This window comes from Haliotis asinina, chromosome 5, assembly GCF_037392515.1.
Source record: "Haliotis asinina isolate JCU_RB_2024 chromosome 5, JCU_Hal_asi_v2, whole genome shotgun sequence".
Taxonomy (NCBI): Eukaryota; Metazoa; Mollusca; class Gastropoda; order Lepetellida; family Haliotidae; genus Haliotis; species Haliotis asinina.
The window spans coordinates 50,934,403-51,006,491 of record NC_090284.1 but is presented as its reverse complement, the minus strand read 5'-3'; the positions used below and the strand labels follow the sequence as shown (position 1 = coordinate 51,006,491).

The 72,089-nt window shown below is 38.7% G+C and overlaps 2 protein-coding genes across 2 annotated transcripts; one reads left to right on the top strand and one right to left on the bottom strand.

The window, feature by feature from the left end:
• Positions 1 to 49,300: 49,300 nt before the first annotated feature.
• LOC137283902 (uncharacterized) lies at positions 49,301 to 50,293 on the top strand. The gene has a single exon (XM_067815578.1). It carries the CDS (start codon positions 49,301 to 49,303, stop codon positions 50,291 to 50,293), a length of 993 nt encoding a protein of 330 aa, XP_067671679.1.
• Positions 50,294 to 51,149: 856 nt separating this feature from the next.
• LOC137283901 (uncharacterized) lies at positions 51,150 to 52,211 on the bottom strand. The gene has a single exon (XM_067815577.1). It carries the CDS (start codon positions 52,209 to 52,211, stop codon positions 51,150 to 51,152), a length of 1,062 nt encoding a protein of 353 aa, XP_067671678.1.
• Positions 52,212 to 72,089: the final 19,878 nt, after the last annotated feature.

The following is a 72,089-nucleotide window of genomic DNA, read 5'->3' as shown; positions in this document are numbered from 1 at the left end:
ACAACCGCCAAAACTAATGCCTTTACCAAAAAACTATAATAATCTCAGCAGGTGAAGCAAAGAACTTGGCCAATATTCCAACTGACTAGATTAATTCTGTTGACTCACAAACTGTCAAACGTTTTGAGTGAGTGAGTGAGTGAGTGAGTTAATATTTAACGTCACATCGGCAGTATTGCAGCCATATTGTGACGAGAGCATTCTTAAAAATGGAATCTATGCATATGATAAAAACCTGTCGACGAAGGACAGTAAAACAACTAGAATATCACAATGAGAAATAAAACTAGCGTGAAAAGTTAAAACTAATATCCCTATTCAGACAACACAATACAAAAACAGGCTATATAGATCACCAACAACTGAAAGTAGATCACCATACTAGGGGCCATGGGGACTTACAGTAGTTCTGCTACCTGCATGGTCCCTAGCTGGATTTACACCATCCTCTCAGCTGCTGGTGACTGTATGCAAGATTAGCCACAAATTAAAATGACAGAAATACTACGACTAAAAAACAGGAAGATCAAGTTTGACTTCAAATGTTTTGGGACTTACGTACCCTCTCAGGAGGACAATAATTATACAGTGCTTTAACCCCCCTCGAGGATACAGCCACTAACACTCTAAGTTCCTAATTCGAAATTCCAAGCATAAAATATTTATATATTTACAATTCATTTAGTAAATCTAATGCTTTAAAAATGCAATAATTAAATGAGAACTAACATTATTAAAAAGATCCTTCAAAGTTTTTGAATTAAAATATTTATCCCTTGTGATGGAATATTCAACACAGTCAAGCAGGACATGCTTGACTGTGATTCTTTCATCACAAGGGATACAAAACGGAGGATCTTCACCTTTTAATAGATAGTCGTGAGTATACCTCGTATTGCCAATGCGACATCGTCGCATAATGACCTCTTCAAATCTGGACTGACAACCCAAGTAAGTATAACCGATATAAAGTTTTATTTCGTGTAATTTATTTATACCTACTTGAGTGTCCGACTTCCTCTGCATCAGATCACGGATGTAAGACCTAATGTTAGCTTTATAATCAGAGTATGGAATAAGAAGTGGTGTCACAGATTTGTTGAGTGAAGCCTTAGCAACAAGATCGGCCGTTGTGTTACCAGAAATGCCTACGTGACTAGGTAACCAACAAAGGACGATGTCGCACTGGCCAGTAGCAAGATTATTGTACAATTCAATAGTTTGTATTAAAAGTGGATGTTTACAAGAAATGTTTTTAATAGCCTGAAGGCAAGAAAGAGAGTCGGAATATATTATATACTGTTTACCTTTCGGGTGTCTTTGAATATATTTAAGAGCTGTTAATATGGCGTTGGCTTCTGCTGTAAAAATAGAACTATTGTCTGGTAATCTAGAAGATATTGTTCTGGATCCAATGACAGTAGCACAAGCAACTGCGCCACCGTCCTTGGACCCATCTGTAAATAAGGATTTATAATTGCTATATTTATGTTTCAATTGATGATATTCTTGTTTATATTGTAAGTCATTAGTTTCTGATTTTTTAAATGTAGTTAACGTTAAGTCAACTTGTGGTCTAACCAACTGCCAAGGAGGCGAAGAAAGAAGACGGGAAGGAGCTATATTATCTAGCTCAATGCCGGCAGCAGTAATGAAAGGCATAATTCTCAGCCCAAGAGGTGGAACAAGAGATGATTTCTTGTTATATAAATCTTCATAAGGGGAATTAAAGACACAGTGAAATGCAGGATTAGACTCATTAGAATATAACTTTGTAATATATTGTAAGGATAATTTTATACGGCGTTGGGTAAGAGATGGTTCGTCTGCTTCAACGTAGAGACTGTCGATAGGTGAAGTTCTGAAGGACCCAAGACAAAGTCTTAGACCTTGGTGATGGACAGAATCTAATAGTTTCAGGTTGCTTTTGCAGGCTCCGCCATACACGATGGAACCATAGTCAAGTTTTGAGCGGACAAGTGATCGATATAAGTGTAGGAGGGTAGCTTGATCACCTCCCCACTTTGAATTAGAAACGACTTTTAATAAATCCAGCGCCTTCAGGCATTTATTCAAACGTTTTGAAGACGAGGTGGTTGGAAAACTATTGCGAAACGAAAACTATTGCTAATTTTCCGGATTGAACTCTATGTACCGAGGATAAAGTTGTATTGTATTCCAGTGGATATTACGACCGTATCTCTAATTGACGACAAGCGTGGCACGGTTGGAGATGTACAGAATTCAGAAATGACAAGACAGGACCCTGTTATAGGGATCTAAGTTGGTTCAGAGTCTGATACATGTATTGTTGGACAATATCTGTACGAACTACTTCAGCGAGTCAGTGGCTGTAGTTTGAAGCAGTACATTTCACTAAGATGTACATAAACTCGTGGTCGATGTTGAGAGGAAACCCGAACATTCTGAAATCATTGCGAAATATCAATACGTTGTACGCCAACATACATTTCAAAAAGGTAAATTAGACATTTATCTGTAATGGATTTCAATGAAAATAGTCTTCCACATTACCTGAGTGAACTGCTAGCATTATAAGTCTAATATCGTGTAGCTGAAGGGGCCTAAATGTAATAAATGTGTTAAAAACAATATTCACTCCTATTACATTTGATTAAAAATCAGTTGTTAAGAGCGAATAGGAGAGAGGATCCGTTAACAGCTGACCAGAAAACCGATTGTGTTTCAGTAAAGCAGCACTCATAAATTTTGTCTGTATCCTGCAGTATTTCGTCTCAAGGTGTGTAATATGCGGAAGAGACCAGATATTAGGAACATTTAACATTGTTATCACTAGAAAGGGGAACACCGTCTATTGTTTGAGACCGTGCTGAGTCAGATATGTTGTTAATGATTATAGATATGTTTTTAATGGTTCCTTAAGTTGAGATAGACCATACTTTTTACACCTGGCTGCTCAATATGCCTCGATAAGACATTATGCGCCAAGACTGATTCTCTAGGTTTTGTTCAGTGATGCATGTGAAACGATAGCTATAACGACACTTTAATGAAACATATTTGCCTACTTGTTTGTTTTGAGGAATACGACGGTTTGAGATATATTCCTTCTCCTCCATAACGAGAAATTAGAAATCTATTTCCTTTGACTTTGTTTGAAATAAACAGCGTTGTGTCCTTTCATGTTTTTAAGTGTTTTTATTGTCTTTGGCAGTCTTTAACCTTTACATTACCTAATATTAAAACATGCTTTGACGTTTATCGCGATCACTAACATTTCCTTTTCTTGACTACGACATGAAAAAATAGCATGTAGACCAGAGGCGATGAGAATGAACCTTCGCAAGTGCGATACTATCACATATATCATTCCCTATGCAGAGCCTGATAATTCGATTCACCTCATACGTTAAAGGGGCAGTGGGGTAGCCGAGTGGTTAAAGCGTTCGCTCGTCACGCCGAAGATGCGGGTTCGATTCCGATATGGATACTATATGTGAAACCAATTTCTGATGTCCCGACGTGATATTGCTGGAATATTGCTGAAAGCGGCATAAACAAGTATCCACTCATTCATACGTCAATATATATTAATGATAACAATGAGTCTTGATGAAGATCGCCAGAGTTAACATCTATATAACTCTATTACTTGGACAATTTGACATGGAAAGAGGGTGGTAGTTTTGTCTGATACTTACACACTCGTCACGGCAGAGCAAGTAAGGGAACAATACTATTTCCGTTACACTTCTTACACGTATTTCTCAATAGATATCCAAGTAGTCTTGACATCCATGAACGACATTTAAAAGTGATACACATAAAAGCTGAGAGTTTGTGGATGTCAACTTCTTTAGTATGAGGGACCCTTAAGACCGTTCTACATGTCTTGCTCTTTTACAAATTACAAATGTACCTGAAGTTGGTTCAGAACGATCAATATTTAGGAATCCACTCTCATAATAGGGTCAACTCAGCTAGTGAACCTGACCACGCAGATTCTGATTAAATGTGCTCCTATCAATTTCATCTGACTGTATTTACATACGACTACAGCGTACTCCCGCTGAGATAGATACAGGTCAGTTCTTGCTTTCCATGTGGGATCTGCCTCGACCGAATTTGGAAACGTCATGTTTTTTATCGCCCTTTCCCTGCTCATTATTGGCGTTATATATTGTCATACAGAAATATTCACAAAAGGTACTCGAATGCTTGAGATCTTTTGGAATGTCTGCTGGCGACTTGAGATATTGTATGCGTCCCACTTCCTTCTGACCTATATCTGTCACCTTGACACGTTACTGTCAAGCATTTGGTGAGTAAATCAAACTCATGTATTCATATATCAGTAGTGGAATTGCCCTCGACATTATCTCAGTTAATAATTATTCATAGTGTGGATTTCCATGACACGAGTTCAGAAGGTGTTACAGTTACTGTTTAAGAAGGGTAAAAAGGAAGTTAACGATTAATTAATTTTACATGCCGCTTATCCGTGTATCAAGTCGTTATACAGTATTAGCATTGGAAGATAGCACCTCAGAAAAATACCGGCAAAGCATGATTCGATTTTGTGGGCTAATGAGCATTTATTACCAAGACACATAAATGCAATCTAGCTGGAGTGCTCGTAAAACAGCAGATGATCTTTGTAAGTGCCAATTACTGTCACAAATCTATTTCAATGTGCATCCGATGATAATGGTAACAAACAGCTCTAGTTTCCCTGGAATGGCCAAAAAGAAATAATGGAGGAGTCTGGGGCAGTGTGCACATTGCCTCGGGGCTCCAATACACGGATAATTCAGTTAAGCCAAACAAAAGGAAAAATGTAAATAAAAACTAACAATCAAAAAAACATCCAATTATGTATGCGATTAACTGAGTCCAGTAACGCTTCAGTGTTGTTTAAGGTCGCAGTAACACGAATGATCTGGTTGGAACGTCCTAAGTGCAAGGAGGAAATTGCACGTTGCAGCAGGATTATGCCCGTCGGTACACTGTATGTCATGAAGAATGGTTTTAGTGACAGTATAGTAATGCTGTATTGTTAATGTCGGCTTCTCGTCTGTGTGAGTGAGATGATAGAGCTAATCCTTCGCTTCCTGTTCTAGACGCTAACTGTGAGAAAAGTAGACTATGAAAAGAGTGTATGTTCCAGAAACCCCGAGAAACGCTTCGGTGAAGGATCAAAGGCACCGACAGAACTTTATCAAACGATAATATGCTCTTTTTGCATAGCGTTACAATGCCTTGGCCCCGCCTTTCTATTCTGCCCCACGAAATGAAACAATTATGCATTACGTTAAAATGAAACCGACGTCACGGTGCATGTCAGTTGCCATCGCCTCGTACAGCCTGCTACAGTACACTACTCCGTTGCATCCCGTTTCATGGTTCGCGGATGCGTCACTCAGCTAACATCACTGGTGGAAACATTACGTTTATTTTTTTTGCGACGGATAAAACGTTTTATAGTTTGACGCACATTCCAGCGACACGGTAACATTCGTAATGTTTACTTACATTCCAATAATGCAATCGTGGAATGTCGCTTTACCAGTCAGCTTCATCTTTATGTACTATATTAACCTTGACCTTATAGTAACCTTTGTTGGGTTTATATGTGGCCTAGGATAATTATAATACCTAGGGGAATTAGCTTGGGACCGCACACCTTCAAAATAACCACACTTACAAATGTTGCTAATCTACACTGTTTCCTATCTGAATTTTGAGATTGCCAGTGTAGCTTCAAAGACATGACAAAAATTATCTAACAGTTTTCTCGGCGAGTGTGTTATCATAGAGTTGTCTTCACTTTTCTCTCTGGACATGTAGTCTTAACGATTAGTGCATAACGCTTATCAAGTAACTTAGTAATTAAGACGAAGGCTTATCTCACTGGAGGATTGATATACTTGGAGCGGACCATGCATGTAATCTTAAAGCTTTAACACACAATGCTAATTATCTTACAACTTGGAAAATGAAGATCACCAGTAACAGATACAGCGTTCAGTATTCTCGTTTTTGAGTAAAATATACAAACTGGGTCGTGTAGTTCCATTCTATAAACTCAGAAATATTTATGTAAGACCGAGGAAAATATGGCCTATTTTAGAACTATGATATACCCCTGGGCGTCGTGGAGCTTTTGTCCTCAATAGCTTTTTTTGTTCTTGAGAACAGTACACATCATACAAAATAAGATTATGCGAAATAAATGCAAGAAATGAATGCAAGACACCAAAATCACATCAAACATCAGATATCAAAATGACTACACAATACAATAGATACACAATGTAATGTATTGCTCAGATGCAATGCCCACACACAATATTGCCTACGACACGTCTGTCTGACCAAGGACCCGATAGAAACTGTTGTGGACTTAAAGAATGTATGCACTAAAAGGCTGTGTTCTTTCTTCATTCTTATGTTGTTGGGGATGACAATTGAAGTTGTAGTCAAGTTGTTTGTAATGGTGAATCCTGGCCAGTCTACAGATAGAGTAGGGAAGAAATAACCTGAGGTACGAAGGTTGTCAATGGAATAAGGTGGTTGAGTGTTCCAATAAGAAGGGCAAAGAGTCAAAGACATGACTGGGATGGTAACACAATCTGGACCTGTAGTGAGTTCTAGCCAGAGACCATTCTGAGAAGCGGTCCTCGGCAACAGAGAAGGAGCAAGGCAGAAGCAACGGCTACAATGAGCAATCCTAAAATGATAGACACGTGATAGCCAGCTAGATCCTGTAGCACAAAGTCAGATGCACCTTCACCAGGAGTAGTTGAAGCAGTATAACTGAGATCTGGAGGCATCACAGCTTTGACAGGCGCAGCCCGGGTGACCAACATAAGGGCAGCAGTAAGTGAACGAATTTTGAAGAACATCCACGGGGCCAAAGTAAATGTTATACCAGAGACAGTACTAGCACTAGTAGCAATGACGAAATTTGTATTCAGCCATGTGGTTTCAACGGGAATTTTTCCGTCAAGAAGGGGTTTAGCTATTGTTTCAAAACTAGTTTCATCTCTCTTGGCACTCTCTGCAACATGCTTGAGACTAAGATGTGCCTTATAGTCGTTTGCCAAAATCTCGGACATCTTATGTGAATATATATTGAACTTTGGAATAGAAACATTAAGGGTTTTCTGAAACGTTGTATCTCCGGCAATTGTTGAGAGTGCAGACGAATAAAAGAAGTGTCGAAGTGAAGCTAGATTGACAAGGAAAAGTTTAGAGATGTCCCTAGAGGAATTGCTACAAAATGAGAAGGCTGCTGGGTAGGAGAATGCTTCAGTTGATAAAGAGCAGTAACAAGGAAGTTCTAGAACACAAGAGGAACAACCAGTAACCATTTGATGACTGCCATTACAAGCAAGCCTTAGAAAAAGAATTCATATGAGAACATGAGAGTCATCTATCATTAGTATCTGGGGAGGCTGGGGTTTGGTAACGTAACAAAAATTAGAGAGAGCCTTTACAGAAGACGTGATAATTTGAAACAAGGCAAGAGCACATGAAGGCATAGTGGTAGAATGGACAACAATACGAAAGGGACACTGAAGCAATATGTCATCACCGAAGCAAGAGCCTAAGTTGTGTAGCATGAGAGGAAGTGTCATTGATGGGTAAGGGCAGAGATATTACTTTGTAGAGTTGATATGGTTGGGTCATAGAGGAAAATGGAAATTTTACTGAAATGTAAACATTGGACTTTGAACGGGTAAAGATGAATTTAGCATTAGCATAAAAATAACTGGGGGTCGTTCGTAGAACCTTGAAGGTTGGGTACTTTTGGGCGAGAAGATTTGGTATGTGGTGTGCAGTCTGTTGTAGGATCTCAGGAGGAATCAGGAGTGGTGACCTAATTTTAGTTCCTGGAGTTGATGTTGTACAACATACGCTTGTTGAATCTGGTCAATTAAAAGTCATGTCATTGTTTCAAGGGATGACTGAATGGACTGAACATTTTTCTCAAGGGCAAGGGTAGTAAACTGATTAGCGTCGTGGTTTGCTTTAACGCCTTTCACAGCGATTATCAACGACTTTCATGAATAATGACTTATGAGCAGAGTGTTGTTTGAGGGTGTTTGCAAAACTAATGTCATGTTTTGTGAGGGCATTAATGTGTTGAGCAAGTATGCTGACATCATTTGTAGTTGCTGTTCCAAATAATGTCTTTGACAAAGAACCAACAAAACATAAAATTGCTCTTTTGGAGCGAGAGGAGGTAGAGCGACTGGTTTCAGGGATGAGCTTCATGAGTTGTTGACGAGTTGCATTAAGTTGAGTAACACATTTGGTTTTGACAACATTTAAATGCATTTGAAACTGATTGAGGAGTGGACAAACGTTGTCACCCTGGTGACAGCCACTCATTGTGGGAACGCTTGGAACTGCTGGAAGCTTGACCTCGTAGGTGTGGACCCAAAACTCTGTGGCAAAGTGAACTTTGGAGGTTGGCTGGTAGATGATTCCATAATTAAGTCGTTGAACTGGACTTGAACACATGATAGGATGAGCAAAAACAGTCAGTAGCCAAAGTCAGTAGCCATGGAGACCCTTAGAGAAACGAAAGAATCATTTATGCAAGACCGAGGAAAATAAGGCGTATTTTAGAACTATGATAGTAATAATTTATACTTACTTTGGTAATAGGAATGCGACCTTCATATTGAACTATATGGTTTACATTAATCACAGATGTCATTAAAATAATATGGAGAAGGTATTAAACCCGAACATAACCGTCATAAAACTGTTTATCATCTGTTTTGTCTTGTCACGTTCGTCTTACCGTGGGAGGGAAGACAGTTGAAAGGAACAGCATGTCAGTTATACGTTAGTCATGTGCGAGGATTCTTAATTTAGGTGACCGGAACCGTCGTTGTTTTCTGCCTTAGATTAATCGAAATTATCTTTAGAAAGTATTACTTTTAGTATCTTAGAAATGAGGTAAAGTTCGCTCTGCCTCAATGTATTTTGTAATAAAGTATAGTTGTGCCCTAAGTATTACAATTAAAGCACGAGGACGGTAGTCCGAGTGGTTTGATGTTATAATAGTTCAGGGCAAAATTATACTTTATTACAAAACATATTGGAGTAGAGTGAACTTTATTTCCCAAATATTCCTATTTACAATACTATGTTCAGTGCATATATGGAGGGTTTCTGTCTTTTCTTGGTGATCTCGAGATCAGTACAGATGCTAGAGGTGTCAGGGGTCTAGAGTGAAAGGTTTCTGTGGCATTGCCAGGGCATACACAATGATCTCAAGGTGTGTTTTATTACAGAAATAAGTGATGCAACGATTTGAACATCATAATCCCTCCTGCCAAATAGTCGCTAGGTTAAAGTACTAAGACAATACTGCCAAGAATGTCGACTCATTTCACTGAAACCATATGAAAGAGCTATGACCGTAGTTTGTGTATATCTACTTCCAGTGCTGTTAGTTGAGAAGGACAAGCTTAGTCTTCATCATCTCTTATTTTCAGCGATCCATTCATATAAGTTTCACAACAGTTTTGCATTTGAGGTATATTGGACTATGTTTACATAGATAACTTAAACCGATTATTCTCGATTGGTGACATATTATATTCATATATGTGTGCAAGTCTTCACACTTGTCAGATAAACATATACGATCAATGCGTATACTGTTCATGAGAAAACCATAGTGTTACCAGTAAGCTGAAACAATCTCATGTCAACATTTCAACAGTTAGTCTCCTTTGGGAGTGTATTATATTTGATGCAGAAGCAATGAAGAAGTATTATAGTTATACTAAATATGTCCCTTTAGCGGAATTCAGCAGGAGTGTGCATAAATAACTGATTTTTATTTCATTCAAGCCGATGTTACATTGCCAACGGATGAATACAAAGTGAAAAGGAAGAAGGAAGAAATGAAAGAAAAACAAATAACATTTGTGTCATAGTTGTTGTGGAGGGTGTTTAGAAAATGAGACAGTTTTTAATGAAACATAACATCCAAATCTAACCTCGAACAATGAGATCTAGAGAACAATGAGGACAATGACCTCTTGTCATGACCGTCAAGTACGGGACATCACGATCAATCTGACGATGATTACTTGTGGGCATAGTCTCTCTGACATCGAAAACACAGGGCACTGGCAACAAGACGGCAGATGCAGACTAGTTTATTTTATTTGAACCTTAATATGACAGAAATTATACCCTTAAATCAGTTGGAGGATCATCCTGACACAGCTCTACCACATCACCCAGGCCTTAAAACGCAGATCCGGAGAATCAGAGCAGTAGTTAAGTAAACCAGAAAGGACGCTGTAACAGCTTGTTAGGACATTGTTATTACATGATCACCGAATCGTGCAATTTGTAAATCAGGACAGCTGATAACCCAAAGATATATTATGCTTATTAAAATGCGTGCGAGAAATTATTCGCAGCAAATGTCAACCACAGGACGTCATTGTATTGTGAGAAAAGGTGACAACCCCTAGCCCCCCGACTGATGGGAGCGACTAAAATGATCTAATAATTTTGTCCATCACGAACCTGAACCTGAACGTTTAACGTGCTCAGTTTCTTATTTGCTTTTCCGTTCGCGGCTCTCCTGGATGTCCTGTGACTGCACCATCGAGTTCAATAAAAGGTGTCATGTATAGACTTCAGGTTGCATGACTGGATTGAGTGGTCAATAAACCATCAATCTGCCCCAAGTATCTCGTTTCTGACTGGTGTACTTGACAATAAGCAGTGTCGGGTCTGGGTATAGGTATATACTTCCTATGATTACTGGCGCACAGGAAATAATCTATATCATCGTGTTGTCGTCCCAGTGATTAGCTACAATTCTCAACAAGGGTGCATTTGTGGTCTTCTCTCGAGCCTATAAAATGGTTTCAATACCCAATATAATATAGCTAATGGTTTCATCAGAGAAAGGGCGAGACATCGGATAGACGGTACGACTACAGACACGAATTACTCTCTACAAATACTGCACAACACGCTTTGATAGTCTCTACCGTCTTCGCTTGCTTAAAGGGCAAGGACTGTCTGTCACTGCAGCAGGCTTTGACCTAGGTCATATGTATAATCACAGACGCTTGACCAAGATATAAAAAGGGAAACAGACGAAAGAAACGACAGGTGAAGCCGTCCTAAAAGCAAAAAAAAAAAAAAATACATAATGCCCTTGAGAGTGACAGGAGACAATTCCGTTATCAACCAAAAAACCAGTTCTCGATTATACAAAACGGATGTGCTTTTTGATGGACTGAGCATTTTGTAATGTTTTTCACATACAATCGAAAGTTGAGTTGGCCGGTCGGTCGGTCGGTCGGTCGGTCGGTCGGTTAATTTAAAATAAAAGAGACAACTTAAAAAATGTTGATATCGTGTTCACATCTACGTCATGGAAGACAAGAAAAACATCCGTAACTTTGACTCTATTTATTTTGGCTACAAGGAATCTCTGTCGGGAAAAGAAAAAGAAGTCTTAAAAATGAATATATTCTGCTTTGTTGGTGCACAGTAAAATCATTTGTTTTCAAATTTGCTGATTTTGAATGTATGACCAAGACTGCACTACATGGAAAAGCAGCGGAGAAAACCCCCAAACCCTAAAATGTTACTGTCACAACGTGACATCTCGGTCATTAAATTCTCTTTGCTATTTACTGCATGATAAAATAACCTTATTAGTAAAGAGAGTATAAATAAAGAACGCCTACTGCTTGCATGTGGCGTTTCACTTGTCTGTCCTCGGTTCTTATCCAAAGCACTAACAAAGCAAGGAAACATTTGGACGAACAGTCGCTAGGTTCGTATCGGCGGGAATAGAAATCTTTATTTTCAGGGTGCCGGTCAAACTACAAACATTTGCGTGATAAGATTTACAGAAATGAAAAATGTTGCAAGAAGTTCAAATGAGAAGTAAAAACGTGCCTATTGTGTATTTTGTCTTAACTCTTTTTGAATGATATCTGACAAGCATCCGCAGGTTATACAGATTTTGATGCCGGGGCGGGATTCTTCCCCGTCCAGGTGCAGGACAAGTCAGATGCTTATTTCACCTTCGACATGACGCCTTTTCAAATATTTCTTTGGAAAAAGAAACGGTGAAAAGTCCTTTTCGTAGTTAATAATGTATTCCTTACAGAGGAGCTTGGTTCTAACTCCAGCAGAAGGATTAGAATTCTTGAATAAGTTTAATGACCATTATATCCTAAGGCTAATACAGAACAGATCAATATAGCCTTGAATATTCCTCTGCAGGGGCCTCTATGATTAATCAACGGACCCGTGAAGATTCGGGTTAGAATTGGTATTTGCCAACCCATGCTTGTAAGGGCCGACTAACTTCATGGATATGTATATGTATGTGTCGATGCTAATGATCATCGGATTTTCTGTTCCACACTCGATTATTAACTGACCGCCGCCATGTTGCTGGAATATTGCTCAGTGCTGTCTTAAACAACAAACCAACCTTTAATCAAGACAGACGTGACACAGAAAATACGAGGCATGTGCATTCTTCGTTTGAGAAGAACATCAACCTTGTTGCATTCTTTGTACCGCATAAAGAGTTTGCCCAGACAGTATTGTTCCTGGTCCTAAATATAACCCTGATTAGTGCAAGTATGGGTGTTAGTAGCGCAGCATCTGGTGGACAGACTAAGAATGATTGCCTGACGTTGTCAGTAGCTGTAATGGTTCTGCATCTGACGTGTTTTAGACAGAGGTTACCTTTTTGTATGCTAGCTGTGTTTGGGTGGATAATGAGGTTATCCAGCGTCAGACAGAACAATTACGTTGTTTCATATTTAAACAATGTCTTTTTAGGATATAGGAGGATGTTTGTTGGTGGTTCAAGAATCCATCTTGCTGTTAGGTGTTTCAGTACCTTATCTAGGTCGCATTGTTGTAGCTATTATGGTGGATACATCGACATATCAGAGAGAGAGAGAGTTTGTTGTGTCCTCTGCATACGTATGGCATCCTGACCCTGTATGTGTTCTGGTACTTTCCTGTGACCTAGGAAAAATGCTGACACAGTCTTGAAAAGCCTCTATCTTTTTTACGGTCATTTTCTAACAGCTCAAATATTTCCTGTGTTATTTATGCACCTAGTACGTAATATTGGTGTGTTTAGAAAACGCAGATCTTGTCTGATTGTTAACGAACAAAGTGTTTTCTTACTTTTAGAAATATCGATTGTTGTTTCCGAACCCTATGTGCAAATACGAACGTATATAATTGGAGGAATATCTGGACTCTGATTACTGGCTCTGTGGAACAGAGTTCTCAGTTCTTTGAATCCTGCCATTGAATTCTGAAAAAAGCTGGATATTGAGCGCTGAAGGATAGACATTAATTGGATGTAGGAATCTGGCCAAATACCGTGGATCCTCAAGGGCGATCGTTTGAAGACAATAACGTTTAACCTCCAAATATCACTGTCCAACAACATTGCAACCTAGGATATAAGCTGTACTGCCTTTGACAATAGTTGATTGCGGTCATTGTCCTACTAATATTGATAATAATGGACACTTTCATGTATGATGCCTAGCTGATGCAATTTCATCTGATGGCGGCAGGGTTATAAACATTAACTTGACTAAACCTATACCCTTTTACTGCTAGGGTCGGCAATCACTGAAATGTGCGACAACACGTTAGCTAGGCCAAACTCACATTTATTTAAAACACACTCAGGCAACAAGGTAGAGCAGAAATTCAGGTAAGATGACAGATTTGATTGTATATTATTAAAAATAAATGGTGTATCTTTTGTGAATACCTATTGTACATTAATAATAACGCATCGGAACGCATCTAGGTCCCGTAAATCACGGTGTGGCAGATTGAAGAAAGTATGGTAAAAATCCAGGCTATCAAAGGGATCCAGGCTCCAATGGCACTAAAACGTAAGGAAATCCATATCACAAGCCAATCAATGTATATTACCGAGGAAGAAGAAGAAGAAGAAGAAGAAGATATGATTAATGGAATGGTTAACTCGCTGTACAGAATGAAAGGACTTAAGGTGAGACCATAAGTTGAGATCTAAGGTGAACGGCTGGTAAACATCGGCCCTTAACGAACATAACAAAACTCCCTCTTTGATGAGTCAGTCGAGAAGTCCTAAAGGCAGCTAGTTAGCCCAGTAACACCGGAAGTAAATCAGTATGTTTGTGTCCTTTAGGGCAGTGCTGTATGCAGTGCTGCTTCAGCGTTGACTGGTAGGCTAGGGTTATTGGAAAGGATAGAAGTACTCATAACCTACATTGAGCAGCACTTTCATGGGTATACGGAAAGTTCAGTGAGGGGATTACTTGGACAGTAAACCATCGGTGCCTCGCGATAGCTCCTTTCTGGCACGTTCATACATGTACTTCACAACAAGCCGTACAAATAACAAATATATCGTAAAATGTTGTAGAATAAAGTTTCTAAGTATACGCCACACACAAAACGTACGCAAGGTACAATGTCATTTCGTAATCAGAAAAGAAAATATTCTGGAGTCTGGAGGAACAACAAAAACAAGGATCCACATAATAAACCACTTTCTATGGAGGTACCCTGGCAAACGGTCAAACAATGCTACTGACAACCCAGTCTATATTGTCGGCAACTGTACCCCCCACGGTTTGAAGACAGTGTATTGCCTAAGGTGCATAGAAATATACGAATGTTTATGATCTGTTTTTAATCCCAGTAGTAAAGATGAGAGTGTTACTATTCTATTAGATGTATGAAAATTCGTGAAATGTTATAATAATGTATTGCAATTTCGACAAAGAGAAGAGAGAGCTGGATGCATCGAAAAGAACTAATGTATATGGGCAGTCGACATCATGAGGTTAATGGGCTATGCTGCTCTTAATTCGAATCCAAAGTTTAACAAGCAGATTTTGTTTTCAGCTACAGTAGTGAGTGAGCGAGTTAATAATGAACGTCACATCGGCAGTATCACAGTCATATCGTGACGAAAACAATTTGAATACGAAAAATGAAAACATTTTGAAGAATCAAACCTGTCACGATGGACAGTAAAAATACTAGGGTATCACAGATATGGATATAAAACAAGCATGGAAAAGTAAAACATTCTAACAATTAAAACAGACAATACAATATAACACACGGGCTATAGATCACCAAAGACGCAAAAGGTAGATTCAGCTTCAATAACATACATCAGAGAATTGACAGGTAAAGAGGTTTCAAAATTTATTATTCTTCTTTCTGATGTATAGACATACAAAACATCTGTTAAATGTAAAACTATGAGGCTGGTATTTCTTCGTTTCTTGTCAATAGACCTATTACAGTATTCACGATCATTCATACTAGAAGGATAACCCATAACAGGCGCAGGTTAACGGTAAGTATCGTACATGTTATTGTTTGCTAAAATTATTGCTTTTAATTACTCTTATTTAAAATATGATCTTCGCACTGAGTAAGTGAATGTCACTGCCAAAGAAACCTTAGCATCACGATGGCATGTTAATAATCTGGACTTGTCCAACTTGTGACTGAAAACATGAGCAATTATTCACATCCGTTCTGATTACCCTGAATTGCAATCATTGCAGTCCAATAAGATTGAATACACAAACAGTTCAGTAATGTATAAAAATTATGGTTCTGCAATCAACGTTATTGACAATATATTTCCTGACACAAGCCGTTAGTCTACCAAGATAAGTGCAGTTGAAACTAATCTTTACATATGACATGAATAAGGTGTATAGTATACATTTAAGAAAGTCTGTGCTCACTACTACAGTGTTGTACAGTTCGTGGCATCAAAACTATAGAATCGCTAGTTTGTTTTCCTGGCCATCACACACTGGTTGCCAATCGACAGTCTGTGGAGCAACACGCACCCTTCAACTGGAATTAATTCTTGCTGTAGACAGACACTAATACCTTTTATTCCAACACTTGCACTTCTATACAGAGAGAAGGGTTGAGACATTGGATAGACGGCGAGACCACAGACACGAATTACACAAGCTTCTGTAAATACTGTGTAGCGCGCTAAGTAAGCCTCAACCGCCAGTGCTTAATGCTTATAAGATCAGTGTAAGTTGCCATCATGCGTGCCTTGCATATCATCCCAATACTACATGGATTACTTTTGTGTGATGTTTCAATGTATTGGCTATTTTATTTGAATCTTGTCAGTGTCTGTTATTTAACTGAATGGTTTAATTAGCAAACTGCACGGTATCTTGCATTTCATCATGTTTGGAGGAAACAGACATCATTGTAAAATTATTCCATTTGCATGAAATGAAGCTCACGGTTTCAAGGTAATAGTCATTTATGTTATCCTTACGATTCTCCCGATTTGACAAAAAGGTACTCTGTGAAGCATGATGTTTTGAAGTTCATATATCAGTGATGGTCACATATCATGATTTTCAAGAAATTGCAAAGATCCCTATACATCAACATTGAATGAAAGCAGAGCTTTGTGATATCAATTACGAATTAGATCCAAGACAAGAATGGTTTAATTTCAAAGACATTGATGAGGACTGATATCTCATGCCGTGAAATGAAACTAGATATCATATTTTAAGGAACTTCCTTTCACCTACTATTAGAGGATTCAGCGGACGTGCATTTCCATGCTTGCGTGGCAAAGGTATTTTTTCTGACAGCATGAACGAAAACAAGGAAGGCAGGTGGGACAACTTTGGAAAGGAAAGCCAACATTCCAACTGGAAGAATCAAAGAAAGGAAACAAATCACAGGAAACATGCACTATAGGGTAGCTTGAACGAGCTTTTGCCCTTGATAGGAGGTATTCATTCACAATTACATAAATTTTCTGTAGATATGTCTGACGCATGGTATGGTTTCTCGCTTCAAAGGAACGGTTTGGTATATTTCTTGAATCAGACGTAGCTACTCTGACATTATAAGGCTAATATGAATGGCTATGAGATCAATCTATCCTTGAGTATTTAGCATTGCCAGAGGCCTCTATCACTGCCATAAATCAACACGACGAACAGTGATTATCATACAGATGTGACACGGATCAATACAGGGCACATGAGGTTTCTTTCTTAGAGAAGATAACCTTCTTATGTCTACCCTTTTGTATTCATTGCAGGAGAAGACGTGATTCTGAACGAAGAATTTGCCGCAGACGGTGAATTGCTTTGTCTTAAGTATATCAGACTAGCACACGTGTGCATGTTAGTGTGGCTGCATCTTAATGTAGAAACAGGGATGGATAGCTCAGACTGACAACTAAATTCCCTTGGGTGTTTTGTGTGCTGGATGTGTTTGGTGGAAATAACGTTATCACATTAAGACTTAGTCAAGGCAAAGCAGTTCTGTTTTTTTTTTCATATTCAAACGGTGTGAATGTTTTGTGGTCGGTGACACTGAGGCAATGCATTATATAGAATTCATCCTTCAAATAGTGTGTTCGAAGCTGATAACCATTGCTGTTGCCACTGTGATGCATGCATTAACATCATTTACAGTGTGGTATGTGTTACTATTTACCCGCATTACATTATACAGTCACAATATTGTTACATATATTCTAATATCAATTGTTTGTTTGTGGTTGAACCACACCATACCATGACGGTATGTAAATAATTGTACCTCTACATGACTTACATTTAGGCCATTATATGTATTATTTTATGTAAGTTTATAACAGCCTTGATCACCGTGCAGATATATCATATATCATTTAGGACGAATTTAGTACCAATGAAAAGAAAACTTGCGGTGTGCTGCATCCATTCTGTGGACAAATCAAACGCATTATAACCTTTTCTTCAACTATCATGATAATATAAGAATCATTCGACATAGACCCACGTCTTATGATGCCTTGCGGTTGGGGCGGGAGAAACTGTGTCTGATAAAAGGTATTCTATACTCGTGAAGATCCGGGTAGACTTGGTATTAAGCAACAGGTGCTTGTTGTGAGAAGCGACTACAGCTGTCGGGTAACCAGGCTTGCTGTGTTGGTTGAGACATGTCATTGTATCCTACTTGCATTGATCGACGTTCATAATATTACTCACTGTATTATTTGGTCCAGACTCGTTTTTTACGGAACGCTGCCATACAGTTGGAATCTCGCCGAGGACCGCGTCAAACAACAGTCGTTCTCATACAATGCCATTTCACACAGAAAACTGCAGGGACATCACTGATCACAGGAATGGATTTAGCTCGTAAAACTAGACATATATTTCACACTGAAGTAGACGAGAAAGTGCTTATGAGAATAGCCATTACCCTCTAAGACTTGAATGTATTAGAATCCTGATCCACGTGGGGCTTTATCTCGGCGCTAACGCCTACACTCTACACAGTAATCGTAATGAGTAATGTGAACCGTAGGGTGACTGTGCCTGCTTCCCTGCAACTGCCATTACTCTGTGACAATAATACTGCTGAGGTTCAATTGTTGGCCTGAAGTACTGAATACATCGCAGCGCTAATTTGTAGAGATTACTGAATGAACAATGTATTTTACGGTTGTGCCTTGCATTGTCAATAAGCAGACTGTATTGATGTTTGTTCTAACGTTATTATCTCATGTATACCAAACAGTGCGTGTCCACAAAACGCAAGTTCTACTGGAGTAGAGGCAGTGAAGAAACACACATTTTATATGCAAGTTGTGTGAGTGGTAGGAGGCAAGAAAGATGCATTTACTCTTTTACACACCTCGTATGGTCACAGATTTTCAGTTTTCCGTTCAAACATTTTTTATCATCATTTTGTCTTTATGTTGAATAGAATCTGCCTGGTCAGTTACTTGGGACTGGTTACACGCTGTATTGACGTTACATATATCTTTCCGGATATCGTTGAGTTTATATCGCATTGTTAATCAATACCTTGATAATCCACGTCATTGTATGAGAGTAAGAGAATCTAACCATCAATATCCATGCAGATGTACCTATCCTACCTATAACCTCACACATTTGAAGCTTGTCATTTTCCTTGTCGCACATCAAAGAGGTAAGTAATTAAAGTTCCTCCCAAATGGTTGTTTTTACCTTGCCGCCTGTTTCTATTATTTTATGTGATTAAGTCCCCGATGTCTGGCGTGGTAAAGATGAAAATATGCACACATCTTAATGGAGATACTGCGTAGTCAGTATTACCTTGTGGCATTATTTTCAAAAGCGAGATTATATCCTTTGTTAGGAGAGATTCGATTCAGGACTGTTCAGTTGAAAGAACACAACGTGATGTTTCCGGCCGTCTACCAATACAAAGAAAGAGTCCAAAAGTGTAAATTGACCAGTCAAATTGGTATTTGAGGTCACTGAAATAATCCCCCACTTCGGTGGATTTCTAATATACCCTTAACAATATAAGGCTGAGATAATCTTAATAACGTACATGAGAAAATGAGGGCTATTTTCTGATTGTTCGATACATTTGGTGTCTTTCGCAGGAACTCCCGTTCATATACACGAACATCGCTTTCAGACACAAACGATACGTTAGATGCAGCAACAGCTGAAAGCGGAAAGCGCAGAGAATATACGTTTTAGTTTACTCGGGTAAATGCTAACAGTCACGCCATTAACATTTTATCATTTCAAAGAATAATTAGGAAGGTGCGACATGTTTTTCGGTTTCACATTTTGTTTGTTTTTTATTCACTCCACGCTCATGAATGCCACGAGTTCTGTATGCCGTGGGTCCCCAGGACATCGAATCTAGGAATCGTTTATTATTGATGGTTGGGGTGTAAGTGGGGTGGGTGATGATTTTAAGGGAGTGGGGTCACCTTTTTTCTTCTGGGGAGGTTCGGGGGTCATCAATTACACATGTACTAGGGGGTCAGCAATTTGTACATAAGAAACATTAAAAAATATGCTTAAAAATGTGGAAAGAGGAGGGGGCATTGATTTTGTACATGACATGCAGGGGGTCACTCACTTTGTACTTACATTTTAGTGAGGTCAGTCACATTGTTCATGATTTAAAAAAAAAATCATCACAATCCATCCTAGCCCTAAATTATTAACGGTCTCTTATACAAGTCATTTACAATTCATATTTGAAACGTATGCGTATGCACTTTCGTCATGCAATGAACATGTAATATTGTGAAAAGCTATCTAACAGACTGAATTAAAGCTACAACGGAGTTCAACACAGCAAATGGAACATTATGATATCTTGGGGATTACATTTTCTCAGTAAAATATTCTACTTCTCAAACATTCTAGTACACTTTTTAGACTGTATCCCATCCGGAGATGGGACTCAACCTAACAAAAGCAATACCATCTATACTTTACTGAGAAAGTGTAATCCCATAGTATCACATATTACATCTGACCACTTTTTAAAGTGGATTAAGATTTCACGAAAATTTGACCATTATTATACAGAAGTACAAGCAAGCACCACAGGATCAGAAGACGGGTCGCGGGCGAGAGATACCGGTACATATCCTCTTAGGATTTTTAGCAAACGTGACCTATTCTAACATCTAAATTCTGTCAATTTGTAGAGGTTATGTCTCAAATGCAAGTTTACCTTAGTTGTCCTTGATATCACTGTATAAGTAAGAATGAAAGTTGACTTTACTTCGGAACGGTTCATTCTGATTATTCTTAACGAGGCCGATTTGAATCAACTAGTGTAATGCAGAACTGATATGATGTACAGAGCGTGGTTTATATGAATTGTTATGTAAATGTCATAGGTTAAAGGCAGTGTTGGTATGTGGGTAGCACCTTCACATGCTTCATGTAATACCTAGTAATAGTAATGTCGTAGCTGGCCAGATGAATAAACTGCAGCACTGCTTTTTATTCCACTGACTATACATGTACTCGTCTCGCAGTGACGCCGAAGATGGTTCTAAATAACAAGCTGCATCACAACAGAAATCGGAGCTTCAGGCAAAAAACGAGCGCACGGCATCACAAAGATATAGTACATGATAGCGGTTCACATGGTATATGTTGACAACAAACGCTGTTTGGGTAAAAGAAATTATTTGTAACGAATTCTTGAAGTTTTTAAAACAATATTTACGTCTTCACACATGTACAAACTTTGAATTGTAACATATTGACTACATGAAGCAATGTTTTGAATTATACTATTAGGAAGCACGGGAACGTCCATGTGCAGTATGGTATTAGTTGGGAACCAAGCTGTATGACTGCACGTGGATTTATAAAATTATTATTCGGTTCACAAAGTGATTTCATACAAACAAATGCGAAATTTACAGTGAAACGTGTCAGTGTGTTGCCGTACATTTCACTGGTTTTAGTGGGTGAGTTCGGTTTTACTCAGCAATATTCCAGCTATATGGCGGCTGTAAACAATCGAGTTTGGACCACACAGTCCAGTGACCAACAGCATGAACATCAATCTGCCCAATTGGGAACCGATGACATGTGTCAACCTGACCACACCCAATCCCTTAGTCGCTTCTTACGTCAAGAATAGTTGTCATTTATGGCAAGCGTGGGTTGCTGAAGGTCTATTCTACCCCGGACCTTCACGGGCACCATTGATTGTAAACCAGACTGAAAAACTCCGGCAAACCTTGCTTAACAACGGGTGTCTTCCACGTCTGGGGCAACTAAGAGCAGCTGACATGCTGGAACACGGCAGCTCAGTGTGGTAGGAGCACATTCACACTCAGTAATTAGTAAGTAGAAAACAAATCACTATATCCTGAGAAAAATAACGTTGATGATAGTAGAAGTGGACAACTGGCGCACAAAGCCATTTCAATAGAACAACAGTCTTACTAAACCGTGGTCAAAGTGCCTGTCAAGTGACAGATGGTATTCACAGTGCTGCAGGTGTTCGAATGAGTGGACACACGATTCGTAATCGACTACTCAGGAACCTCAACTTTTAGGTTTGGACCAAAGCGAGTAAGATTTACTGTCTACTGTCCCACGGAAACGTAAAACATGAGCGAGAATGCCAGAGCTGGAGGCAGCAGTTATTACACTTGCTGTATCTACTGAGATTGAGATTACATTTGATAAAGCTCATAAGCTCTGATCACAACGCCCTGCCAGATGCATTACGCAGTTAAATTAATACACGTGACACGCAAATAATGTGATCTATCATTGTGGGCCAAGTTATTGGATAGTATGTTGGTTACAAGCAAACTGATTGGTCAGTCCTCGAGGTCGGACGTCATCCGAGTGTTGCACATCATCTTGAAAGCTACGTTATCTCTTGAAAGGATTATGTGTTACTTGTACATATGCTTGGCGTTCTGTATACGCCCCTGAAAGGGTTAAAAGATGAGTGCAACTGAAGCGCCAAAACCCTTTCCATGTTCAGATCATTGAAGGGTATTTACAATGAGTGAGTTAAAATTTATCGTCACATCGGCAATATTTCAGCCATTTCGTGACGAGAAGTTACAAAAATACCTATTAATTAATGGCATGTTGTAAAAACCTGTCAAAGAAGGACAGTAAAACTAATTAGAATATCACAGAGAAGAATGTAAACTAGTGATTAGATCTAAACAGTTTAACTATAGAGGACAATACAATATAAAATAAGATATAGATTAACTGAAAATAGATCAAATCTATGAAGGGTAATTACAAGTGGAAGGCATAATCAAAACACGATTTATGGTTGTCAACTTATTTATTGTACATAACACGACGTTTATTAGTTTGACATCGCTAAGTCGTGCTTTTCCTTTCAGTCTTCATTATAAATCTCTTCTAAAATCCGAGTAAATTGTACATCTGTGACTATGCCATGAGCACATATATGTTTCAGCAGTGTAATAGCTGTATAATGGTACTTGTAGGCGGTCTACTGTGGACCAGACAATATGTAGTGACTGTTTATAAATGGTGATAATAACAGTTGTCCGCGAAAAGGTGACCTTATCTTGCTCGACCGGTGTCACCTGTCATAAACATATGCAAAGTCTCGTGAGTTTTTTACTTGTAATAATTCGGGAACGTATGGTGCAAGTGAAAACAACGAATTTCATCTAACACCGTTTTTGTCACTGATCAAATTTCGAAATGTCCTCAACGTAACTTTTTGAAAGAGTTACTGAGGCCATGAATGTTATAGTCTTGATAAAACAACTTCTGAACACGAATAACATCGTAAATCTTCGACTGAAAGAAGTGGCTTGCAGCTTTTTTGTAGCTAAATGTTGATGCATGTACGGAGACAGCAGCAAAACAATGCACACACTGTAATCAAACGTGATACATACCCACCCGGGCACCACTGTTTCCATATGAAACGAAAACTGTGAAACAATTCATCGTCTTTTTGAAAAATGAAAGTGCTCCTATTCTTAGTAAAGTAAATCTACGTCTTGCATCTTTAGATTTGATAAAAGTTTCGTATAATTCAATACCGAAAATCTTTTTAAATGATGAATAGACTTCTCAATGATGATGAGCAAATCTTCAAAAAATTATTGTTGATGGCAATAATTAAATAATTCCCCATATCCAACTGCCCATGTTGTGCCTAATTCATACTTCGATGAAGTATTATTAACACAACACACCCATTTTCATATGATAAAACAACCAACGAAACACATCATCAGGCAAACATAGAACTCACAATGTGTCCATATCACCAAAATGTAAAAAAGCCGTTTTCATAGCTTTCAGTGGATACGGTTTAATAGCAGCATGAAGTCTTAATGTAATTTTTAAGAAGGTTGGTATTTAGAGAGCCTTTAGGAGTCGGGCGTCACTTGGTCGATATTCATGACTTCCTCTCAACAAGATGTTAAACTATTGAAAAGTTTTGAATTCATCACCTTTCCTTTTTCCTAACCTTGAAGAAAACAAATCCTTTTAAACGACCAATTATTGCTCTAAATAACGATATGATTATACCAGTTGTGCCCACTTCGCCCTGGGGGAATGATTCGACATGCCAAATAATGACACAAATGGCCACGAATAACATAGTTGCAACCATTCCCTTCTTTCCGTTAATAACTACTTTGCCCTGTCCATGTTCGATTATTTTTAGGACTGTGGGATATAGTTGGAAGCCTGCTCCCATGTAAAGCAGAATCCATTCACTCACTTTGTAAAGCTGTAATTAGTCCTGAGAGGGTGTGATTTTATACTTCCTGATCTTTTGAATCAAGCACAGTAAATAGAAGGCCAGAGAAGAATTTAGAGCTATTTGAAACAGACGATTGAACGCTCATTTGAAATCTATGCCTGTCAGAGTCGCATCAAGCGACCAGAGAGAATTGGAGAAGCAGTAAAGAAATAATCAGCCCAGTGTTAAGTATACTTTGAGGAATTTACATATCTCTTCTATTACCACTGTCTAAATACGACTGACGTTTTCTGGACAGTCAATGATTTGGAAACGCTCATGGCGCAGGCGACTTGAGGATGAAGACATGCATTCAGGCTATGATCCAGAATTAACTACTTTGATACCGATGAGTGGAAAAGTGCCCTTTCATACTATCGCCAGCATTACCAATCTGACTGTTAGCGACTAAACCCCTATTAATATAAAAGATAGATACATGTAAATATATAACGCTAACCAGAAAATAACCAGTCTCTAGTGTCAAAGATGTATCACTTGTTTGGTTCATAGTTTTTAACCATAAATAAAGACTCCTTGCCATAACACTGGATATTTACTAGTCTAAAGTCACTGTTAAAACAAATAAAGAACGAAGCATCAATTAGATCATTTCTTGTTGTTCGAAAGAAACGAAACATAAAAAACAAAACCTTTCTTACAGCAGGTCAGCGCCATGTTCGTTGAGAATGGTTGATGGTTGTTGACGATGACGTACGCGCCGTCGAAGGATATCCTAGAGATGGGTGATTGAGTGATCGACCCGGCAAAGCGTTATGTTCTCTTGTTGGAGGTGGTAATCACAACATGCGCCATGTGCGCTTTTGCGTTGTCACAAACAATACGACGTCCGGCTGCTATGGATTTCTAGTGCACATGATAGAAACAAACAACCAAAAAACAAACAAACAAACAAAAATTCAAAAAGCAACCCCCCCCCCCCCAAACCTACAAACCAAAAAAACCCAAACGTTTGCACGAAATTCACAACACAGTAAATTGCTTAACACTTTCATAAACGCATACACAATCACATGTCCAATCACAATGGAATGTCCGCTGCTTTATCTATTTTATACTATGAACATAAAAGATATTACAAATTATGAAATAGAACAAGACTGGTGACAGTTTTAGATGGAAGATGGGTACAAGCATTAACTGCATTTCCGGAAACATTCACTTACAATTCATTCACATTAATGTAAACACAAATTCATCAGGAAATCTGTAAATCTTGTATTGAAATGCCCAATTGATTCTCTGAACTTTCACCAGGCGCGTCTTCGCTTCTACGCCTATTTACCGTTGTTCCATATAACAGTGCATGCCGATGTCATGTTGCAAATCACTTGTGTCCAGCCGTTTTGTTCCTTGACAGTAACAGTATATATATATATATACACACACACACACACACACACACACACACACACAAAAAAAAACAAACAAACAAAAAAACAACAACACAAAAACAACAAAAAACAACAACAACAAAAAACAACAAACAACACGCACACACGCACATCCTCGCAATGGCAATAAAGCAGACACTCAAGTAGACGGTTAATGATTGAACAGATTGAAAACTTTTTCAAAAGTACCTAGACATTCTATCTTCCAGCATACACGAATATAAAACGAAAGAGCTAAAACTGATCTGTCTGAATAAGATGTCTGAACTGCCACTCCTTACGCAACAGCTTGTGTTCCGAGCTATTTCAATACCTTCAATAGACATCAACAACTGTGTATAAATCAACCTTGAGGTAATACGGCTCCGTCAGTCTACACCAACATGTAGAGAAGATTGCTGGTTTGGGTTGCTAAATGGGATTTGAGAATGTTAAAAAAATAGATACTGTGTCTAAGAGAGAGCATATGTTTCAGGATGACGAACCTTTCTTGTGATTCATTAACGCTTGTTCAATATATATTCCAAGTGTAATACATGTGCATGTAGTAGTGTTATTTGTTGTCTCTGTTCCAAGTGTAATACGTTGTACTGGTAGTAGTGTTATTTGTTGTCTCTGTTCCAAGTGTAATACGTTGTACAGGTAGTAGTGTTATTTCTTGTATAACAATGTTCCAATTGTAATGCATTGTACATGTGGTAGTGAAGAGCAGAAGTGTGCTATCATAATATTTGTGCTATAATTAGACAGGGTACTTGAGTGTGCTACAACCGTATAGGCCTGTCAAGTGACGTTAAGAACACTGTAGAAAGATTAATACTTTGCCAGACCCTGATGCAAATTGAATTACTGTTGCTAAGAGAGGCATATTACCATCATCGTCTTTATTGATATCATATGGGTATATAGTTTAAACATATTTCAGGAAAAAACAAACTTTTAATGAACATTCACTTGCACAAAGAGATAACAGTGCTACAGCGATTGTAAATCCCATTCTCCAACACAGGCTTAGGATAATCGTAGCACTAAGATCGCTTAGTGCAAGTGGGCCCAGGTTGTAGCCTCTTGCTTTCATGGGCATGAGAGATCTTCAAGTGTCAGTTAAGTTCACCCACACTGGCATTTTGTAAATGAGCAGCCCTGTCAGTTGCTCCTTTTCTATCAAATTTTCCGATAGTTTCATGAACCTGTGATTGACGTCCCAGATGTATGAGTGTTTCAGAGGAGGGAAGTATCATTAAAGTTGGTCTCAGTTGTTCTAATATCTGAATCTTGAACAGTCGCATTGTCACTTACCAAAGCAAGTACTTCCGAGCTGACAAACCCTTATGAAATACATGTCAAGCAGTAATTCTGAGAGGACACGTGGGAAATGTGATCTAATAGTCGTTTACAATCTGGGATATAATACGACCTGTAGAAGACTGGAATTGGTCTTTCATGTCAGATTACTATTGACTGATCGTTCAACGTCGCACTCAACAATATTCAAGCTATATGGCGGCGGCCTGAACATAATCGAGTCTGGACAAGAAAATCAAGTGCTCAAATGAACATCGATCACCAACATTGGGATAATATGACATATGTCAACCAGAAGCGTAATAGGTCCACACTGGTACAATTTTAGCGTAGTTTGTGTAATGTGTGAGCACATAAATGAGTGAGTAAATACTCAAGCAATCTTCCTGCTTGAGGCGGGGACACAAGAAATGTTCGTCACACATATATTGTACGCAAGCAGAGACTATAAATCGGGCCTTGACCTGACCAGTGAACACTTTAACTACTAAGCTACCCAGCCGCCACACAAACTTTCAACGAACGTAAACTATTATTTATCAGTGATAAATTTGTTCCTTGTTTAACGCACACAACATTATCCCAGATATAGGACACCGATCTGTAAATAAAGGAAACTGGGACATACAATCCAGTGATGAAAACCATGAACAATTGGGATACGATGATACATGCCATCCATGTCAGCTACATGTAGCCTGACCACCCAGTACTGTTAAATGCCTCTTGTGACAAGCATGGGTTGTCAGACCAATTCTAACCTGGACATGTATGAATCAATAAGGGTATACGTGATATACATACCAACTCCGTTGGTCGCTCCTTAGATCTTCGTTAGTGACTATTATAAGGGTAACGCTATATTTCAGGGCATTTATCATTTGCAGAAGCCCTCGGTCTTTCATTACCTGCCCGACGAAGGAGTGCAGTTGAAAAAAACAGGGATCCTGCAAATGATCATACCCTGAAAAATACCGCTACCGTTATGTAGCTAAATGACTAGCATATGTAATAAAACTAGAACAAAAACAACGGCATCGGTTTACTGCTAAAACAAACGACGTAGGCCACTGACACACGTTTTACAAATATAGACACGTCATAGAACAACACAGATGGCGTCACTATTGAGAGTGACGACACTCGAACATGGCCTTGCCTATACTACCAGCCGTCATTGTTTTCAGTGCTCTGTCGATATTTTCATTGCTGTATGTGCATGTGACGAATGTGAACCAGATATATCGTCAATAGTGAACCCAAGTTCGAACGAGCCGTAGGTCAGCTTCAGCAGCTGAGCTTCTTACGACATCACCTAACAACGGGCTTGATAATGGCCCGTCATCAAGCATCAAGCATTATCAAGTTACAGTGGCCCGCCCATTTCTGATAAGACGCTGGCTTTTAAATGACAATTCTATCCATTTTAACTATAATCACTGAGATAATCTTTTTACCTTGAGAATATTACCAAAGTGATAGCATTCGAAAAATAACGGTATTTGTGAACAATGTTCCGCCAGAATGACAGTAAAGACAACGTAGTGATCACAATGTCATGGCTGTATATTCGTATGAAAGGTGTTTCTGTTCTGTGATGTCGGCAGATCTGGTCAACAGCTGTCCACATATATAGCACTTTATAAAATCCAATATATTTAGGTGTTTTTTTGTGTCCGAAGACACATTGTCTTCATAAATATGGCAGCAGAGATATTGAAGGACGTATGATAAGGTCCTGTGGGATCTCGACCAGAGTAAACATTTAAACATGGCAATAAACGTTGCATTATCAAATATGTGGAAAAGCTTAACAAATTGCACGTTTTGGGTATCTCGCATGGTCGTAAATGAGAGAAAAAGTGAGATATCTGTATGAAGAGCTTAAAAAGCAACCCCACCCACCCCTTATCCCCTTGCCCTCTTTGGCAGAGTTATCACATTGCCATCAACGACAGAAATTGCGAAAAAATGTAGAAAAGAACCTGTGATGTACACAATATCATTTCAATTTCTATTCTCACATTATTATCGACTTGTGACTATGTATATGTGAAACATAAATATGAAGCGACACAATCATAATAGAAACGAAACAAACATGTCCTCCTCATATCTTTCATAAAGCATTTTGAAGGCTTTGCTGAGGCCTTGGAAGGTGTAACTTTGATGGAAACCTCCTAAGCAAGAGCGGCATGACGCTCTTTGAAATCTTGGTTTCAAAAGCATGTTCGATCTTGGACGTTGCTGCTGTTCTAAATGACTTACAGTCTCCAGTACGGAGATTCAGTCTGTTAGATTTATCTATGAAACTGTCTCGTTACAGTCCTAAGGGGAACACCGTGCACCTACTTGATATTGATCACATCTATGCTGCAGCAAAGGGACCATTTCAGATAAAGATTTTACAGATGCAGGCATTAAGGTTGTGTCTCTAGTGAGTAGTCAGAGAGGACAAAACACATTATAAGTTTGGAAACAAGATTATTCATTACTGCAGTGAAAATCCACAAACATGACTCAGGCACACACAAATCGCTCTGTTAGGATTGCGCTAGAACGAGCTTGACGATACAGATCGGCAAACAACACAGACTACCACTGTAGCCTTTTCATACCAAATAAATGAAAAACAAACACATTTGCTTCATACTATATCATTCAAACAATTTCGTGCAGGTACGGATGTATATAAATGCCTTACAAATGCGTACTTGTACGAAAACGGATTGTTTATGATTAATCCCTTGGTCACGAATTTGCCATCTATATGACGACCGTCTGTAGCTATTCTACTGACAGTCCACTTAATAAGATGACACTGAACCTAACTTTGATCTCCTTAATCGCCTTTTCCCAGAAGACCAACTGTCACCCTCTCATCCTGCAACTTCTTAACAATACATCATGACTCTTACCATGAAATGGTGTGGGAAAGAAACAGTGATCATCTTGGTCCTTTGCACATCTGTACTTATCATATTTGAAAAATGAATAAGATGCACTGTTTTCTGAAAATATTTTTCATAAGTCACCATGACTTACACAATCCCTTCAGCTGCTAGCGATGGTATGCAAGTTTAACCACACATTAACATGATAATAATACTACAACTAAACATGGAAGAATAAATTAGACTTTAAATCATTTTGGACTTACGTAACCTCTCAGGAGGACAATAATTTTACGGTACTTCAACCTTCCTTGAGGATATCGAGTTTTTAATTTTAACTTCCAATCATAACGTTTGCAACAGACTTTTTATGACAAGGATAAACACTCTATTGCAATTGCAAATGTGTTATAACATTTACGTTTTAAACAAAGAACGGTTAGTTTTACAGTATCTTGAATATCATTTATGTGATATTAATATACTTTACTAAATTTGAAATCATACCTACCAGTGAAAAGAAATCCAGTTTCCTTCACTTTCTGCCATTACGGTCACAGCAATATGACCTCATTTGTCGAAATCACAACTTTAAAACTTGTCTTCTAAAATCGATAAATTTAGTTTGAACGAATATGTTTAGAGCTTCTGCAATTACATTTACATTTCGAAATCTAATATTGTTGTCAGGAATTAAAGCTGTATCAAATTGAAATGTGTCCATCAGGAATTGATTCCCTCAATACAAAATCTTGAAGAACTTTTGAAAATTTACTACTATTAGAAACGAAATTTCCGATTCATATTCAAACCAGGAATTTGTTGCAAACCCACTTAACAGTTCTGACGTTCACATAACATTACATAGTTTTTAAGCCCAAGCCGTATCGTTTATTCTGCACCTAAAACATGAAGCTGTCTAACAGGGGTTTACAAGCCTGTTCTTTGCACGATGTAAGGTCGCACTATGTCACGTGGATCGCTCAGGCTTTTTCCACTTTCAGCAGAGATCCAGCGAACCACCGCGGGGCCATCAATAATACACTACAAAATATGCACCTGCTATGAGCACACTCTCTAATCATTGAGCAACTCCATCATCATACTGGAGCCGAAAGTACTGAATTGGCAACGGTTTCTCGTTTAACTTGGCAATTTTCATATTAATAGCTGTTGTTGCTTAGTTCTGTTGAACTTTTCTGTTAGTACACCATCACTTGTTTTATCTGACGTACAAAATAAATCTGATAATGTTCTATATATTGGTTTAATGACAGTCCCAAGGTGTGCCGCCTAAAAGACCAGTACTAGGAAGGTTGATTATCTTTGGACAGTTGCAATTGCAGGATGCTATTTCCAGGCTAAACACATGTCGTGACTTTGGGTTGCAGCATTAGTATATTACACAAATGTATTTAGTTGGGTGTCGTATTGGCCATACAAGATACACTCATGCATACCTTTTAAAAGGTGAGGATCCTCCGTTTTGTATCCCTTGTGATGAGAGAACCACGGTCAAGCATATCCTGCTTGACTGTGTTGAATTTTCCGTCATAAGGGATAAGTATTTTACTGTAAAAACTGTTAAGGATCTTTTTAACACAGTCAGCGCTCATTTAATTATTGGTTTTTTAAAGGAAATTGATTTCTTGGTTGAATTTTGAGTAATATGTTCTGTATATAAATGTATTTTAATGATTGGTAGTTTAGGTTAGGAACTAGAATTGTTAGTGGCTGTACCCTCAAAGGGGGTTGAAGTATTGTAAAATTATTGTCCTCCTGAGAGGGTACGTAAGTCCACAAACATTTGATGTAAATTTAAATCTACCAGATTTTTAATCGTAGTATTCTTGTTGTTTCAATTTTGGTTAGCATTTTGTATACTCGCCAGCGGTTGAAGGGATGGTGTAAATCCAACTAGAGTCCATGCAGGTAGCAAAGGTACTGTAAGTCCCCATGGTCCCTAGTTTGGTGATCTACCTTCAGTTGTTGGCGATCTATAGCCTGATTTTATAGTGTATTGTCCTAATGGTGATGTTGTTTTTAACTTTCCATGCTAGTTTTAATTTCATTTGTGATATGCTAGTTGTTTTACTGTCCTTCGTTGACAGGTTTTATAGTAGACATATAATTAATTTTGATATTAGATGTTCTCGTCACGATATGGCTGAGATATTGCCGATGTGACGTTAAATTTTAACTCACTCACTCACTCACTCATTTAGTTGGAGATTTAGTGGGCAACAATACCTCAACTCAAAATCACCAGCTACATGTACGCAGAACCTCGGCTATATTCACACACGTGTGTGTGTGTGTGTGTGTGTGTGTGTGTGTGTGTGTGTGTGTGTGTGTGTGTGTGTGTGTGTGTGTGTGTGTGTGTGTGCACGCGTCGCGTATAACATTTTAAATTCTGTTTACTTTGTTGTGTAATTACACTCTGGACGGATACTAATCCATTACCATTTTAGGTGCATGGTCCAAAAGAGATTGGCTTTCATTTCACCACCATCAAAAAACATAAGATGTCTTAGCATCGAATACAAAAGCAAGCAATTTGTTAAACGTGACTCAAAACCTTTCACCGGCGTATTATGAATATAGCCGAGGTTCTGTGTACATGTAGTTGGTGATTTTTAGTTGAGGTATTGTTGCCCACTAAATGTCCAACTAAATTCATTTGTGTAATATACTAATGCTGCAACCCAAAGCCACGACATGTGTTTATGTGTCATGTTATTGCAACCGTATAACATGTTAAATTCTGTTTACTTTTGTTGTGTAACTACACTCTGGACGGATACTAATTCATTAAATGAATGCTATGCACCGAGGAAGTTTAACCACTGCCAATCAAAGTATATTGTCATTGTGTCACTTTTTTCAATTCAATGTTACAATCTGTATCTGTTCAGAGAATCATGATTCATTAACTTTAGACGAGATTGAATGTGAAATCACCTCTATAAACACCAATAGTGTTGACTCTAGACTCTAAACACCAATGTTTCAGCATTTAGAAATATTGTATGACCTGATGTATGAATACACGTTTTTGAGTTTTTTTTCAATGAAGTGACATAGTGAAACGGTGTAAAAATCCTTTTCGTTTTCTCATTTAGCTTCCAAAAAACTATTTCCGGTAAACGCAAATCGGGCAGAATTAATAGCTTAGTTTTCAGTCTCGGTCTTGACAGAGAAATCTTTGGATTAGGCTTGAGTTATTATCAGTAAACATATGGCCACTTGGAAATAAGCACCACTTTGAAAGAAAACCAGATAAGTAATAACACAGTGTGGTAGTACATGTGTACTATATCAATGGACCTAGACTAAAACCCTACACGTCACTCTGAAATACAGTCTATTCATATAGAATGTTGAGAAATTATTGATTTTTTCGGACTTCCTGGTATACGAAACTACCAGTTTGATGTATTTGATTCTCCGTGTTGTTACAATGAGTGAAGTCTTATTTTGGTGTCACCCACAGTGATATTACTGAAATATGGTTAAAATATGGACGTAAACTCTTACTCACTCTTTTATGATGACACTGTTTAGAGTTTAGAAGGATACAGTAAGGTTCGAATTTGTTTGAATACGAAGGTTTCCAAAAGTATTATATTCATCACCAAACACCCCACCGCCGACCTCGGATGTAATCATTTCGCTTTTCCCAACGGCTGCATTCAGTCTGACCATGTTGCAGTTTTTTTATTTCGGTTTTAGAAGGATAAACGCCTCTGGGTGAGTATTTGCAAACAGCCACATTCCCGTAAACACTCGAAACTTAATCAAACCGCTTATAATACGTTCTGAAACATTATGTTATAACTTTTAATCTGGGTGGATTGTATCTCACCCTGTCGCTTTAGTCGACTCAAGTTTTTAAGATGAATGCCAGTCTGAGTATTCACGGGTAGATAAATGGTTCTCGATTTCAGTGACCTCCCGTTTGCTTTTGCATATTTTTTTTCATACCAACATGATACGATGCTACAATGTTGACTTACTCTTAAGTAACCGAAAAAGTGGGACAGCATCACAGCTAAAACGAATAAAACATGTTATAACTATTATCAATGCAGATACTAAATAAGTATATACGCTGTGATCTAAATGTTTGCACTTGTATACAAGTTATAATAGATTCCAAATTCTAACAAGTGTGTGACTCTTTGCCTTGATCGAAAAAGTGAGAAACACTGAACTTGCACAAAAAAGACCGAAATTTAGGTTACGTTCATGTTAAAGTTGACCTTGGTATTGTTTCAACAGGGAAGTACCTGAGGCAAAAAATGTCACAATAGCTTAATAGAAACGACAACCATTTGTGGCACTGATATTGTTCCTGATAAATTGACGATCGCTTTGGGTGTTCCATTTGTGTGCGAGGCATTTTAACTCAAACTGAAGTCTTAAGAATCCAAAAATTGATGCAATCCACAGATCGCCTGTTACCAGAAATGGTCATAAACCGGAAAGTGACGTTTTCAAGACGACTAGCCGGTGGCAGCAGAGTCAAACGGGAACATCAGATGAATTTCTCAACTTGAACGAACACAATTTGGTCAAGTAGCATACTAAAAGCCTTTACAAGGCTAAAACGATTTTGCTCGGCAGCGCAGTTTTGCAAAAGCTCTTGCTCTGCCATTAACTGGCACAAGAAGAGGGTCAGCTGAACTGAAGTGTTTGATCAATGCCACTTCTTTAAATACTTCCAGTTATTCCAATATTTTTCAAAACATCGTAAACAGCTTGCTACCATCTGGGATAACATCGTAAACAGCTTGCTACCATCTGGATAACATCGTAAACAACTTGCTACCATCTGGGATAACACCGTAAACAGCTTGCTACCATCTGGGATAACATCGTAAACAGCTTGCTACCATCTGGGATAACAATTTCAAAATAATTTAGGTTACTGTAAAAGAGGGTGCGAAAACATAGTCCAGTAAATGAACAAAAACTGTTGAAAGTGGCTTAAGTGTATCTCAGATGGTGGCGTTGATGGAATGAGAACACTGAAAGAGAAAGAAACAATTGAATCAACCCATTTGGTCTCAACTAGCTGTCATCTACAAGTATAGGTGCATACGTAAACTGTCTATAGCTGTTCCTGCTCACTAGGTCTAATGTAACATAATCATAATATGTAGGCCAACTACCATAAGCTGATATAAACAAAACAAAACTTATAATACTTGGCAAAACCACCCGTCAATAGCAAAGAAAGTTACTTCCCTTTACTTTTCTACTTGATTCGGATGTACTGCTCGGTTTCTGTTTCGAACATCAACCTTCATCGTTATACAAACACGACTTTGGAGGAAGTATGTATATACACACAGCGTATATGTGCAAGTGTGTCTGTAATACAATGTTTCAGAAAAGTTCAGTTTGTGACACAGCAAAAATAACTTCGTTTCCGTTTTTGCGGAAACCTGGTGGATACTGTGTAATGTAGGGTAATGAAAACAATGAATTTTGCACACTACAGTCGCACATGATACTTGAAAAGGAAATCTTCCTCATCACTTCCTCATTGTCACTCTTTCCTCAGTTCCCTCCCCTCATCATTCTATAAAGAATCCACTGAACATCATATCAGTTGTTTTACCTGGGTAACAATCTGTAAGAGCTTTTTTTGCGTTTGTGGTAGACGTGGAGTGGCATTTCCGTATCGTTAGCTGCATAATGCTCTCCCATATTATTTGATATTTTGATTTGTTTCACAATGATGATTTAACCTTTTTTGGCTCTGTTGAGTGCTTAACAGGCCTTTGCATGTGTGACGTCAGCCACAGGGGTCGCAGTATACGACACCTCTCGGCGAACACAGTTATTTTAACGATGACTCCGGTTAGGAAGGACATGCTCACACGTTCCAGACTCCATCTCATCGCCTTTTGATAAACACAGGTCTGTCATATAGTCATGCCGTTGTTCGTTACAGCCATTCACATACGTTTGATTGATTAATCTATGGTGTTAGTGTTGGCACACATCTTCAAAGCGAATTGGGGGATTTGAAAGATTTAAGACGCTGACTTGAATATTGACAAGTGTGTCAACAAGACTGAGAAAATGCTGTAACCTTTTATGTACAATTTTGTAAATATATCTGGAACTTGTCAGAAAAGTTCCAACTCTGAAACATGTGTACACGACTTTATGGTGGACTCCTGAATACACAGATGGACATACCAATCTTCAAGGCATGTCAGTTGATGTCTATGATAATTCTACACTATTCATTACGTGGATTAGTCTTATATAACATTTCGCTAACTAAAGACTCAGTGCCATTTAGAAAGTAGTGGAATCTGACATAAACTATGTTTTGGATTACACTTTTTTAGTGAAATACATAGTATAATACATTTGTTGAGTTGAGCCCTATACGGAATTCGAGGAAGACGCTGTGGCCTAGTGGGATAGACGGTCACTTTAAAGGAAGCTTCTGAAAGCGGGGGTAGCTGTGCGGGTTAGGTAGCTCACTTTGTGTGCAGGTGAATGCCATTACCAATGCCACAAATATGCTATTGTACTATCCTGTGACATCCTGCCTTCCGACTGTTTGTTGCCACTCTTTTGTGTTACACTATTTATTTGAATTAATTTACTGTAATTCATATTAGTTTCCAAAGTTAGTTAATTTTAGAATATGATTATTAATTGTGAGATGTTTGTGTCCTCTTGTTCTATTTCACACTGAATTCTTTATATTATAGATTTCAGTATTAATTTCTTCTGCTGACATTATCCAAAGTCAACTTTTCTTTACTCTGAAAACTAAATTGTTTTAAAAGCAGCGAGGTAATTGCCTTTCAAGGACAAGTTACTGATAGTGTTGCGATCAGTCAGATTCCAAGAGCAAAAAATCTTCATTCGTGGCTAATGTTTTCATGAGGTGATGTCCGGACTTGGTTACACCGTCTATCTTCTATAATATATACCTTTTAATAAATCTTACATACAGCAAATGTTGCTAAGCAACTGTCCATCCATTTGTATACTTACCTTGCTCAAGTGGTTGCAGCAAATTCCAAACTTCAGTTATCGGATCCAGTGAGGTTTCCGTCAAATGGTTTGTATCTGATCGGTCCGTATAAAATTACTCAAGGTCGTGTTAATCGAACAGTCAAACCGTCAAGAAAAGGAAGTTTCACGATTGTGCTCCGAACGTGGTGGCTAAGGAGAGGACAGTGAAGTAAGAACACTTTTTCTGTACAGCTTTGCTGACAATTCAAACTCAGTGGAAGCTGGAATATGCGCCCATCACAGACAAGACAAATCATTTGTGAAACCCTTTGTCTTGATATTGTGAACAGGAAAGTTCTGAAATTAGCTATTTATGACTAACATCTTGTCTACGAGGAAATTAGATTGTCTGTTTTGGATTTGTGATTTAACGTACCCTGGAATAACACAAGTGTATATGTCCAGTCTACCTATCCTTTAAGCTGAAATAGGATCGACTAGTACATCTCCATAGCATCAAACGAAACACCGCATTACATGAATGTTTTGGTGTGTAGTCCTGAGCATAGAACCCAGGTCACAATCGTTCATTGAAAGTTCTTGAATTTGGCAGCTTGACTCCTGAGTGTTCTAGGACTTCTGTACTGCCCCACAACGAAGCACATGTGTCACGCGTGGTCTCATCTTAGATGAGTGTGGTGTTCACAAATTACCTCTGTTCACCCGGCACCTCATAGCAATTTATAGGTACCTTGGATTATAATATGTTATCGCCATGAGCATGCACACGTGCATGGGAATAGGTGTTTTATAAATAGGCTAAAGAACACAGAAACTTGTACCTCAAAATGCTAAGACAAGGAAATCAGAAAAAAGGATATCGCAGAGTGGAAAAGTCAGAATACTGCTGAAATGATGTACATGGATCTCTTCAATCGATGTCAATAATCTGGTTCTGCAATATGTAATAACCCAACCGCCGTCATGACTTCTTATTACATTAAGCATGAAGTTGGGGGTCACCAGGACGTACATATTCCATAGGTTTCCTAGTCTTCAACAGCATGATATAATTATTTAGACAGCGACTACTGAAACGACTATACGGGTCTCCACACAAAAAACCATTAAAATTTTGCAGACTTTACAAAGGCGACTTATTCAGATCCTTAGGCTAAAGTTTAGACAATGTGATGCAGCTTGTTGCAAATTCAATCCTGAAGACGCATCCTTATTTTGAAGAACACCGCGGATTATAAGAACCTGAAACTTTCTTGGACACCACCAGAGCTTCATTTTTCGGGAGGATGCTAATTTAAGCAATATCGGCTGAAACAAACATTCATTTGTGTACATAGATGTCCAGAGGTTTGTTATTTCACATATTATAAAACTAATTGCTCAGATCCGTGCAGACCATTAGAACTGTGCTCAACGTCAAGCCATCGACATAATATTATTCATCCATTTGTGACGTACCAAGGGCATATTCATGCATATTTGATACATGTGAACTAGTTTTAGGCAGTGACCGATCATAACACATATTGTCTAAACATGTTCATATCTCGGACCTGTAAAACGAATGACTAGCAACGTGAGCACCGTCCAACGACATCGGGGTACGATAACATGCAACCAATGTACGGGTATAGTGACGACCAGGACAGACCTGCACAAAACGATCTTAGCGCAACAATGATTGTAAATCCCATTCTTCAACACACGCTTAAGATCGTCGTAGCAGTAAGATTGTTTTGTGCAAGTATTGTAGGCGTCTTTTACAAGCAAGTGTGCGATGTCGGTATCCTATGTCCGGTCCCGACTGGGCAGGTATGACGTTGACGCAACATGTGTTCACGTATGTCTTACTACAAACGTACAACAAAACAAAGTAAGAGACACACACGTAGCTTTGTCATTTTACGAATTTCTATAAAGTCTGCAGAGGCATTATGGTAATAAAGATCAATAATGTATAGTTTCCTTCTCAAAATAGGCAATGAAAAGGGAAATTTGCAGAGAACGATAGCGTAAGTGGTATTTCCATTTCCGAATAAACCGAAATTTGAATCAAACTAATTTACTTTTCGATCTGGAGGTTGATACATATTCCTTAGGGGTCAATTTGGACTGGGTTAATTCGTGTTGCTAGATGCTGATATTATTTATGAACACGACGAAATCTAATTTCTAATTTCCACATTTGACAAGTAGGACACAAATCATTCTTCATCTGGAGTCAAGCACACACTCACCTACTGAAGACATTTCGACATTGCGTGATAATCACTGATATATTTTATCCATTGATCTAGCGCTGAGGTATGTCATAATACCATTAAGATTAAAGAGGATAGCGCTATCCCACCTAATGACATTTACATTAGGGATCAGATGCGATCACTCCAGTTCTCGATGAAGATTTGCTTGATATTCAGTTCGGAGCCTCTTGTTGGTAGGTAGGCATGTATATGTAATTTGTGAGATGGCGAAGAAGAGACTTATGTCATATGCCACTTTAAATATGATTTTAGCGTATCAGGTTGTCCCAACATAAGGAGGAGAGGCCGAGGCGATACATCTTAGATGTATACCACTTAGGGAGCCATAATCACGGTGTGGGCCTCACAAACGTAAACAGATGACACATAGAATTCATACACCTGCAAGCATAGGTTTCTGAGACACCTGCTCAGAACACATCTTCATTTGTGAATGCGGCACGTTATGCAACTGTACCTCTGGAGATTCTGATATGAGTATTTACTGCGAAGTAAACCAACGGGAAGGAAACCGTTCATGTCACAATATTATGTTTCATTGATTTGAAGACATGTCGCACGCCGCAAAAAGCCAAATGACAATAAACATTGGTTTTATATGATGTTTGTTTCAAGATTATATACAGACGGAGTTCTGAAACTCAAGTATGCATATGTATTTAGCATCACAGTTTCGCATTGCATGATGACAATGAGCGATCATTTTCGTTAACATTAAAATGTTAACTGCTGCTTTTTCTGTTGTGAAATACAACTTTTGAAAGTCGTGATTAATCAAAACTGTATATTGTTATAAAAAAACTAAACATGTTCTTTATATAATCCTGTATTATTTATCGGCATCGCCGGTGAAAGATTATAATTGGCATTAAAAAAATGCAAGATAGCGTTTAATAAGGTATTACGTATAGCGCCCGCTTCTAATGGCATTCTTGTCCAGATCAATTAACGCAGCAGCTTCAATTTTGTTTCCAGATGTTGTTATCTAGCTTGTCTGTTACGTATTTATAGGTATGCTATATGTGTCTGACACAGTTAGTTATTGTAATATTGGGAATAGCGTACGCCTCTGTGCATCCAAAATAGATGACTTTGTTCTGTCTACAGCCTTTACATTACTGAATACCTTTGTACATCTACAACAGAAGATATTACCTAGTCTACCGATTTACAAAAATAAATGTATTAAGGTCTTATAACAGACGCGTTCAGCAGGAGGTTCAATATGACCAGGATTTTCACTGGAAACTATTACCAAGGTTCTCTTCCTACGTTCGTCTACTTTGAAGTACAAACCATGAGTTTTGCAGCACGGAACTGACAAAAGGATCAAGACTAAGATATATTCCGTTCCGTTTTACATAGTATGATAATAACATTTACAATAGGGACAATGCAAAAAGTGGAAAGCATCATAACATTGTTTAATTAGTTGCCAGAAGAAAATAGACTCTTTGTTAATGTCAACGAATGTGTAGAAAACTGGGCTAACTTCACATGAACAGATTTGTCTTCTGGAGACAGAGTTCTGATACGTGTTTCCCTAGTAGGGTGACACATTTCTGTGGAATATGCTCCTTTCTTAAATCACCATATGCATCATATTCGTCTTGATTGTTTGGTCGGTGACTTTTTACGACAACTATTAATTATTACATGTGTCCAGTCGTGTCTAAATCTATGTTGCTTATGTTTGATTAAAATCAATATGTTTCAATACTTGTTTTTAATGATCTATGTAGAACTATATTCTGACGAAAGTTGCCAATGGCTCTTGCACGAAATGTGTTCATAAAAACATTCGTTACTAACACCTTGGAAAAGCCACATACTTTCAAATCAATACGAAAATGGCAGATATCTTATACTGGATGCTGATGTTATGTAATCAAAAGTATCTAGATTTGACAAAGGGTTATAACAGCACTTGTCTAGCCTCATGTAATAATGTCGAGTTTTGATTGGTCCACGTGACTCTGATAAAATACCATGTGCATCCATCACGATCCGGGGGTATAAAAGTCGTATACTCCCGCTGCGAAAGTCATATCACCCCGCTACGCCTCGGTGACGACGCAAAGGGAGAAAAGCGTGCATCGACAAGCCTTTAGTAACGTGCGGTGCATTGAGGTCAAACGATCAGCTGGTGTCAACATGGCAGCAAGTCGATTCTATGCGTGTTGTTTTGTTTTGATTTAGTGAAAACATTCACCTAGATAAACGCGTTATCACATCGTGTCTCGGGAAATACGGGGTTGTATCAGGAATACAACCTTACGAGGGACTGATAAAACCCCGTATTTCCCTCGACACGATGTGATAACTTATAATATAGCAAAAAGTCCTGATTTTAAACACATAACATTGTATTCCGATTGTGTTGATCTATACACATACATTTAATCAGTGAAGTGTCTGGTCTATACCCCATTATTTACAGACCGCTACCATACAGCTGCAGTATTGTTGAGCGCTGCATTAAACAACAACCAACCATCCCTACCGGAATGATAGCAGAAGACTAAACATTGCCTCCAAAATAATTTATGTGTATCATATCATACAATAAAGAAACTGCCATGTCTCTGAAAACGGCGAGCACAGACTGTGTCAGCAAAGACCGGGATGAGAACGTAATAGGGATGAATGTTTTCCTAGGAATATGCTCGCGCGTCGGAAAGAGAGAATATTCAAACAGGTCCAAAGGGCCAACTACAAAAATACGTTCTCATGCGCATCTCGAGGTATTTACATGATGTCTGCAACAATCTTAGTCCAAAGAATGCTTATCTCTTAATCTGATGATGGCAGACAACGCCAAATGAACTAACGACCCGCACCATAAAAATGTATATCAAAGACTGCAAACAGGGAACAGTTTGGTAAATCGTTATCTAAATATTCATATAAGGGCTACTTCCGTCTAGGGTCTCAGATAAGGATATTTGAGATCGATCACGTCTGAGAAATACTTTGAAAAAGGAATAAAATATTAATAATAATTTGAGTGTCTATTTACCAGGTCTGAGACAACCTATCTATACTGTCTATAATTGCTTGAACACAACTTCCTTGGTTATCAGATATCATGGTAAGGAGAATCGTATTACTCCGAAAATAGTGTCTGACTTGTATAATGTGAAAGTTAAATGGATTGAATTAATCGCATTATTCGTGCTACTGCTGATACTTCGAAGGAGTATTTTTCTCACCCATGGATGGAATCGTACGTTCATCGACATGAGAAGCATATCTTGTTTAAGAATTAAGTAGATTCCCAAATTATATATGTAAGAGAAAGAAGGTAGTATTTGTTGAGTTAAGGGTTCAGTCTTTCAAAACCGAATCAATTAGTCGAATCAACTTCAGTAACGTATACAGTGGGAATTTAGATCCGAACTCACTGATCAGTTAGGAAATGTCACCTAAATTGTGAAACATACAGGAACGTTACTGTTCCTGGCCTTCGGGACCCGACTCTGCCTCCTAAAACACGGTAATTACATTATCTTGTTTAAAGGAATCATATACGCTTGCATGTTTACTTTGTGATTAATATGGATTCTAGTTGCAGAAAGTACTAAAATCTTCAAATATTTCAATGGTTGAAAATCCCTCCACAGGCCGTAGTCCACGTTTGGAATAAGAATATTAATGTTTTACATATTCAATGTAATTTAAATTAGACAACATTCTCGATAATAAAAATGAGTCATGTAAATGGCATTGTAACATTACAAGTCTTCTCCAGGCTTAGTTACACATAAACACCGCTTTTGCGTAATCACCTCGGCAAAATATACCTGCATAGCCTTCTATGTGTTTGGTTTTTATCCTGTATTAGCTCGTGATAAACCGTGAAATAACTGATATACTGTTGAAAGCAAGTAAGGCTGACAGCAAGCCACAATCTCAAACAGTTTCCGCTGGAAAAATGCAACCTTCGATACTAGTCAGATTGTTTTCCTCTGTTCTATTTAAAGGAAACATATACTTCATAATGGCTACGAAATGTTTACATCATGATTGTGTCTAGATACAGTTTGTGTGAAACGAAGAGGATTAGTGAAGTATGAGGAATAACTGTTACAGGATTCCACGGATCCATGGGATCGTACATCACAAAGATGGGAACTTTAATTGGTAGTACATATCGCGATGAGATCTTTCATGTGAAAAGAAAACCCCAAGCCACTGCCATATAGTGATCAATACTGCACATCACACAACATGAGGATAGTGTGAAGTGTTCGCGGGTAGTATGTTCTCTACTAATTAACGTTTTACTCGGGTTTGGAAAGTCTGAACCGTTCAAACAAAAGCCGTTTAGACGATTTCAATGCTGTTTCAAACATTGACCTCGTGGATACAGAGGTTAAAAGCCCAGGGCACCTCGTCTCTCGCCTTAAGGCACGGTAAACTGGTTAACTGTTACAGAATCCTGCCAGGGTTGAACTTGATTCACATTGCAATGTATCTACGGAATTGTCTCGGTACGAAAACCCATAAAACATATTGATGTTGACAATTCAGGAATATACTAATACGCCTTGAGCCGTTGAGTCGTTTTATTCATTATCGACACTATTTCCATTTGCTTTAGGTTTTTTCATAAGAAAAAAATCAGCGGGACAACGCGTTGATAATGTATGTGGTGAATATATAGCCAAGCCTGTATTTATATTTGCCTGTAACATTATTTACTGATGTCTAGACACTGTAGACAATCCGTGAACTCATGCTGAGCCCTTGTGAACATTTTGATGCATATATATTGTATCAGGTGTCCCCCGTGTGGCAGGTACTGAAGCTGATACACAGCGGTGCAGAGACGAATAGTCGAATGACATTTTCCTTTTGTGGCAATCAGCCGGTGTCCTCTCACCTGTCCTCTCAGCTATTCCATGCCTTAGACAGTTTTAGTAATGGTTGTATGATTACTAATCACACACCTGTCATTTGTAGTGTAAGTGGATCTCTTTTCACCTATTTGCCAGACAGTATGGAGTAAGAAAACAACGACTCTAATATGTCAAACGGTACTAATATGTCTATTTACAGAACTACACCTTAAAACGACATGACTAATTGAATCGAAATCCAGTCAATATCAGTACGGGAATACCTTCAGGTACATATTACATAAATCTAGTCACAAACAGCATCATCGTTTCAGTAAACAATGCTCAGAATCGTCATTTCAACACAAAATGGAGGAAAAGCATATTCAAATAATATCAGTTGACATGCAACTACATGAAATCCCATGGCATACATAAACGAAATAGCAAAGAGCAGGAAAATGACATTTGTAACACAACACATCTACTAAATGACAAAACAATCATCAATGCAAATGTGTTTGGGAAGATAAGTTAAGTTATGCTTATGTGCAATAATGCAGAATATGTTATTATATCGCGGATTAGTATTCCCAACGTTAACACAATATATACTAAAGACTTTGACATAAAAGAACAAATAATATCAATGAAACTATTTCAAGAAATCAAACATTACAACAACAAAAATAAAACAAAATAAACAAAATAAAGTCGGCTTCATTATGATGACGTCTGGTAATTCATATGGTGTTTATCCCCAGGGTTAGGGTTTGACTACTAGTTATAGCAAGACCTAGTTCTATCAGTCTTCAGAATATGTAATAATCCCCGGGATCGTGTAATAATACCCAAGATGATTATGATTTACGTGATTTATGATGTTCAATGTGATAGGCAGTATAGTGGCGTGACGTCACCTGAGGTTTGTATGAGAACTTAATTTGTGATGTTAAGGAAAGACCCATGGGCTGTGAGCTCTGCTGTAGAACTGTTACATCATCTATAATTAATGACATACAAATCGTTCGTTTTAGTGGATTCGAAGTTTTTGGCATCATTATATCCTAGTGCTTTAAGTTCAAAGACACCGAACAAAAAGTTTACAATAATGGGGCAATGATTTGGTCATCAGTCATGTACGTGAAACATCTCTCTCTTGGAGCAAACCTTCAATTGAAACATCAGTTTGTAGGAGCAAACTTGCATCTTTGTGATCACACATGCTCATGATAGATTCAAAATAACATGTAGATTACCTCTGATTGGGGACCGAGTAGTATCACCATATCATACTTGATAATGGATAAGACGACGCTTGAACATAACACTACATCACCCTTTCCAAAAGCGGTCAGTAATGTTATATTGGACAGTCTAGGAATTGGGCGATATTAGCAAGAGGGAACAGTGACATGCATTGAGTCATGCCAGCGAGCTTGGCCTCCCGAATGAACTAAGTTGAGTCTTAGAACAAGCATGGCTACTGGCATTACTACTTATTACAAGTATCCGCGGCATCCTGTTACTTTTTTGTGTAAATGTGGCTAGGAATATTTTGAAAGTTCGGAGAAATGATTAGACAGTGCACGTGTGGCATCGGCGATAGATTGAGGTATTCATTAGGTTCATGGCCGTGAAGTCTAAAATCGTGACGCTTCTCGGTTCAATGAGCTCAGCCTTCGCGGTACTTGCAATGCAATGTTATGGCTGAAAGAACACGACGAGCCTCACTCGGAGACTGACAAAGGATTAACGTGGACACTCTTTAATCTGGGAACATATAAAAATATAAATAAAGTTATTTACGTATTTTCACGCCTATTTTTCATTACACAGTTTCCTTAATTCGACATGAATATTACCCCTAATATTTTCCCCTGCTATGTGCAGAGTCCGATAGCAAATTCTCCACGCAGACAACTTGCACGCGCAGCAGTACACGGGAGATTATAATAAAATGTTGGATCTACAGTAAATACTATTGTGCAAATATCAGTGATTGTAATGAGACACACAACATATATTCAACTTATAATTAGCAGAATGTTCAGAACAGTTTATGAAAATGTCTCACAAATATTCAGGTGTAATTGCATAACCATTACTTTAACGTTTATACATTCCTGCAATGAACGGGGACGTGCTTATCGGGAAATGTTCACTTTAGAATGTTTCCATAACAATTTTAACAGCTGTGATTTGGTTTCAGTCAAACTTTAGGGAAACCTTGAGGGTATCAATGTTTTGATACCGTTACTCCGAAGGTTTTCATAACGTTTCAAAATAACGCTTTAAAACATCAATAACAACGTTTTCTCAAAACATGTCCCCGAAAACCACTAGAAAACGCTTCATAATGTTTTGTGCTACCATGGTAGCAATGTTCTGGAAGGAAATCAATCTACCCATGGATTATGCCTGGTGACTATTATTCTAATGTTTTCATAATTAAATACATCTGAAATAGAAAAAAACACATAGAAAAGCGAAGATGATACACACTCTACTATAAAACTGTTTTGAAAAGAAATCTATCTACCCCTGACATGGATTATGCTTCCCAGCACCGTACGTATCTTTAGCTTTGGCGGTACTTCCCTACTTCCTTGCAAATTAGCTCTCCCGGGAAACCCGAATTTTACATTTCAGCCATCCCGGGAGAACTGAAAAATAAATTTTTGCCTTCCCGGTACGACACCATTTATTATACGTATGATTCTTGAAATACCTTAAACATTAAGTGTACCGTAAGCTTCCCCCATGTAACTTCTGGGTCAATCGACATCATGCTTCTATATGTCCGTCCTTGCAAACCGTTGTTTCCGGAACATTAACATTAAAGCCGTTTATTATTTCTTCACCACACTTGGCACATAGATAAGTCTGGTAGTGATCTGTTGCCTTTTGTTAGATTTGAATTTCTGAGTAAAATATTTTTTTTGCGTTTCCATGGCACAGCTGAAACCTGCGTTGGTGCTCTTTTCCGAAGCAGAATGAAAAGCCTTTCAATACTGTCCTTCTTTTTTGTGGACATTCAAGAGCCTGATGACATAAATCCACAGTACCACTCTATTTGAGTATCAACATCACTGGAATACATCAAGCCCTGGAAATACTAAGTCTGCCTGTTGTTGATACAAACATGCTTGTATATGAGTAGTTTACGTCTGTATGTTTTCGTTCAATATCAGCTTGAAGAACAGTGTTTATGTTGTCTTACAGGCTGGACTTATGTGTACATGATGACAATGTTTGCCATATTCAGGTATTCATGAATAGTATTTTTGTATTACGGGAAATAGTTCTTGTTTAAGTCACACGCGTAGTGATCTTTCTTCAGAACTGTACAGAACCACTGTTCTCGATACAGTCGGAATCATAACATCATTTTTATGAGAGTTGTGAATGTACACGTTATCTCCTACCGCGTTATCGTCCTCGACTTATGATTATCTTGAATCGCAGTCGCAAAAGCACAAAAATCAAACAAGATATAAGCATTTTATGTTCTCACATTACAGTTTTTATTAGGTGATATATCTGAAATTTCATTCGGAACTGACGGCCGCATCGACAAGTTCAAAAGAATAAACATTCCGGGTAATATTTTTTTGGTGGACAAATACAAGCGTTAAAGCAAAACTCATATTCACAGAGAATTCCTTCAACATAAACTCTCACAGTTGAGGCATATGAGGTCACTCTGCAGTAATAAGTCGTGAAGATGAAGTAACAGGAGGTCAACCTGGAGCACGATGACATGATACGATGGATGTCGCATGCTTCCTAATGAACTCACTGTGTCAGCGTATGAAAAGAAATCCAATTGCAAGTGTTCTGATCAATATTGAATATTCATAATAGAATCTATTCTATCTGTACAGCCGTATATATACAGATCACAATGCCACATACTACTTTATGGAAGTGCGGATTATCCCAAGGTTCTGTCTTTGGGCCACCCCTGTTCATCCTCTATACCAAACCACCAGAATCTCTCATCAGTGACCAGCGTAGTGCTCATAATTTTTAACGCTGATGACTCCTGGCTTATGGAAAACTTCACAAGTGACTCACAAAGTCAGACTGAGGTTTGTGCCAGGATGGAGTTGTGTATGAAAGGCGTTAAATGCTGGATGTGTAAGAATAGCGCAAAAACAGAACGCATTAATCCAGATAGTAGAACTGTGGTATCGATCATCTCCAGATTGATGACATAGAAATTCATGCTTCTCACAGTGTCGAAACCTAGTTTTGTTTCTAGACAAGAATCTATCCACGGAACAGCAAATTAATCATCTATCGGAGATCTGCCACCACCTGAGGAACATTGGTTTAATCCTACAGCTTCTCACCGGAAACACCACAGCTAGACTGATTATGACTTTAGTGTTGTCGCGGTTAGACTGCTGCAATAGTCTCTTGATATTACTAACTTGTATTACTAACGACCAGACCCGTGAAGGTCCCGGGGTAGAATAGGCCTTCAGCAACCCATGCTTGCCATGAAAGGCGACTGTGCTTGTCGTGGGAGGCGACAAACGGGATCGGGTGGTCAGGCTCGCTGACTTGGTTGACACATGTCATAGGTTCCCAATTGCGCAGATCGATGCTCATGTTGTTGGTCAATGGATTGTCTGGTCCAGACTCGAGTATTTACAGACCGCCGCCATATAGCTGGAATATTGCTGAGCGCGGCGTAAAACTAAACTCACTCACTCACTACTAACGACCAAATTTCACAGTCTGTAAAAATATATACGTAAGAAAACTAAGACCTTTTGCCAATTATTACTATATACTTGTCTAAGTTTCCCCGGTTTGAAAAGTGCAGGTCCTTGGAGAGCGTCGAGGATCTGCATCGAGCATTGGTTGACCAATATTCAGTGCTTCGATAAATTATGCTCACCGTGAACTAAATTGATCCCAACTCACTAACTCACTGGTCTACATTAATCTCAGATTTCTGAGTAACCTCCATCGAAACGTGTACAAAGCTCACAAGGACTGTCAAAGAAACATCAAATACAATTTCAAGCAGTTTTATCGATTTTTCAAGATTTCTGATTTCTGGCGAGTAAAGCCCCATTCACATGCACAAAATGTACTCATGTAAGTAAATTTACTCATGTGTAAATATACTTATGTGTGTAATAGTAAATTTACTTTGCGTTCACATGGAATTTATGTAGAGTGAATAAACTTGAAAGTGCAAACAATAAATTATCAGTTTGTCTCATTTGTCCTCTGAACTTCAACGGAGAAAGATGTTCTCTTATCGCTGGCGCTTTAGAAGACAAACACAGTATCAGATATGTACTGCTCTTGCAATAGGTCTGTAAAAAGATAGAGCTCTCTGGAAGAAAGAAAGACAGTCTGTTTGGTGGAACGACATAAATAAATCGAATGACGACAAAGACTGGTACGATAATTTTCGAATGAACAAAGGAGCTTTTGATCTTATCTGCACAAAACTGCAGGATTGCTTAAAAGCCAGTGACGAAGCTGTTCGCCAACCTTTGGATGTACGAAAGAAAGTTGGAATCGCAATATACTGGATGGCGTCAACATCAGAATATAGAACTGTGGGAAATCTGTTTGGCGTTGGTGAGTCTACTGTTTGTAAATGCATTCATGAAGTTTGTCAGACCATATGCGATCTTTTGCTGCCGGAATATGTAATATTTCCCCTAAATGAAGATTTGAAGGACGTGATACGAGGAATTGAGCACAAATGGTGTTTTCCAAACTGTGCAGGGGCCATAGATGGATGTCACATTCCTATCATTGCACCGCGGGAAGCTCATGGGGATTATCTGAACCGTAAGGGCTGGTACTCCCTCATTCTTCAGGCCGTCTGTGATGACAAATACATCTTCAGAGACACTAACATTGGATGGCCTGGGCGAGTTCATGATGCCAGGGTGTTTTCTAATTCTGAAATCTTTCAAAAAGGTGAGGAGTCGAGACTTTTTCCAAAGTGGTATAAAAAAGTGTCCCTGTCAGACAAGGATGTGCAGCTGCCAGTCGTCATTCTTGGAGATCCAGCTTACCCACTCAGATCCTGGCTTTTGAAACCGTTTCCTAATCGTGGAGCATTATCCAGCAGTCAAAGGGTTTTCAATTCTCGCTTGAGTAGTGCCAGAATGACAATAGAAAACTCTTTGGGAAGACTGAAAGGGCGTTGGAGATGCTTGCAGAAACGTTTGGATGTGGGTGTAGAGTTTTCCTGTACTGTAATAGCTGCGTGTGTTGTGCTTCACAACATATGTGAGATTCACAATCAACGCTTTGACGATATCTGGCACGTGGAAGAACCCTTGCAGGGAGATATGGAAGATGATGGGCAAGAAGACGCTGCAGATCAGCCAGGCAAAGTCACTCGTGACAATGTCGTGCAGGCATTCACGGAGCTGTGCTGTAATCCATAAATAATGACTTGAACTGGACGTTTTCTGTTATAAATGGTTATCCAATTTGGAGTGTTTATATTTTATTTGAATGTTTGCTGTATAGCCTGAGAGTCTATCTCCTGATTTAGTTTCAGGAGTGTTTATGCAGTGATAATGACATGCCTTACATCACTCAGATTACAATGTATTGCTGTATGAAAGTAAAATAAATCATTGAAATTCAATGTTCTGTTTTTGTGCAGCGAGATCAAGCATATTCATCTTTCACAATGTGATAAAATTTTTTTGAAACCTGTCAGAGTAGAATTTGTTGTAGGTAAAACTCCACAGACAGTTGGGGCAGATGGGACGCCAATATTGGTATGGGGTGTAGTTGGTACACTAGGATCAAGAGTGACATGAACTCAATTTGCAACTGCCATTGCATCCTAAACGTGTGTAACAATAATTTATAACAGTACTTATGACAACTTTCTGTTAGCAGGTCTATGTAAGTGATAATTTTGGTATTTAGTCGAAACATGTATGCAAACGGTCATGCCTATCTATACACATTGATTATGTTTTTCTTGAAACAAATGTAAGAACAAGGTACAACCCATATGAAACATTTATTCATATGACTGTATGATATAAACAAGCTCAATTCAAACAAAAATACAAAACTTTTCATGTCTGTTCTTTGTCTGTACTTTGTTCTCTAGCACAGTGACATGAAGAGGCATTATATGAAATGTGAAGGATACGTGACCAGTTGAAGGGTACAAACTAAACTATTCTAAATGTCTTTTCAAAAAAGCATTCCATAATAAGTAAGAAAAAATAAACATTTCAGAAATTTTCAGAAATTCACGTTCAAAGTCTTTGCCTTTGTTTACATGTTGTAAAACGAAGATCCATAAGAATCGTAGGATACATCGCTGTCTGCTCCAGGGTTACATGGTGCTGTATCAGTGTGCTGCCTTGATGTGCGTTGCCCCATCCATGATGCATTCATGTTACCTCCAGCGCCAGGTCTGTTCTGTCCCACAGACCCAAGAATCATTTGCATCATACTGAACTGATGCTGGCGTTCCTCACGGCGCTGTCTTTCCTCTGACTCCATTTTCAGCTTTTCCATTTCAGTGCGTTTTATTTCTACTTCGACTTTCTTCGTTTCTAATTCGACATATTTGTCTTCTACCTTTTCATTTGATTTTGACATTTCGTTAAATGCAGTTGACAAAGCAATTTCCAGCTTAGTTTTTCTGGCCTTCTTTGCCTTTGAAGAGCCCTTTTCCTGGATTCCAAATGCCGCAACACCCAAAGTGTTATCTCCTACTCCCTTTCCTTGGTCTTTGCTTCTGGACATTACTCCTTTATCTAGGTTCGACAGTGGGCCCACATCAGGATCCGTCTCTACATCCTCTGAAAGATCGACGCCATGGCTCTCATGGGGACTTCCTCCACTAGTGTACTTCATTGTGCAATTCGTATCTTCGAATTCAGTACTTCCGTGCTCCAGGTCGTTATCATCAGTGTCACCATCATTATCGCTGCCCTCGTCTTCATTGCCAACATCTTGCACTCTTTTTCTTGATAACGATTCAATAACTTTCACAGGGGACGACGCAGCACGGTTGCCAAATATTTCTTGCATCTTGTCAAAGAATTTACAGGTAGAGCGACCAGATCCACTTTTGTTCATTTTTGCTTTACAGCTGCGATAAGATCTTTTAAGCGTGTGCATTTTAGTTTTACACTGTTCAGCAGACTTTTCAAAGCCACAATCTTCTAATGCCGCAGACACACTTTTATAGATATTACTGTTATTCTTGTGGGGATCATCCAAGTTTTCTTCCACATGTAGTTCTTGCCATGCACTAAACAAAGCCAGTGTTTCTGCATCAGTCCAGGACTGACCTCTTCGTTTTGCATTGTTTGACTGCTTAGGCATCTTGATCTCATCAGATAAAAAACTAAATGACTTCTCAGACAGAATGAAGGGTCAGGTGCAGACGTCTGAGCTAAATATAGTAATGATGACATCCTGTCTAGAACAGCATCCGGTAAACTGTTATGTCATCAATCCAATTTGCATATGTGTATATTCTGCTATGCGTTCACACGACACAATTTATTCGCAGTGCAAATTTACATATATGTAAATATACTTTTGCACCTGGTCCTGACCACATGTAAATTTGCTCCTGGTGTATATTTACATACGTGAGTAAATGCGTTCACATGACACATTTACACACATGTGTAAAGTTTTCTCATGTGTGTATTTATACATACGGGTGCAAACAGGTGCATGTGAACGGGGCTTAAGACAAAGAATAGGCATATTGCTGTGTGTGTGGATCGAGCACGGTGACTCGTCAGTAGCAAAACCTCAACCACAAAACTACCCCACCGCTTGAAAATAATGAAGTACTTCAAGCGCAGTTCATATGGCCAATTTCCTTTTTACAAAGGACATATGATGCAAGTTCAACAAAAAAATGATGAAACAGGATTTAAAGTATGTGCAAATATTTGAGATTTGTATGTAACCAATAAATAGACACAAATGGAAAGCTGCCTTTCGTAAAAGTTTCTTGATCATAATCACGTTTATCTTGGGGTATCAGATTTGTAATGACTGTTTGATTTAAAGTATGCTATAATTCTAAAATAAAAATGTCAAATTAAGGTAAACTAATTGCACTATATGCGCATATTCAGCAATTAACGCAACCCTAAGCATGACATTTGAAACAGTATTCCGTTTGAAATAATGCTCACTAACATGTATGGACAAAGTTAGGATGAATGATGAATTTTAAACAGGGAGACACACTAATCTGTTTAAAATCATTGCTGGAACGTTACACGATTAGTAGGGCATTGTGTGGCAAGAATACCAGAATCACAGATACATTAAATTAAGAAGTCAAAGTTTCCTTTCAAACGTCGAAGATAAAGCTATTTACTATCATAATCAGCATGGATCTGAGAGGTACCAAGCTAAAACATGCACATCTTTCGATGTCTATTTTCTAGTGTCTTTTAATGAATGGAAATGCTCCTTTTACTAAATATATTGATTCTCTTTTGAATGACATACTACTTTGAATGCAAGATACATCTGAACATGGCAAAGAGGTGGTTCATTACATTTGTAACGCTGAATGACGTTGGGCTGGCTATGTGACTGCTTTGTTGTTTAACAGCGCGCTCAGCAGTATTCCAACTCTTTGCCGGTTGTTTGTAAATAAACCGAGACAGGGACAGATAATCAGTGATCAACATCGTGAGCATCGAGCTACGCAACTGGGAAACGGTGATATGTGTCAACCCAGTCAGCGAGCCTGACCTCCCAATCCAGTTAGTTGCCTTTTACGAAGACCCGTTGTAGCTCCTACACGGGTACCGCCGTTTGGCAACGATGTCAGCCATGTCAGATATCATACCATTCAGTTTCCTGATGCCTTCTGCTTTCACAAGAATATATGCTATGACAGAAAACACGAATTCTTCTTCAGTGTTTTCATCATAATTCCCACTACTGAAATTTGCCTTATTGCTGTAACATCACACATGGGGATATCACATGGATTTATCCTGGCAATATATTTCCACTCTGTCAGGGACTCACATTACCTCAAGGTGCTACAGAAATTCCCAAGGGTTGTCAGTTCACAGTCACATCGTGCCTTCACCTTTCCTGCCCCTTACAACCTAATCGGAGGGTTATATACTGACAATGCATACGTAGTTTTACCTTATTGTAGTTACTGTAATATGTTACAAAATATAGTCTTAAAAGGTATCGCAAAACCAGATTTTCATTAATGTTTGAGACATTTTGCTAGATGAACTAAATATGAAAAGAAATTTTTAATTCTGTACAGATTGACAACGTCAAGCGTGGCTTTAGTAGCAGTCATTGAACGTCCCAACTTCACATTTAACGTCACGCACAGTTAGTGACTTGTCTGACTCCCATCCTCTTACAGTCAATCATTACCTGGCATCTCCTGCCCATAGGCGCAATCACATTGCGGATCACAGTCTTGAGAACTGCAGTCGTCAAAGTTGTTGTAGTGTCTTACCTGTTGTGGTTGGCGATCCAATTCATCCCAAAATGCTCAATTGGGTTTAAGTCTGGAGGTCTGTAAGTTTAAATCCGGAGATATCAGAACGTCCTCATACAGCTCGCTTTGGTATGAGGACGGGCATGGCCCTGCTGGTCATGTTAGGACGAGGTGCGGACGAAAGATCTCATCGACGTATACCCTGTGCGCACAACACTATTGTAGTCGTAGTTGACGATGCTGTCTGGACAAAATCATGCCTGTAACATGATGTTTTGATCGCAACCCTGGATGTAGCTTTCTTTGGCAGGAATGGTGACGTGTGGTTTACCGGATCTGGGAAGGTCTAGTGTTGATCCGTACTGTTGGTAGTACTTCCATAGCCTCGATATTGTGCTAGGGAGATGAAACCTCGTAACCTCTGATCTGGACTCGCCTGTTTGCAATAGTGAGTGAGTTTAGTTTTACGCCGCTTTTAGCAATATTCCAGCAATATCACGGCGGCTGTTTGCAATAGTCAGACAGAAAAGTCTAATACGCGTTGGTCTTCTGAGCTTGGCTCAGTCTTGGCATTGTGAAATATCTACTGAGAGGTTTCATCGAGGTAACGCAAAATCGAAACCCCGCACTTCTAGTGAGCTTGTTGTGTGTTTTACACAGGTGTAGCGTCTCTATACGCAAGTACCTCAAAACAAAAGTTGCTTTTTGCGATTGTTTACTGTTACCCATATGTGTACAGTGTCGTCGATAATCAAACGATTCTTGCGACTTCAGTGCTCTTTGTGAGGTCTGGAACACAACATATTCAGCTTTCGTAACACTAAGTTTCCACATATTTAAATTCATAAGGAAACTTTTCAGCTTGCGTTACTTTTTTGTACTGGGTAACTATTTGTTTAACAGATACTAGTATAAATAGATACAGGTATAAATTTCGCATAAGATTCGGTGCTTTGGTAACCTTCACCATACACATCTCAGAAAAGGTATGCTAATCCAGGATTGGCTTTCTCTTGCAGCGATCGATTGGCGTTATCATATGCTTGCCTGATGGAAACAGAAAAACAAGCCTGAATTCTCTTGTAGAGGAATATTTTGTCTCTAGCAGGTTCCAATTAATTTGAAACCCAATACGTCAGGAAACGTGATCTGTGATTCCGGATGAAAGTGTTATTCTTTTCTAGAATCTTGGACGGTATAAATTTCCATTATTGTAATAAAACTTCGTGACTTCGTTGTGTAAGCGAACAAAAATAGTGAAAATAACGTATGACTCTTTGTAGTTTAATCTGCTACGTAATGAAACTCCAGTAGGTTTCTCCAAATCTCTCATTCTGTGATTGTGATCATCGCCAAGAAACTCCTATAGGTTGCTCCAATTCTCTCCTTGTGTGATTGCTATCATCGCGAAGACTAATGTGTGAATTCATGGGAATCTGGACAAATTTGATTTTGTCATATTTTGAATGTAGATTTTTATAACACCTTTGCAGGGTCGGTTCATGTATACTTTCAATGAATGTGCATATCAATGATGACAATTCTACTTTTACACAAATGTTGGTAGTATATTTGCCAACGTAGTAAGGGTTATGTGGTTGCAATTTCATTTCTTTCCCCTTCTGTATTTCCACACATAGTTATCAAGCCACATTTTACCTTAACACACTATTGCAGGAACGCATGATAGTTGAATAGGCATATTTTAATTTAACAACAATCCTTCATTTATTCAGTTGTATAATAATGAAAACCCTCGGTATACGGTTTTCTGCTCCTCAATAAGGCTGGTCCAATGTCTGAGTAACATCCTTGAACTGTCACACAATACCGTGGTTTTCTGTTAGTACCATTCACGTTTTGCATGGTAAACGTATCATTACTGACAACCCGTGTAAGAATCCCGTGTAAGAATCCTAGAAGTAGTGTGACAGCTTATGTTAGAAAGACATTACCATGTGCATGTTTAATTCCTTCTCATGGGGAAGGACAGAAGTGCATGCCTTATAGCTTACCATAAAGGCCATGCAGACATTGCGGATGTTATTTGTAACAGTGAGTTGAAAGGTTCGAGTTCTTCGACTCTGCTTGAATTATAGAGATAAGATAGTATCACAGTGGTTTGTATAACGCTACGTTTATTATTGTCCCTTCTCATAATATCCACATCAGAAAAATAAAACCAACTTGGATGACTTCCGATGCAATTCGCTGTTTCCATGTGTGGGCATGTGACACAGGTGGGTCTGCATAGTGTTATTTCATGACATGGTATAATCGAAGTCGAGCAACTGACTCTCTATCAATGGAACATTTGTCTCTTATTTATATGCAAGAAATATTCGTCTCAGTCAATAGTAAGTGATGATGCAAAACTTGAACCTTTCCAGCAATGGCCTGCATATCAGCCTAAAATGTGTTTATAAATTGGGATTCGAACTCATGATCCTATTCTGTCTAGTACGACTAATGGACGCAAGTCAGAAGTCGAATTGACGCTGATGAGATAACCTGGATAGTCGTACCTACGGTAAATGAAAACAGTGAAGAATGCATGCTGCTCTGTGTATATAATGCATAATATGAATAAGAGATGATTTGAAATCAAGGTAGCGGGTGTAAATCTATAAACAAAATTACATAAACAGAATAACGTGTGTTCAATCAGTCATCTGGAATGTAAGTGACAGACTTAAAGGTCACATGCAACCAAAAAAATCAAACAATTAAAACACAATTATCACTTATTCATGGCGTATAATACACATTTCTGCTTGTGAAAAGACATAAACAAAATTATAAACGTACAATCGCGATTCAAAAGTGCAATATTTTGTACTTGGGCTTACTTTCCTCGAAACGAAGCCCTCGGGAGACCGAACCGAGTCATGGCGGCTGGGCGTGCACTCAAGTGTAACGACGGCTTCTGATTGGCTGGTTCACTTCTTGATACGCCGAGGGCTTATTGTGTGTACAGAAAGGTGATCTGTTTGATGGGCATTCTACAAGTATGGTGAGTCACAAGAAAGTAAAATACTACGTAGATAACACCTTCATTTATTGTACTTGATGACGTCATATACCGTTGTCAAACAAAATCATACACACTAGAAAAAGTTGTTATTCATAAAGAATGTATATAGAGATGGTGGGTTTGTAAATACATGTTCTCTGAATTTGCGTTCGATCAAATCAAAAATCATCCCAGTACAGATGGTGAACTACTGGAAACTGTCATTCGTCCTAGTACAAAGCAGGACTTGAAACTGACAAGAGTCTGCACCAGTTTCTGTCAGATCAAGTCATCCGAGAAAAATGGATGTAGTTTGTTTGCAACCCACAGACATAAAAACATGTCATGTGTACAAGTATCACATCTGCCTAATTACAAAATGTGGCAGAGACAGGACTCGGGTGCACGAGTCATAAATCAATTTATTTTGTTCATGGCGTATAGTCTGAGAGGTGTTAAGTTCAAATTGCATGCGGTCAGTGATTGAAGTTGTGTATTGCATATTGTCTGACAGTGTATATTGTCTCTTTCAACCTATTCTTTAGCAGACAGGCAGGCAGACATATAGGTGTCAATAAACCAGACATTGAGCTTTCTCTGTGACAGAGGCTGTTTGCCACAACCAACAACTTTTTTATGTAACGAGGAGATTATTTACTTGTTTGTGTACACAACAATGATTAGACTACTGCTCACAACCTCATACTCCGAGCGTGCGTACTGTTTCAAGCTCTGCGAACCTATTCACTGCGCATGCGTTATGGGCGCAGCGCAGCACAGCTGTTGAAACTACTTTTTCCCCCAGCGCTGGAGGAAATTTAGTGAATCGTTTGAACTCTAATTTCGCGGGCTTTTTTTCATCGAGTTTTTTCAACTTTATACGTTGAATTGGCATTTTTGACGATCTGTTTCGTTAAGTGCATACCGAAACGTACCTGAATCTGCAAAGTTGTGTTTCACATAGCATGTGACATTTAAGTTGTTTCGTTTCGTGTATTTTCTACTGAGTTGAAAGTAAACGAAAGAGGACTACCTTGAGGATTATCATGAAATGTTACGGTTCACCACTATAATAAAACAATCTTAACAATGAACAGGTATGATATGACTATATCGTATGTTCAAGCATTACATTCCAGCTGCGCTTTTGTATAGTTCTGATTGTGTTACGTACAATATGTGCACAGCTGCATTTTTCAATATCAAGTTATTTCATAATTCATGTTTAACTGTTTAAAGATGCAAGTAAATGATAATAAGCTTATGATACCTGATCCGGAGAGGCATAGAGCCAGGTGCCTCTTTAGGGTCTGGCACTGACAATCGTACCGCATGTACTCAGAATCAACATCATCTATGATTAGGGTAATGTCTCCCCATCGCGAGCTGTACCATCCCTTGCAAGTACGTATGTCATAGTGCATTGTGTAAGAGTGCACACAATCAGTAGCAGAGGGCATGCGGGCTGCTAGATGCACTTTTCCAGTTCTTTCATCAATATTACATCCGATATATCTACAGCGGCTTAGAGTTTGTTACTTTTTAAGATCATTTCTTTTATTCAGGGGGTTTCTTTTACCTCTGAAATTTCTAAGTCGTTGCTGTTTTTGCTGTTTCCTTTTCATTTCAAATTCCGTTATATTGAGATCATATAAAAATGGATTACCGTGGGCTCGTACTCTCCACCATCTTTCTTTTAATGAGCATACTAGGATATACACTCAGTTCAGATTGGGGTATGTCAGTCGACTCGTGGAGCTGTACTTTGGATCTCAAGAACTCTTCGAACACTCTCACATCTGACTCGGCCTACATGGTCCACACACTCTAGAACGGTCTTCCGGTTTGCGATTGTGGTGAACTGTCAAAATCCAGTTAGAAAATCTGCTGCAACAGTTTCCTCTATATTGTGACGAACAGACGTTTTATGGTATGTGTGTGTGTGTGTGTGTGTGTGTGTGTGTGTGTGTGTGAGAGATAGAGAGAGAGAGAGAGAGAGAGTGTGTTGGGGAAGGGGGGTGTCTCTTGGAAACGGTTGGAGATAATAGTGACACAAGTCACAACGTATTTCTTTATCGACGGGGATAATTTATGGTATTTCAATACTTTGATATAATGGGACTGGGAATTACCTAGACAAGTTAGTGGACTAAGTGTAATCTGGCCATTGTGACTTCACTGGTTATTACGCCCCAATTGCCCTCGAAAAATGTTTGCAGTGTAACCCGATTTGATGCGCATAAATCATGTCAAGTAAGAAATGAAAAATAAGGGCAATGTGGTAATATCAGGAAATTTAAACTTAATCTTCAAATGCAGTGTGCATATATTTGGAGGATTGCGCCTTGATGCTGGCAAGTTGTAAAACTCACCACCCTACTGTCTGCGTCTAAACGTAAATCCCGTCACAGTTGAATACAGTTCTGAGACCATCAAGACTCTCATGCTTTTAGGTGACAAACTAACGAACAGCATGAAATGAGATGAAATTACCCAGAGACTTCCAGACACCATTGTTTGAAAGAACACGGGTTAGATACTGCGGATAAGATATCTGGTTGCCCAGAACTCTCGCTTGGTGTAACAATTTCATGAAGCACATACATTTGTCTTGAACTTATGGACATCACCCCATCAACAATTCATCCCCTACTGCATTCTGCTGACAACTTTGCATTACAAAGCTCTTGCGTTCGACCGGTCATAAACATCACTGAATACCAGGCTTGTATGCTGTGACGTAGGTATCAGTTCGGTTAAAATTACCATCAGTGGACCAGTCTAACGTTCTCGCATGAGAACAACCGATTAAAAACATATCACATGGAACACGCTCGAGTGGCCTTGGTCATCGCGGTGACGGGTCAGATCCCATCACTATGTGCACATGCGCTGTACTATGACGTATTGTCATTCACTGCCACAGACCTTCATTTGAAAAACAAATCGTGATGACAGTGTTGGATAAATGCGATATTGATATCCCATTTGGGCATTTACTTAAATGATTACAGTTCGATAATCAACTTTTGCCCCTCTTTGAGGCAGGCCTTCTATGACATTGCATTTCATTACGAATCACTTGGAAGATTATTATTGCTGCATAATTCAGAATCGCCATGTGTTTCACACATTGTTATTGATTTCAATTTGAGCAATGGTCCATAAACGAATTATTCCGAGTCTCAAAGGATGTATCTGCGGTTATGGCTTGTCAAAATGGTGTAATTGATCTGTAGAAACTTATGAATGTCTCTAAGCTCAATTCCACAGTGTTTATCGTAGGATCGCGGTATCTCAAGGGATAAACAGAACATTGACTGTGCACTGTGGCGAGAAAGAATGGCTGTAAACTCATCCATCAATAAGAACCGATGGAATATGTGATGTTTCCTTTGCTTGAATATTGGAGTGATATTTTATGATTGAATGAGTTGCTAAGTAACGGTGTTCATGAAAATTCCAGGATGTTCGTGATAACATGGACACATTCTTGTGGCTGTACATTCATACATGCTTAAATTATCCCTAATGTGACTCTCTCTCTCTCTCTCTCTCTCTCTCTCTCTATATATATATATATATATATATATATTGACAAATAATTTAATACAACTTGTCACACTAAAATAGATAAACAGTTTATAGCTTCCATATCGTGCATTGGGTCTCTCTTTAGGTATCGGGCTATTACAGTATATTACAGTTTCCTGTTAAAGGTCCTTTTAGAATTTGGATTCTTCATCATATCATATATAAACAGCATATGTCTCAAATGTCGTTACATATTGCAAAGAGTTTAAGATCCTGCTGGTCTCCACACAATTTGCCCATTTGGTGAAAAAAGCAAAATATTACCCGAAGGTTCATGTAAACCTCGTCTCTGTCCGGACAGGTCCTCTCCCTCTGCCAAAAGGTTTGTCGAAAGAAACCACGAACGGAGTATTTTAACGACAAACGTATTGTATCTTTTGTTTTAAAATGACGGTCGTTAGTGGCAGCATATTTGGGACTACTAGAATGAGCTGAAGTGATAATTATTTATATTTTACACAGTAGCAAGCCCATGCCAGTTTGTAAATAAGAGTAACATCCTTTGGTCCAATATAGAAAACTGTGCGAATCAGTCATGCTGTGTTCACAGTCGATCGTTGATTCTTGGGGACGTACTATTTCATTCAATGAGTTACGTGAGGTAACTGTTTCGCAATTCTATACCATCAACGCCCTGACTTTCCACTTACCCGCTTACCTAATTAGGACGGGATGTATATCTGGAAGCACACTGTCAGAGTTCCCTTCCCAAATTATGATTATTAACTGATTATGTGTTGTAATTTGTTGGTTCACGCTTACGGTCTGTATCTATCAATTTTCACCCGAGATCTTCTGAAAGCGTTCATTTTTACCAAACAGGTCGGGGTTCTTAAATGATGCTGAACTCAATGATAAGTTTTTCAAAGTTTGTTTTAGGTTGATAATGCTGTTCGTAATTAGTAATTAAATCAAGCGTCGATAGTAACCCCAAGGACAAAAGGTCTGTGACAAAATCACTCAACAAATCATCCCTTGTAGTAGTCGCTCAGTGCCGATGTGAAGGAATCTGTACCACTCTTCTTCCATACCGAGTTCAACTAACATAATAGGTTCCCTATGACGCCAATGCTCTCGTCTCCCTGCCATGCCCTTACGATGATCAGAGAGGGGAACGTCTTGGTTCACTGCTAGCTCCGGTACTGTATATTTGCAAACGTTAACTTTGGCCTGGGGTCCTTTTAAGCGAAACTGTGATCCTTGAAAATTAATACTTTGTCCTGGCCGTTTTGTCCACTGACTTTACAACGTGGAATGGTGTTCACAGGGTCATAGTATTGCCACCCTACACAATAACCCATCACCCACAAAAATCTGTCATGAGATTGCCACGTACGGCCATGCATGTCAGTGAATTTATAAATGAATGTGGCATCACCTCAAAATATGACACTTGGCCATCGACGATTACACCAGTTCCAGCGTTGTGTTTGCCACTGATGTCTCTTAGCAAGATAAGGATTTGGCGGGACAACACAAAGTGCTGCTGCCTCAAGCACGATTTCACAGAGCCTGGTTTCAACATAACTGGACAGTAACCTTTGTTGTTGACCTGGTACGACTTGTTCCATAGTTTGTTAGTAACAGGGCGTAAAACATTGAATTTATTGGCCACAGGACGTTGACTTGTCTTACAGACCGCCGTCATGTAGTCGGAATATTTCTGAGTGCGGCGTAAAACTACAATCAGTTGTGACATTATTATTACTGTGGTGTATATGATATCTCAAATTCATTGCTTTATTCTGTCTATCACGCCCCTGAAGGTATCGATCTTTTTTTCTAATTGAATCGACATTTCCATATATCGTCATTATCACAGTGGAACATTGATAGATAATAGTTCCATATATGCCCCACTGCTTACGACAGTGACACTTCATAAGTGTGCCCTCCTCACATACGTGATGTGGAGATTTTGGGAACACAGATAAGAAATAAGAACATTTATCAACAACCTAAAAAGGCAAACGTTTAGCAGAACTGTGATTAAGTGGGTTAAGCAAGACTTATCAGTAAATTGCAATAGGAAGGTAGTCCGTCAAAACCTGACCCCGTGTCATCACATTAGCGTTTCTTCAACCTAAAAGTTCTTGTTCTGACATTGCCTGAAGATTCACCTGATACGAATCCACGAATCCAATAGAAGACCTGGTATTTGTAGGAACAGTTTGTGCCTGAATGTTCTGTGGACATTCCCACGATCACACTATCACTGAAAACAGATTCTAACATTGTTTACATTTCTTGATCATCAAATTTTACCTGTATTTTGTTTTGTCTGGCTTCAGCTGAAGGGATGGTTTAGATCCAGCTGGAATACGGATAACATAAGCACCGGAAGTCCCCATGACATCTAGTAGAGGGTCAGTGAGTAAATATTTAACGTCACATGGGCAATATTTCACCCATATCGTGACGAGAACATTCAACGATGAAATGGAATGTATGTATATTATAAACAGCTGTCGACGAAGGACGGAAAACAACTATAACATCACAATTAGAATTAAAACTGGAAAGTTAAAACTAATATCACTATTTAGACAATACAATACAAAAACAGACTATAGATCGACAACAACTAAAGGTAGATCACCATACCAGGGACCACGGGGACTTACAGCTACCTGCATGGGCCCTAGCTGGATTTACACCATACCTTCAGCCACTGGTAATTATACTGAAATTTATAGTGGCCGTACTAAATTTACAAGGAATGTTTAGGGACTTACGTACCCTCTCAAATAGGACAATGATTTACAAAATGTGAACCCGTTTGAGGATAGAGCCACTAACAATATCAGTTATTACTCTCAGCTGCCAATAATAAAATATGTTAAAGTCATTTAACAAGTACTGATTCGTTCAAAAAAGCAATAAGAAAAAGAGAACTGACATTATTAAAAGATCCTTCATAGTTCGTGATTTAAAATAGTTATGCCTTGTGATGGAATATTCAACACAGTCAAGCAAGACGTGCTTGACCGTGATTCTTTCATCACAAGGGATACAGAACGGAGGATCCTCGCGTTTTAATAGGTATTCATGTGTATATCTCGTATGACCAATACGACATCGTCGCATGATGACCTCTTTAAATCTGGACTGACAACCCAGGCAGTTGTAACCGACATATGGTTTCATTGCATGTAATTTATTGATACCTCCCTGTGTGTCCCACTTCTGCTTCACATCGCGGATATAAGATCTAATAGTAGCTTTATAATCAGTGTAAGGAGTAAGAAGTGGTGTCACAGATTTGTTTAGTGCCGCGTTAGCAGCGAGGTCGGCCAGTGAGTTACCAGAGATTCCAACATGGCTGGGTAACCAACAGAATACGATGGATGTCGTATTGGCCAGTTGCAAGATCATTATATAATTCAGTGATTTCTATTGAAAGTGGATGTTTACACGATAAGTTTTTAATCGCCTGAGGACTAGAAAGAGAGTCTGAATATGTCATATAGTGTTTATGTTTAGGGTGTCTTTGAATATATTTAAGAGCCGTTAAAATGGCGTTTGCTTCAGCTGTAAATATAGAACTACTATCCGGCAATCTATAAGAGATTGTTCTGGATCCGATAACAGTGGCACAAGCTACTGCGTCCTTCTAGTAATGGTGGCTACAGTGTGTGAAGCCTATTTCTGGTGTCCTCCGCTGTGATATTGCTGGAAAACTGGTAAGAGCGGCGTACGTCACTCACTCACTCCAGTATGGTTATCTGCCTTCGGTTGTTGACAGTCTTCAGTCCGTTTTACATTGTATTGTTATTCGGAGTAATATATTTTTATGGTTACGTACAAGTTCTGAAACAAAACTATGTGATATCTAGTGATCAACTCTTGTATTTAATCGACATGAATGTATTGTATCTATGTTGGTGTTCATTACTAGATACCGTTTATAGTTACACTATGGCTGAAATATTACCGATGTGACATTAAATTTTAATGCACTCATTCACAATGACACAACACATCGAACTGTGTCGAGCACAGATACTATCGAAAATCTAGGGAATTATTGGCGATGAACTGATATTGTCTAGTGGATATGTTTGACTCACATTTGATGACCCACATTAGATACTGCACGCAGGGATGCTCCAGCTGTATGGCGGCGACTATAAATAATCGCGTCTGGACCAGAAAATCCAGTGATCATTATGATACGACGATGCATCAACAAATCAGCGAGCCTGACCGCCTGATCTCTTTAGTCGCCACTTGCAACAAGCATGTGATGCTGAAGATCGGTTCTAACCGGGATCTTCATGCCTGGTCCACATCTGGCTATTTACAGGCCGTCTTAACGTAACAAAACCAATGATAAAAAATAGCTCACTTATGATACTTACTGACATGAACAGTATGAATATTTGGCTTGTCAAACGGTTGCTAAAAACGACTCTTCATTAAAGTCACATCCACCAGTTTGTGAAATGTTAGCTATTCACACATGAATCTCTATATAGCCAACATCACGGTTATAGACAGATACAACTGTTCGAACAGTACGCAAGTAAATTTGAAGACTGGTTTGATGCCATGAAAAACTTTTTGCTATGGAAATGAAAAACTATTTTATTTATAAATCCCTTCCTACCAAAAGTCACTAGTTTATCACCAGAACTATTTATGTTCGAATCCCGCATGGGACTCAACCAATAAAAAGTACTGGAATTTATACTTCACTAAGAAAGTGAAATTCCAAATATGACATATGTTGCATTTCACTACTTTCTAAATGGCATCGTGTAATCATATTTACGTGCCGTTTTCAGTGAAGAAAACTTGAAACGTTCTAAATGTTCTGCACTGAAAAAAGCAACAACAATTTCAGTCGACGTAAAACTTGATGCCGTGGAAATGGGAAAAAATATTTTATTCAGAAATCTAAAACTAAATATAACAATCCGTCATTGCCAGATCTGACTATGTGCCAGACAGAATTTAAATATTCAGCAGCGGCGAAGAGCACTACTACCGTTCTCAGAGAAGGTCAAACGGGTTGCCATGGAAACGCACAGGGTATTATATTTAGAAATCCAAAACTACCAAAACGTACCAGTTGACCACAAGATCTATGTTCCAAGTTTGGTGAAGAAAGATTGAGCGGTTTTAGAGCTCTGCTTTGGAAATAAAGAATTTGCACGGAGGGATGTATAGAGACCAAACTAATACTCCACGCAAAACGCGCTGCGACGGTTAATTCCTGCAATTACTGAACGGATTAATTAATACCTGTGTTTGCATTAGGTTTAGAATAAGCCAACGGAAATGCGAAATTCAAGTACGGTTATATTAAAAACACAACAGAAAGAACCATAGTGATCCATCGTTTTTGACAATCTGACAAATTCTGCCATTATAAGTAATAGTGAATTTGAAATGCCCTGTGGGGCGTTCGTGACTTCTCATTTAACCTATGGATCGGAGCTAGATCTTTGCTTGACATCCCTGCTATATAACAATAACATCCCTCTTAAGTCCATCAGTTTGTCAAAACTTCTGACACGCCTAGCACCCTTGGCTTATTTTCACCAATATTCAATCAATTTACCAGCCGTGATGCAGCCGTTTCTATGACAACGTCGTGATTCCATCAGAATGTTCAGGCAAGCCATAAGCGTCGACAAGCTATATCTTCGCTTGAAGATGAAACTTGAATTAAGGACTTAGATTATTCTGGGCTTTGACCCTTTCTTTGTGCTCGAGCCATGCAATTGAGTTGGGATTAGCCTTAGAATCAGAGGTTTGTATCGAAGGCCCAGACCATCACCCACGGGTGTCATCAAACCAGTTTTCTTTCCACTAAGATTAATTCCTACACAAGGACGTGATTAACACCTTTTGTCCATAGCTTTGTATCCTCAAACCACCTAGGATGATATTGGAACGTAAATAGGCAGCGTGTTTTATCTCTGTAGCCTCGTAAAATGATATAATGATTGATAATCAAACTCAAGATAGGATCATATCGTCATTTAGTGCGGCCTTGAAAATAAAGAGGAATTGCATCTATTCTATCCTGTATTGTTAATATGTTGATCCCAATTTATTAATAAACATGTATGATTCATTCAATGGAGAAATGTCATGAAAGATGATGAACTATGTAACGTAAAGGGGATTGATCAATAATGTAATTGAGATCTACCTGCAAGCAATCACTATCTAGTCACTGACAGTCATCGCTACATTTTACTTCCATATATGAATCTTGTAGCTTGATGTGAACAAAATGAAAAGAGGATATGAGAGATTTGGTATCAGAAGAATTGTGTATTGAAATCTAGGATTGAAATTTGATTAACTTTTATCTTCTGTCTGAAAAAACCCCATAAAAAGTAAATTAAGACCGCTGAACTTTCTTCCGAGTTTGATTATTTTTATGTACGATGAAATCTTATCTTTTTCTAGGAACAAGGCGTAGGCAGCAGACAGGCGTCCTTTGTACATTTTAGAGATACTCTCAAGAATTAGCTTTCCTATGGACACTCATGGACGCTTTGTCTTACATGGTCATATGAGATGGCATAAAACTTGTATGAATGTAAAATTTGCCTCAAAGTTGGGTAGAGAATGTTGCAAATGCAACATTCAATCCTCTTTATTTTAGACTTTTAACATATATTCCATATCTATGGAAACAGGAAGAAAACTGTATGCGATGTATTTCACTATTTTGATAGGTACACGCGTTTTATATGTAAACGACTGACTTGCCCACGTGTATGTGTGAGACAAAATGCGAAGGTGGAGCAGCGTACGCTCACCGTTGTGTGACTGATAAGATCATGACATCAAGGGAATTATAGGGAACGATTCAGGGCAGCCATTGTATAATTGTCCAATGATCAAGCCACTTACAACTTACCTCCAATATTTATATGACTCTAATCTCCTCTTTTAATCCTCATCATGGCTGCATTGTAAATATACTTATCAGCCAATCCGCTGACATTTAATTGGTTATCCCTTTGGCTTTGTCTGTCATCACAGCGACAAGTCCACTGTCTTTCTGTATGTCCATTACTGTACCTTCGCCTGTCCTTATATACATTCACGTTCATATCTACTCTTGTCACGCACATATGAAGATCCGGGCAAGAATTGATCTCCAGTGAGTGAGTTTAGTGTGTTTTACGCCGCACAGCAATATTACAGCCATTAGGAGGAAACAACCGAGTCCGGACCAGAGAATCCAGTGATCAACAGCATGAACACATCCTTTCAGTAACCCATTGCAAGATGCGATTATCGAAATTGGGTGCTCACTCTAACTGACTTGGTTGACACATGCTATCGTATCCAAACAGCATAAATCTATGAACATGATGTGGATAAATATAATACATACGACTTTATAGCAATTGAAGATAAAAGCATTGTATTTAAATGTATCAATAACGTTATAAAGATATCAGAATATTAGTTTGGTACTAACATTAGAATAGAATTACATGAGATGTTACCAAGGTATAAAGAAGTATTTTTAAAGAAGTTGAAAAATATATATTAAGATCTAAAAGGTTCAGTGATTGGATATAATGTTACTCATGTAAGGAAATGATGTATTCCCTATAATTATTTGTTTTATATGGCTTATTCTCCTTTTGTATATATCTTTCTATTCCTGTACATAGTTTGTTTCACTTTATGCATGTAAGCATTGTACAATGTATATAGGAGAGGGTTTCACTAAGTTGGGATAACTTGTACCCAATCCATTCTCTGGAATAAATATGTTTAAAAGGAAAAAAGTATTCACTATACCAATGAAACAATTACCGCCACGTTGACATTCTTGAGAGGCATTTATAAATTGGTGAATATATAAGACTAGTATATGAATGACAATTTTTTTCATTTTCTTTGTATCATTATTAGGTGATCACCTATATTTATCAGTAACCTGAAGAAGGGACAAGAAGTACCCCGGAAACGTCGTGTTATACAATGAAGAGAGAGTGAGTGAGTTAAAATTTATCGCCACATCAGCACTATTTCAGCCAAACAATTCCGTATAGACATAGTAATTAATGGTACATAGTAAAAACCTGTCGACAGAGGACACTCAAAACAACTAGTATACATGTATAACAGTAACAAGAAATAAAACTAGCACATATCTCTAAAATAGGCTTGCAAATGAGAACAGTACAATATAAAAGAAGGCTGGGGATGCCAATAACTGAAGGAAGTTCACCACACTATGGACCACTGGGACTTACAACAATTCCACTACCTGCATAGTCCCTTGCTGGATTATACCATCCCTCCAGCCATAGGCGATTGGACTGACATTTAGCCATAGTAAAACCACAAATACTCTACGATTAAAAAGTCGTGTAGAGCTGAACTGACTGTAAACTGACAATTACATGTTTAAATGACATAGAAGACCCGCAACCTATTGCCTTAGAGATGAAATCTATGTACATGTCCTTTGCCAGTCACACATCAGCGCAACTGTTGACCTCCTCTGTTTGGCCTGCATGTTTGTTGTTACTACTCGTGTTGTCCTCACATACATATCCTCTTTGCCTCATACATTCATTCATCAGATGGAACCCATGAAGATGGAGGTTAGAATTGATTTTCAGTAACCCATGTTTGTTGTAAGAGGCGACTAACGGTATCTGATTGGCACATGTTTTCGTCCCCGTTGTGCAGATCCATACTCATTCTGTTGATTACTGGGGCGATGGGGTAGCCTAGTGGTTGAAGCGTTCGCTCGTCACGCCGGAGACCGGGTTCGATTCCCCACACGGGTACAATGTGAGAAGCCCATTTTCTGGTGTTCCCCGCTGTGATATTGCTGGAATATTGCTAAACTCACTCACTCACTGATGATTACTGGATTGTCTGGGCAGGGTCGATTACTTACAGACCGCCGCCACATAGCTGGTATATTGCTGTGTGCGGCATACACTTAAACTCTCTCATCTGTTGAAGGTGTGAGGACATACTCGGAAACGGTCTTTTCCTCATAATAAGGAAGCTGACATCTGATTTGTATGAATAAGAGAAAAAAGATAAAACAAGATGACATCCATATAAACTCTCTTCTGGCGTTCACAGTCTTGAAAATTTCCAATGAAAATGTTTATGCGGATGTAACACGACAGGTTTTTCACGAAATCATGTTCATGTCTTTAAACTAGTCCCTTAAATTATTGTCGGAAAGGAGATAGTATTACATATTATAAACAGTTCCTGTAGGTACCATCACGCCGTAATAATGAATACATATGTTTCTTTTTAATAATGCTCAGCGTCATTAGGTACACACACTTGCATGTCGTGACAGTAGACGGACTTTCAAACAATACGCTGCAAGTTCCTTTGATGTCCGTCTTTCTCTGATATCACTGGATCTAGAGAAAGAGAAAGAGAAAAGACCGAATTTATCTTCAGAGAGATTATTCCTCTGCTAGGAATTATTTGATGCCCTCGGAGTGCAAAAACAGTAGACTTTAATTCTATAGAATGGTGATAGCTCGTAAATGTACATGCACTGTAAAACAACGCTGACAGTTGATTAAACGTGTTTTATGGTGTAACTGAATAAAACAGCGTATCAATGGTCAGGCATAAAAAATAACTTCGTTTCTAAATCAGTTCTTACTGATTGTACTGAAAGTCACCCAGCATTGCTTGTCACAGGTGCTTGTTTGGTTGTTGTACGCCGAACTCAGCAGTATTCCAACTTTATGTCGGCGCTCTATAACGTGATTGGCAAGATTCAGGAAAGGCATGATAAATATGCGGACCTCGCCTTTGAAATGTCTCGCTTGCATCCCAAGTACACTGTCGTCAGACTCCCCATTGTTCTCGGTGCCATTGGTTTGGTACCTCCTGATCTCGTGGCGCAGATCAGGAGAGTGCCCGGGTTCTCCACCGGAAGCACAGCCCTTCTGACAATCTGGGTAATGCAGAAGGCTGCAGTGTTGGGAAGCCTTCATATTCTTCGGAAAGTTCTTGGTGGGTTCGACTTGGCAGTGTTTTCTGGGAGAAGTCCCATTCGCTGTCTGGGCTGCATGTAGAGTGGGGCGAGGGCCCTGAGCTGATGATGAGCCTTACCGGCCTGACCGCTCACCCAAACCGTCTCTGCTGCATATCAGTCTTAATCTGTAAAGAATAACAATAATCGATTCTTGGCCAGACAATCCATGATCATCATCATAACCATCGATCTACAGAGATTGGATATAATGACAAGCGTCAACCAAGTCAGCGAGCCTGACCACCCTATCCCGTTAGTGTCCTCTTACGACAAGCATGGACTTCTGAAAACCAATTCTAACGTGAGGTTTCACAGGTTTGTTATAGGTAATAAGCGCTTCAGTGGGCATCTAAAGAAATCACAAATGCAATTCTATACTCTCGTCGCATTATTCACTGTTCATCTGCTTTGATATCAAAGCGCCCACTTGAATCTGCGCGACATCAAGCAAAAAGTTAAACAGCGTGTACTGAAAAAGACACGAAAAAAAACGTCTAAAGTAAATAAACCTTTTTATGTATTCAAATGGCTTTGATTGATACCAGTCTTTTTTATTGTTAGATATAGAGACAAAACACATTATGTTTCTCAGAACAGATGAAAAGTAATGTAAACGTTGCTTTTGTGTGAAAATAACTTCATAAATTCATAATGAAATGTGTTTAGTCCGCATATGTGAACGTTATGTTTAAGACTGTTCTAAAAAGTCGGATGCATAAAAGCCGTTTCTGACGAATGTGAATATGTTATGTCTCTTATATTTCACTTAAACTCTTTGTGGGGCAGAGACATATTATTGCATTTTGAAGTTTGCTTAGCATCAGATTTTGCGATATCAATCGGGTACCTACCATTCGACTTCCATGTCTTGATGAATCTGCAGGGGCAAGCAGTCATGGACAGGATGTGCATGAAGTGTTTTTTAAAACCTTTTCCATGAAAGAATAAATGCCCACTATTTTCAGAGGGAATTGGCTACTGTGGATTCCAACAACTGAATGCAGCGAAATCTCCATAACGTCAATGACGTCGTTTTAAGATCGCTGAATCCGGCAGATACATGGTTGAAAGATGGTGAATACAACACCAGGCAAAGCGGGATAAGAGGAACATGTAGCATGACACGGGCCT

What these genes read in the sequence shown, in the direction of transcription:
- LOC137283902 (XM_067815578.1), top strand. Translation starts at nt 49,301, where the DNA reads ATGAACAAAGGAGCTTTTGATCTTATCTGCACAAAACTGCAGGATTGC.
- LOC137283901 (XM_067815577.1), bottom strand. Translation starts at nt 52,211, where the DNA reads ATGCCTAAGCAGTCAAACAATGCAAAACGAAGAGGTCAGTCCTGGACT.